The sequence below is a fragment of the Sapajus apella genome, unplaced genomic scaffold (assembly GCF_009761245.1).
Source record: "Sapajus apella isolate SASKATOON/1434 unplaced genomic scaffold, GSC_monkey_1.0 scaffold29, whole genome shotgun sequence".
NCBI lineage: Eukaryota > Metazoa > Chordata > Mammalia > Primates > Cebidae > Sapajus > Sapajus apella.
Window position 1 is genome coordinate 4,938,625 of NW_022436969.1, and position 72,089 is coordinate 5,010,713.

At 42.2% G+C, this 72,089-nt stretch overlaps 1 protein-coding gene and 2 long non-coding RNA genes across 3 annotated transcripts in view; 2 read left to right on the forward strand and 1 right to left on the reverse strand.

Annotated features, from left to right (window-relative positions):
* The first annotated feature begins 16,353 nt into the window (after positions 1 to 16,353).
* Positions 16,354 to 30,383, forward strand: LOC116561384. Its single transcript, XR_004273405.1, has 2 exons — positions 16,354 to 16,744; positions 29,924 to 30,383. It is a non-coding gene; the product is annotated as an uncharacterized LOC116561384 (long non-coding RNA).
* An 888-nt stretch (positions 30,384 to 31,271) lies between these two features.
* LOC116561388 lies at positions 31,272 to 66,853 on the reverse strand. Its single transcript, XR_004273408.1, has 4 exons — positions 66,423 to 66,853; positions 39,412 to 39,528; positions 35,980 to 36,071; positions 31,272 to 33,309 (listed from the first exon to the last, which is right to left on the reverse strand). It is a non-coding gene; the product is annotated as an uncharacterized LOC116561388 (long non-coding RNA).
* The window catches only part of KCTD1 (potassium channel tetramerization domain containing 1), a 208,210-nt gene continuing 200,820 nt past the window's right edge, over positions 64,700 to 72,089 (forward strand). The window contains exon 1 of the mRNA XM_032293141.1: positions 64,700 to 64,844. Within this exon, the coding sequence (XP_032149032.1) occupies positions 64,836 to 64,844 (9 nt within the window). The 5' untranslated portion in view covers positions 64,700 to 64,835. The remainder of the gene's footprint in view (positions 64,845 to 72,089) is intronic.

The window sequence follows — 72,089 nt, forward strand, 5'->3', positions numbered from 1 at the left end:
TGCTTGGAGAAGGTCAAGGAGTATAGCACTGAGTGAATTCCCACTCAGCACTGGGCCCCTGCTAAGAGCTCTATGACTGTTGTCTTGTTCACAACTCACAGCGATCCCGGGCACATTTTATAGATAAAAAAACAAAGGACTTAGAAATTTTCAGGCACTGTTACCAGGCCTTTCCAATTTCATTGTGAAAATTCTTTCCTGCTCACTATTGACTATAACCTCAGAGAACAAGGAACGTGCTATAAGAGAGATACATAAAAAATAACATGATAGCACCATCCTTTCCAGCCAAAGATGACAGCAATTTCATTTTTTTTTTTTTTTTTGTGCCCCTGCAGTTAAAAAGAGATGAATGACGTGAAAAAGAGTTTGGCAGTTCTTTAAAAAGTTAAAAGTTAAGCCAGGCACATGGCTCACATCTGTAATCCCAGCACTTCGGGGGCCAAGGTGGGTGAATCACCTAATGTAAGGAGTTCAAGACCAGCCTGGCCAACATAATGAAACTCTGTCTCCACTAAACATACAAAAATTAGCCAAGTGTGGTGGTGTACACCTGTGATCCCAGGTACTCAGGAGGCTGAGGCAAGAGAACCGCTTGAACCTAGGAGGCAGACGTTGCAGTGAGCTGAGATTGTGCCATTGTACTCCAGCCTGGGCAACAGAGTGAGATTCTGTCTCAAAAAACAAAAAAGTTAAACGTAATTACCACATGGACCAGCAATCCGAATCCTAGGACTGTACCCAGAGAAATAAAAACCTTTATTGACACAAAAATGTGTACACAAATGTCCACAGCCAGCATTATTCGTAATAGCCCCAAAGCAGAACCAACCCAGATATCCATCAAATGATGAATGGACAAATGAAATGTGATATATTCATACAAAGGAATATTATTCAGCCATAAAAAGGAATAAAGTACTGATATGTCCTACAACATGGATGAACATGAGGGACGCCAGACACAAAAGACCATAGATTGTATGATTCCATTTATCTGAAAGTCCAGAATAGGCAAATCCACAGACAGAAAGTAATAGTGGGTGCCGGGGCAGGAAGGAGGAATGACTACTAGTGGGTACAAGATTTCTTTTTGGGGTGATGAAAAGGTTCTGGAATTAGATAGTGCTGATGATCGGAAAGTCTCATGAATAAACAAAAACTGCTGGATTGTACACTTTAACGTGGTGACTTTCGCAATATGGAAATTATATCTCAATTTAAAAAGTGAGATGAATGGGCTGTGGCGAATCAAGATGCTGGTGGGGATCCTGCATCCTGCCTCCCTGAGAGTCACAGCCAGAAAGAGCCTCAGAATAGAATATACTCAGCCATAAAAAAAAAAAATAAGAATGTATACACATGGACATAGAGTGTGGAATAATAGATATTAGAGATGCGGAAGGGTGGGAGTGGGGTGAACTGTGAGAAATTACTTAATGAGTACAATGTACACTATTGGGGTGATGATTAAGCTCAAAGCTCAGACTTCGCCACTACCCAATATATCCATGTAACAAAGCTGTGCTTGTACCCTTTAATTTTTTTATTATTTATTTATTTTTAATTTATTTTGAGACAGGGTCTTGCTCTGTCACCCAGGCTGGAGTGCAGGGGTGCGACCTGCACTCAGCTCACTGCAACCTCCGCCTCCTGGGTTCAAGCAATTCTCCTGCCTCAGCCTCCCGAGTATCTGGGACTACCAGCATGCACCACCACGCCCAGCTAAGTTTTGTATTTTTAGTAGAGACAGGGTTTCACCATGTTGGCCAGGCTGGTAACTCCTGGCCTCAAGTGATTCACCTGTCTCAGCCTCCCAAAGTGCTGAGATTACAGGCGTGAGTCACCATGCCTGGCCGACCCTTTAAATTTATACAAACAAAATAAAAGAAGAAGAAACACAATCCTTAAAAAGAAAAAACAAAAGAATTGGATGTGGTGGCTCATACCTGTAATTCCAGTGCTTTGCAAGGCAGAGGCAGGAGGATCACTTGAGGCCAGCAGTTTGAGACCAGCCTGGGCAACATGGTGAGACCCCATCTCTGTAAAAAAAATGTTTAAAAATTAGACAGGTATGATGGCACATGCCTGTAGTCCCAGATATTCAGGAGACTTAGGCAGGAGGATCACTTGAGCCCAGTAGTTTGAGGCTACAGTGAGCTGAGCTATGATTGCGCAATCTCGCCACAGTATTCCAGCCTAGATGACACAGAGAGATCCTGTCCCTGTCTCAAAATTTAAAAAAAAAAAAAAAGCTTCCTCAAAAAGCACCTTTGCCAGTTCCTGCTGCTTCTGCTGCTCACTCTGGGGGGACCCAGCATTCCTAATGCGGATGTGCAGGGAGGGCAGCCCTCGGCAGAGCCCAGAAGCAGGATGTAACAGTCTCTCCAGCTCCCAGCTATCTGTCCTTATCCTCAGCTGGCCCTGGGCAAAGTGTCAGGGGCCCTTGGCAGTAACTTGTTTTTTGACTTCAGAGAGGTCTTAGTGCTGTTTCAAATAAGCTAACTCTTCAGACTCTTTGCCTCAAATTAATGAATGAGGGAAGGGGGTTCACCCAGAGTGATTTTTTCTCCTCTCATAAAATAGCAGCTGCCTACTTAATCTTGGGCTTCAGCCCAGGAGTTGGAGGCTGCAGTGAGGTATAATTGCACCACTACACTCTAGCCTGGGTAACAGAGTGAGACCCTGTCTCAAAAAATGAAAAACATAATAATACAAATTAAAGTAAATTAAAAATCAAGCAGTCACTGAATGCAGATGTAAAGCCCATGACCACTCAGTCTACCCGTTCTAAAGTGAGCCACTGCAAACTGAAAGCCTCCTTCCAAGGGGACGTCCACAATAGAGGCATCCCAGAAGGCTAGGAAGCCTCTCACTCCCCTGGAAGGCCCGGCTGGGTGCTTCAATTCATTAAGTCATACATCTTCTGAGCTGGCAGGATCTTCCAGATTATTTCACTCCAGCCCTTCATTTTATAAATGAGAAAGCTGAGCCCTAGCCACTTAACTTCCGTATCCCCAAGTCACAAGCTAATAGAGGCACAACCCCATTCTCTCCTGCCTCCTGCCTAGGGCTCTTTTTAACCCAGCACACTGCTTCTGTAGAGTCAGCTCTTAGGTATAGAGATCCTACGCTCTAGACGGCCAAAATACATTTCTCCTAACACCTGCGCCAAGCCCAGTCCTCTCTGAACACACTGCAACCTAGATGTGAAATTGACTAATTAAGGTATTTTTCTGTAGGTTCACACAGAATGGGACCCTAGTGATATGAAAGTCAAGAAAAAGTAAGGAGTACCATAGGGGAAAGTAAATGCAGGACCTCTAATGCTTATCTTGGCCGTCTCATCTCATGAAGCCATTCCTCGCCACTGTAGCATCTGTTTCATGGGTGAAGGCTAATGTTATATGTTGTGACTATCAGAACTCTTGATTGGGAGTAAGAGAAACACCAGCTCAAACTAGCTTATGAAAAAAGGGACATAATTAGCACACAGAAGTAGACTTTAGGAGGGATTGATCAGGGCTTCAAAAAAATGTCACCAAAGATTCAGTGTCCCTTTCTCTATCTCTTATCTCTGCTGTCCTCCAGATTGGCTCCACACTCATGGGGACTCACCCCATTCCAAAACTTACTCTTACTTTTTTTTTTTTTTTGAGACAGAGTCTTGCTCTGTTACTCTTACTTTTAATCGGTGGAGAAGAGTAAGTGTTCACTTCCCTGAGACCTCCAACAGAATAGAAGTGAGGCCAGGCACAGTGGCTCACACCTGTAATCCCAGCACTTTGAGAGGCTGAGGCGGGTGAATCACCTGAGGTCAGGAGTTCAAGACCAGTCTGGCCAGTCTGGCTAACATGGCAAAATCCCGTCTCTACTAAAAATACAAAAATTACCCAGGTGTGGTAGTACATGCCTGTAATTCCAGCTACTCGGGAGGCTGAGGCAGATTTGCTTGAACCTTGGAGGCAAAGGTTGCAGTGAGCCGAGATCATGCCACTGCACTCCAGCCTGGATGGCAGAGCAAGACTCTGTCCAAGAAAGAAAGAAAAGAAAGAGAAGAAAGAAAAAGAGAAGAAGGAAGGAAGGGAAGGGAAGAGGAGGTGGGGGAGGAGGAGGAAGAGGAGGGGGAGGAGGAGGAGGAGGAGGACGTCTCAATACCTCAGATTGTCCCAACAGAGATTTTTTTCTTCCTCCCATAGAACTATAGCCTCATTTTCATTCTCTCTGTGATACTGAAGACTAATTAATAAAGGGCCATTAAACATAGAAGAAAATTCTACAATCATTAGGTTTATACTTATTAATAAAGAGATCTCAACATCAGATTTTACTTTCTAAAGAGTGGCTTTCTCAGTCAGCTTGGACACAAAAGATCTCAGTAAAGGGGTGAGGAAAAATAAAGCTTATGAGAATACTATACTAGGTCCACATAGTATTTTCTTTAGAGTAAGAGATGGTTCTCTGGAGGTTTGCATTGCTAATTATCATACACAGTTTGAGACCTTGAAATTGATCTAGTATATAAGCAGACAAAAACTTCCTGCTATCTGGGGTGATTCATCAAAACCAGATAGTGTGCCATGTCACCCCAACCCCCCAGAAAGGAAATTGCTGGAAAGCATGTTATCTTTATAGAGTCATTTGGCTCAGCAAATACTTCCCCGTCAGTCAGCAGCAGCCACAGGCAAAAGTGTGAAATCAAACACGTTGGATCTTCACTATGAGCAACATTCCTCACCCAAGCCTCTTTTTGCTTGTTTTGGTTTGGGTTGGTTTGGCTTTTTGTAGAAACAGGCCTCACTGTGGCCCAGGCTGGTCTCGAATTCCCACCTCAGCCTCCCAAAGGGATTATTGGTGTGAACCACCATGTCTAGCTCCCAGCATCCTTTTGGAGCAAAATTTTTCTCATTTTCAGTGCCCTTGACCTCTCCCACACCCCCAGTGGCACCCTCATGTGCCCCCAGATGCCCAGAGTCTTCCTTTTTGGATCCCTAGTCTTCCTTCTCCTGCAAATACTTCATCATCATTATCAACACACATTAGTTAAGTGCCTATGAAGTGAGGGCATTTGTGGGGTGATTTGGACATTGATACTTTGTTGGTTCCCTGTATCATTTTCTTTGTAAGACTGCCTCTTCCCTATTCTCTGCAGTTCTCGGAGGGCTGTCAATCAAAAGAAAACACCGTCCTCAGCAAACGGTAGACCTGCAAGTCAGGCTGGCCCATCAGCAGAGAGGACCATGTGGCCCAAGTACAACCAACGAGAACCCTTTCTAGGGATTGCCATGAAGATTGAGAGAGTGACAAAGAGTATTTTCCTTCTGCTATACAACCATGTGCTCTAAGAACCACACGCGCCAGACACTGATGCTGTTCATCTTTGGGCCTGAGAATAATATCAACCCAGAAGAAAGGAGAAGGAAAATGGGAGAGACATGGTTCTAATGGCATTTGGAGTATTGGATTAAGCTGCATCTAAAAATTTATCCCTAGCCTTTTTATTTACAAAGACCTTAAATGTTCTCTTTAGTTAGGTTACCCAAGTCATTGTCTTACATGCAACCAAACAATCTTAACTGATCTAACAGACTATCAAGAAGTATAAGGTATCAACGCCCTACTATATAATCAGCTGAAGAGGGCCATGGCCGTATGACCCAGGGAAGAAATTTTAAAAATAATCCATCAACAACACAGGCTTCCCATCAGAGCTTATTGAGTCCCAGAATTTTGCAACCAGCTGACTGATCTTCCTGTCTCCTGGTCCCCATTCTTCACTTTTTTTGTTTGTTTTTTGATACCAAGTTTGGTTCTCGTTGCCTATGCTGGAGTGCAGTGGCATGATCTCAGCTCACTGCAACCTCCGCCTCCCGAGTTCAAGCAATTCTCCTGCCTCATTCTCCTGAGCAGCTGGGATTACAGGCATGTGCCACTATATCTGGCTAATTTTTTGTATTTTTAGTAAAGACAGGTTTTCTCCATGTTGGTCAGGCTGGACTCGAACTCCCGACCTCAGGTGATCCACCCGCCTCGGCCTCCCAAAGTGCTGTGATTACAGGCGTGAGCCAACGCATCTGGCCTACTTTTTCTTTCTTTTAACCAAGTCTTGGGTTGATTGAGTAGCTACACCTGCTAACCAGAAGTTGGATTATTTTTCCAGTGATATGATTCTGTCACAGCATTGATCTGCAAGCCTGATACCTGATACCTAGTGTCCTGCTAGAACCAGAATATCCCTTTTTATGACCAAGGAGCCAGAGGTATAGTGATGTCCAGAATGGTACTGGTACCTGCATCCATTCACTGCACAGACCTGCCTACCAGAACAGAACAGCCACCCTGCTAGCAAAATGGCCCTGAATAACAATGTGTGTAGCCTCTGGGTCAAGGAGTTAAGGACTACCTGAACATTAAAACCAAAACCAAAGCCGAGAGGCCACTAATCCAAAGGGAAGAGGCAAAGGGAAGAATACGGGTAAAAGCATCGTGACAGAACCCAGAATGCTTCAGGGACAGGCAGCAGTCGCTGCTTTCCACTCTCACCCAAGTTAGCCTCTCCTCTCACATCACTAACTTGGTTCCTGAGCGCTCCAGGAGCTGACTATAAAGTCAGTGAATAAGATACATACAAATGAAAGAATATCTACAACAAAGACAATGGTTTTTTTCTTCTCTATTCTCTTTTTTGGCTTTTTAAATTTTTTAAAAAGAAGCCCAGGGGTCTCACTGTGTTGCCCTGGCTGGTCCCAAACTCCTGGGCTCAAGTGCTCCTCCAGTATCAGCCTCCCACACTGGGATTACAGGCATGAGCCCCTACACCCCGCCCTTTTTTTTTTTTTTTTTTTTTTTTTTGAGACAGGGTCTCGCTCTGTCAACCAGGCTGGAGTGCAGTGGCACAATCAGCTCACTGCAACCTCAAACCCTTGTCTTCAAGAGATCCTCCCAGCTTTGCTTCCTAAAGTGTTGGGATTACAGGTGTGAGCCATCACACCAGCCCAAAGACAAGATTTGATTAATGAATGATACAGGTAATGAACATGAGGAATTCAGATGAAGGAGAGCTTACTTTTTCCTAGGTAGCTCAGAAAATATTGCAGAGAAAAGATAGGAATTGAAGTGGACAGTTGAGGCAGAGCTGAATTTCAATGGCAGCAAGGGTGTATTTAAAGCAATAGAAGATAAATTCACAAAGGCCCATAGTCAACACAGTGAAGGGCCTGTTGAAAATACCTTACCCAGCCCTTTTTCCAATCAGACTAGGCTTTCTATCTCCTATTCCTTGGGGTCTTGTTTTCTTTCCTCTGATCTGATAAACTAATCCTTCCTGAAGTGCAAATGGATTGATGAGTAGCCCTTTCAGAGTAACATATTTGCATTTTAATAGGGACCTTCTGGACAGAGAGCCTTACACCAAAGAAATGGCTGAGAATACTGGTCATTTCTGCTACTATGATAAATTGGTAGGGGAAAATTTAGGACAGGAAAGTTTTCCCTCAAATAGCTCTTTTTTCACATGTAGAGCTGGTACTCATCTCAGAGATCAGAGTTTAATAAAACTCAATTTGCCTAGTAAGCCATATTTCTCATGGAAATGCTAGCATTCACATGCCAGCCATCCAAATCATAGCTACCTAAGAAGAGCTTACTTACCAATCATTGGTATGTTTCTAAATGTTCTGTAGGTCAATTGATAACTTCAAATGGACCAGAGCTGTCTCATAAGTGCCCTGGACCTGTCATGCCTGCTAAACTGGATGGGAAAATTCTTTACATACAATAAATATTACATGTTACTTTGGGTTTCTTGATTCTAATGCTCTCAAGTTTGGGAAATCTTGTGAAGCAGTGATTAAGTAATAAAGATAAATCACAAAGGAAATTGTCTCATTTTTTTACAGTAGCAACAAGTCTTTTTTTTTTACTTCAAGTTTGTTTTAATTTTATGAGTATTAGTAGTAGCATTGCTCTGGAAAGAATGCTCTATTCGGAAACATAAAATGGGAAGTAACTGTGGATTTACAACTTTCATACTCTAGCTTATATTTATTTCTTTTAAACACAAGTACTTGTTCATCAAACGAAATAAATATTGTGATGTCACAGATGCTGAACTAAATACATTAAGATACACAAAATAAATACACAGGTACTATCAGAGTCATGCCAGAAAAAAAACTCATTAATAAATCTTTGAGATGAGCGGAAAAGGTTGGCTGGAACCCTACTTCAGCTTCTTTCATGACATGAATACGTTCATTAATCTTTCTAGACCTTAATATTCCCATTAGCAAAATGTAGGCCTTGCCAACCCCAAGGTATCATCATAGCTTGTCGAATAGCTTCTATCGAAGACTCAACTAAATGCATGGTTTGAAGTATTAATATTTTGTATTATTTCACTCATTACAATTAAGCTTTAAAACATAAGGGAATACATTACACAAGGTTATTTTGGAAATAATTCTATAAAAACTTCAAAACCAAAGGGTATAATTAAGTATATAATTAACTTCTACCATATCCATATGATAGAAAAATTGTCCTTCTCCCGTGGCCTTTACTGGAACAATGATTAAAGTCAAGCCCAAATTGGCCGTTTTTGGCCACAATGGAGTACCTGATATTATATCAAATATCCCTGGTTCTCACTACAGTCATCAAAGAATTTTTTTTTTTAATTCCCAGAAGAACCACAGGAGGAGCCGTCTTACTTTCTCCAGAGTTTAACATATGTACCATTTCAGACCAAACACATTTCTTTTAAAAGCCCACATATCAAAATTGTGCACTGCATCTTAATGCTGTCTGTGCCCCAGTATGTAATTTGTTTGGGGTTTTTCTGTTGCTTTTTTGTTGTTGTTGCCTTACTTTGAATAAGTAAATTAACCAATGAATGCCTGAGGACACGCAGCACATGTTCAGGGCTTGTGACACAGGAGGGCATAAAAGCAAGGATGGTAATATCTGCTAATAGAACTTCCCATCCCAGGAGGGGGTTTTCATTTCTTTTGTTTGCACAATTTAAATAGGCAAAGCTACCCCTTTAAATGACACGAACCTTTTGTCCCTATGAGATTTCGGTTATCAGGCCACAGTCTGTTAGTTTGAAACCATTTCCTTCCCAATTAGCTTGCAGTTGGGTGGTGTGTCATGCTGTTTTGCGGTTTCTCCACCTTCATTTGACCTTCAGCGTCATCTGCAATGCTCTCTCTTTAACACCAAAAATCACAATCGATGCAGAGAGGCACCTGGTGTGTTTGCTCGAGAATTTTGTGCTTGAAACCTTAGAGCTTGGGAGGATCTAGGCACTGTGGTTTGTCTGTAGTTGAAGGTTTCCTCTGTGACCGGGATACTTTCTTTTTCTGAAACTGCAGGGAATAACCCCAGAAAATCTCCCATACATTTAATGCTCCTGTGCATTATCAGCAGTGCAAGAGAACACACCTTTATCAGTAGATTCTATCTCTTCAACCCTTATCTTGTTTGAACTGAGATTTGGGCTATTTCCCCTAAAGCCAATCCTCTCTAGCTATTCCCATCCCCTTCCTTCCTGCTTCAGAATGATTGCCTACAGACAGGGTATCGCAACCCACCTAAACCTCGTTTCTCACACTCTTCTTTCTCTTTACTGCCACCACCCAATTATAAAATACAACTGAATAGCAAAGAATGACAATGTAAGTGGAGGGAAAATCAATGAGTCCAGTACAAACACCCAGTCTGTCTGAAAGAATCCCAGAGCTACTGTAAAATAAATACCAGCTTACCTCTGCAGTTTGAGGCTGAATCCTACCAGAGTGAAACTGCAGCATCTGAAACCAGTCAGCGGCATAATTAAGGAAACCCTTAAATCAAAATAGAAAAGTGAGACCTGTTTCCATGAATATATCAGGTTATTACTAAGCCATTGGAGAAGGTGTAGGAAATATTAAAGAATCACATAATTTTTAAAGCAATAACTTCACCTTCAAGCTTGAAGAAATTTCTTAGTTTCTAACAAAGTAGAAAGTTATTTTCAAAATTTCAGAAAGACAAAAAGCCCTAAATTTCATTTGTTTCAGCCTCCCTGTGCTACAAGTGAGGAAACAGGCCCCAGAAATTCAAGACACTCAATCAACATGAATGAAGAGACCCAGAGGCGTAGCTGCGCACGTAAGAGCAGAGGCCAGTCCTTCCATCTCCTACCTCATTTTTTCCATCCCATTCTCTGGGAATCAGCAGAGGCTTGAGGAGTAACAACGGCAGAAAAGAAAGGTCTAAGTCCTCAAAACTGCTTGTTCAGCATTTTATTTGGAGTCTGCCTCTTTTGACATTTAAATCATCAACCTTTTGCCGGGTGAAAACTCTGAAAAAGAAGAGAAATTGCAATCTGCCCTAAGAAGTTTGTCTGACAAAGTAAAACGGAGAAATGTCAAAGGGTTAAAGCTAAGCATCCAGACTCACAAAGAAGCCCTAAGTGAGCTGATTGTAGTAGGAGCAATCAGCTGAAGATCAGTACTGCCCGGGAGCACTTCCATCTGTCAATCAGAAAACATTAGAGCGGGTACTTAGAGAGCTAAGAGCAGACCCAACAGCCAAAATGATGAGCTTTCAAGTAAAATCTAAGTAATATTGACTATAATTTTCTATGGAGACGTATCTGTCACTCGATCATAACTATTGTCATTGTCATCAACTTCAATTTTCTACCTAGACACCCACCAGAATGGCTAAATTTGAAAGGACAGACAGCTCTAAGCACTGACAGGAACATGGAGGAACACCATGCATTGTTGGTGGGACTGGAAAGGCAGAACCACTTTGACAAGTTCTGATAGTTACTTATAAAACTAAACATGCATCTACCCTTTGTCCCAGCAATTCTACTGCTTGGCACTTACCCAAGAACAATGAAAACATATCTTTACAAAAAGATTTATGCAACAATATTCAGAACAGCTTTCTCCATGAAATCCAAAAACTAGAAAAAGCCCATCAACAAAAAATGAATAAACAAACTATAGAATATTCATACAATGAAATATCAATCAGCAAGCAAAAGGAACAAACAACATTACCCACAGCAATATGGATAAATGTCAAAACGTTATGCTAAGTGGAAGAAGCCTCACATGAAAAGAGTCATTGGTGGAAAAGTCAGAACAGCGGTTGTCTCTGGAGGGGTGGGTCTGGGGAGAGGCAGAAATTGACTGGGAAAGGGTGTGAGGGAACCTTCTGGGGTGATAGTTGTATTTTATATCTTGAGAGAAATTTGGGTTACACAGTATTTATCAAAACTCTGTAAATATAAACTCAAGACCTGTGCATTTCATTGCATGTACGTCTTACATCAAAAGAAAAAAAACTGTAAATGTATACTGAACTTTAGTTATATATGTGCATTATGAAGTATTTAAGGTTAAGTGTATTGATGTCTGCAATTCACTTTGAAATGCATCAGAAATACAGACTCATAGATGGATAGAGAGATGAATAAAGAGATGGATGACAGATAAATGATAGCTAGAGAAAAATAGCTATAATACATTAACAGCAGAAGCTCCATTGTATGTAAGTGTTCACTACATAATTCATTCAACTTTGTTGTTTGTATGACAAATTTTATAATAAAACATGGAGGGCCAACACTTCAGGAGGCCAAGACGAGAGGATTGCTTGAGCCCAGGAGTTTAAGACCAGCCTAGGCAACGTGGCAAAACCCTGTCTCTACAATTAAAAAAAAAAATTAGCTGGGCTTAATGGTGCCCACCTGTAGTCCCAGCTACTAAAGAGGATCACCTGAGCCTGGGGAGATCCAGGTTGCAATGAGCCATGATCACACCACTTCATTCCAGCCTGGCGACAGAGTTAGACCCTGCCTCAAAAATAAAATAAAAAATGTGGAGAATAAATCTGTTAAGATTTATGACTATGTTTAATTTGTATTAGCAAATCTCTGCCTGTCTCTCTCGCTCTCTCTCTCTCACACACACACACACACCACCCTACTCTCTAGGAATTTCCAATCCCATGTGTAAAGTTCATCAATTTGAATGTGAACATATCTGTGGGAACTTCATCTAGGGGTCCCTTCGGCATGCACAGGAAAAAACATGGTAGTCCCATGACAAGTTTTTGCTGCCTGACCAGCGTGGGCTTAGATCCTGGATCTACTACTTTAGAAAAATCTATCTATTCTGAGTCTCACTCTCCCTATCTGTAAAGTGGCTCACCATCATCCACCTCTGTGAGTTGGTATAAGTTGGTGTGATCTGTTTAATCACCAGCCAATCCCTAACCCCTACCAAGTAATCAATACATGGACCCTAATCGGATGGGCACTCAGTGAACAATGATCAATTGGGTTTGCTAACAGGTTAGCTTCAACACACTACATACTTCATTTAGGGAAAACTGTACTTGAGAAATGCCCTATTTGGAAACACACTGTTTTGACATCCTAATTTCCTTCAAAGTTTTTCAAATAAAACCATCTCAGATGAGACAGGGAATGTTCGTGTCTTTTGTACATAGGGCAGCATGATGTGAACCGAAGCAGGCAAACAATACCATGAACTGGAAATGGTCAGGGCGTGAGTGCTCCCTGTTCATTGCTGTAATTTTTCTAATTTTAAACACACAGGCACGCACACGCACACACACACCATTGCCTTTACATTATTGGAAGGTTGTCTCGAAGGGCAGGCTAAATAAACACTGTTACCCATTTGCTCTCTTCTTGTCTCGTGAGGACCTCCCACTCCTCACCCCTCCACGGAGCGTAAGTACTTCATCAGCATTTCCTTGACTGGCACAGAGCCCTGACATGCTGAACAATAGGCGCTCTGTTTCTCACAGATGTGCTCATGCCAAAAAAAAAAAAAAAAAGCCCTTGTACCTCGCCAAGATGAAAACCTTCCCCTTGTTTTATTCAAACAACTATGTTTCAACATCATGCATTCTTAGAGGAAACTGTATTAAGGTAGTCAGAATTGCACATCGCCATCCTATACATCATACTTCTTAAGGAAGTAAATTGAAAAAACATTGTCCCTGGAGATTCTGCTCCCATCTTCTTTGTGCAAAGTCCCCAAAGCAAGATGTTTGGTGTATCCCCAAACAAGACGGGGGTAACAGCATGGGGTTGCCAGGAGGCAGTCACAAACGAAGCCACCAGCGTGCTCTGATTAACCTTCTTTGCCTATTGAGAACATTCCCTTGGTAGTTTCATAAATAGTGCACATTGTTTGGAAGCACTGCTTCTGATTGAAAGATTTTAATTATGGGTTCGAAGGACACTCCATAACGTGGAAGACTAAGGACTGAGAACTAAGGTAATTCTGCAATGGCCATCCAAATAAGATAACTCGTGAGCTGAATATAAATCTGCATGTTGCGTGATGGTATAGCTGGACCTCCCCACGGACACCCCATAGATTATTTCCCCAGTACAAGGGCGGGCCTCATTCATCTTCCCTGGTGGGGAACTGAACCACAGCAGGCATCATGTCCATTAGACTTGGCACCACGAGTACCCAGCACACATCCAGGCATGTAGCAGGTCCTCAATAAATGTTGGTTGAAACTAAATTATAAGGCTGCAGGGCAGAGGTATCATGGTACAGTGTTCACAAGCACAGGTTCTGGAGCCTGTTGGGTTCAAATCCTGGCTCTCCTGCTTAGACAAGCTATTTAACCTCTGTGTTCCTATTTTTTCATTTGTAAAAGGGAAATAAAAATAGAATAACAATCTCATGGGATTGGGAAGATTGAATAAGTTAACAAATGCAAAACACATAGAACAGTGTTTAACATATGGTAAGTGCTATATAAACGTTAGCTACTATTTTTATTTTATCAGAGCAGTTTAGCAGGAGCGGGCTTCACATGATACCTTCCTAGGTTTTCCTAGGTGAAAATAAGAAAACTGTCAGGCTGGGTGCTGTGGCTCAGACCTATAATCCTAGCACTTTCAAAGACCATGGTGTAAGTGTAAGAATTGCTTGACTTCGGTCCTCGAGAGTTCAAGACCACCCTGGCAACATAGCAAGATCCCATCTCTACAGAAAATTTGTAAAGTTATCTGAGTGTGATGGTGGCTTGCCTGTAGTCCCAAGTACCCAGGAGGCTGAGATGGGAGGATTGCTTGAGTCCAGGAATTTTTTTTTTTTTTTTGAGACAGAATCCCATTCTGTCACCCCAGACTAGAGTGCAGTGGCACAATCTCGGCTCACTGCAACCTCTGACTCCCGGGTTCAAGCGATTCTCTTGCCTCAGCCTCCTGAGTAGCTGGGATTACAGGTGGCCGCCACCACGCCTGGCTAATTTTTCTGTATTTTTCATACAAGACAGGTTTCGCCATACTGGCAAGGCTGATCTTGAACTCCTGACCCCTCAGGTGATTCACCTGCCTCAGCCTCCCAAAGTCCTGGGATTACAGGCATGAGCCACCACAGTGAGCTATGATTGTGCCACTGTCTTTAAAACCAAAAAAAAAGGGAAGAAGAAACTGTCAGAATAATCACTGAACACTACTCCTAAAAAGATCAGGCACATGCGGGGAAGAACAGAAAGGCAATCTCAGGGAACCCTGCTGTACTGGTGTCATTATTCATGGCACTTCCATTCATTCTCAAAATTCTCTCATCTTGGACCACAAATTATGTGATCACTCTACACATGATCCACCTTTAGACCCTGGTTCAGAGTGAGTGAAGAATTCAATAATTCTTGCTGTTCCACCAAAAAGTGTCCTTTACAGATCCAGCTGCTCTGATTCTGGAGAACCCATTCTGTATCTTGGCAGAAGCCACTAAAAAATGCAATAAGCAAGACTCTGATCACCCAAGAGTCACAATTATTTGAAATGAGGAGGGACACCCTCTAGCTTCGGTAATGCTGGACCATGGCCTGGCACGGTGGCTCACTCCTGTAATCCTAGCTCTCCAGGAGGCTGAGGTGAGTGGATCACCTGAGGTCAGGAGTTTGAAACCAGCCTGGCCAATATGGCAAACCCCATCTCTACTAAAAATTACAAAAATTAGCTGAGCATGGTGGCAGGCGCCTGTAATTCCAGCTGCTTAGGTGGCTGAGGCAGGAGAATCACTTGAAATAGGGAGGTGGAGGTTGCAGTGAGCCAAAATCGCACCACTGCACTCCAACCTGGGTGACAGAGCCAGACTCCATCTCAATAAAATAAATAAATAAGAATGCTGGACCTAGAATAGTGGTGCTTACAAGAGGACTGGCCACGAGGAAAGGCAGCCACACAAGAAACAGAAGTATAGGAAGAACAGAGAAGAACACCCACATCAAAGAAGCTTAGGGTCAGCCACAGCTGCAACAAAGACAATGGCAGCAGCCAGGCTACCATGGATGCTGAGGAAGATTGCAAAGTGCCCTAACTCTGTCCCCCAGAAAGGGGTGGGTCTTGGGAAGCTGGAGTCTTAACGACCCACGTACAATATTGGATTAGTACCTGCATCTGGCATGTAGTAGGTTCCTAACATATTAACCTTCTGAAACACAACTCTGATCACTCTATCTTTGGCCCTGTTAGCAAACCTTACTCATCTGTGTACAAAACACCCTGCTGGCTCCCAGAGATAGGCTGCGAGAGTGGAAGCCAGGAAGCAAGACAACTGTCTGGAACACCGCCCCTTTCAAGTTCCTCACTTGTGTAAGGAGCTCATGGCTCCAGGGCTGACCTTGATGCCCAACTCTAAAATGAGGAGGGACACCTTCCAGCTTCCAGAATGCTGGACTATGGCTGGGCATGGTGGTTCACTCCTGTAATCCCAGCTCCCTGGGAGGCTGAGGCAAGTGGATCACCTGAGGTCAGGAGCTTGAGATCAGCCTGGCCAACATAGTGAGCCCTCTTGCCTGGTGTTTATCATGTGAGCTCTGATATCAGCCTTGGATTTCTCTGGTCAGCAAACAGGCTGGTCCTTTGCCTCCCAGCTCTACCAGTGCCCAGTTGAAGCTCCCTGCTCAAGACAGGTCCTTTCAGAAGCCATAACTAGGTCAGTGCCACAGACAGGCACTTAGCGACCCTTCGACAAATGAAGGCATGTGCTTGGCAATAAGACTTGTACCTGATTCCTGAGCTTCCTTCCAAGCAGAAGGGGCTGCACCAGCTTTAACATGCTTTGCCTTTCTGCACATTCCTTCTCCTTGCCAGCAAAGAAAGGCTAAAGAATCTAACTGAGAAATTCAGGGAAAATAAGTTGGTGATATTGACTCAGTGCCTCCCTTTCTGCTAACTGGTGAAAGGGTCTACCAGGGGTGGTGGCCAGCTTTTTCCAGAGACACCTGTGCTGGGTGGTTAAGTCAGCCAGATTCTGAATTTGCAGATCTGCAAGCTCACCTGGCCCCAGAACAAATAAAGCCGAGCTCTTTTCAGACCAGCTTTACCTGTGTGGCTGCACTTCCTCCTTCACAGGCAAGGCAGGCGGGCAGTCCTCTCACTCCACCCTACGAAGCAGAGTGGCCAGGAATATGTATACATCTAAAGAGCTCTTTTTCTTCATAACTTCATGGCAACATGACCTACAATTATTCATTTTTCCAGCCTGAGTTTATCATTAGTCACCTTAATTATGTTCATTCTGAAGCCAACAGGAGAGCCAAGACCAAAACGTTATTGTCTCTGCTTTTATTTTCTTGATGAAACCTCTGGACTAAGCACACATCTTCCTTGTTTATCTCGCTCAGAGGAGTGTGGAGTGCTTCATCTGGACATCCACAGGAAGAAGGAAGACATGAGGTAGGTGGTGCCCTTGTGTTCGCGTCAATGCGGAAGAAAATGCTGTGATCAAACAGTGCTGTGAAATAAAGGAAGGAAGCTGGCTGTCAGGCATGCAGCCGTGCCGCTCCCAACACACTCGCACCTGGGAGTAGACACAGGCTGTTGGTTCAGAGACGAACAGTCGATCTTTTTACAGTTAATATGTCCCTGAAATGAATCCACCTTCTCTAAGGATTGCCGTTCTTGTCCACGGTTTTGGAATTCATATGCTCTTCCTTAGGCAGAGGTTCTCAAACTCCAGTCTCAGAGCCACTTTACACTCAGCGATTATCGGGAACCCCAAAGAGTTTTTATTTATGTAGATTATTGGTAACAATATTAGAAATTAAAGTGGGTCTGTAATCCCAGCACTTTGGGAGGACAAGGAGGGTGGATCACTTGAGGTCACAGAGTTGAAGACCAGCCTGGCCAACATGGTAAAACTCCATCTCTACTAAAAATTAGCCAAGCATGGTGGCTGGTGCCTGTAATCACAGTTACTCAGAAGGCTGAGGCAGGAGAATTACTTGAACATGGAAGGAAGAGGCTGCAGTGAGCTGAGATTGTGCCACTGCACTGCAGCCTGGGCAACAGAGCAAGAGTCGGTCAAGAAAAAGAAAGATAGAGACAGAGAGATGGTTCCCAAGTTTTCTCAGGAAAAAAAAAAAGAAAGAAAAGAAAAAAAAAGATAGAGAAATTAAAAGAAAACTTTAAATATTCATGTAGATATTTATTTTAAAAGAACAATAAACCCATTACATGCTAAGGTACAAAACACATAGATAACATAAATAGCATTTTATTCTATTTAAAAAAACTATATTTTCCAAAGCAAAAAATTTATGAGAGAGTGACATTATTTTGCATTTTCGCAAGTCTCTTTAACACCTATGTTAAGAAAAGGCAGCTAGGTTCTCATATCCACTTCTGCATTCACTTTGTTGCAATATGTTGTTTTACCGGTGTAGCTAAAGAAAATTCAGCCTCATATGACTACATATTTGGAAAAGGGATGACCTCACACATTCTCTGAGAGGGTCCCTGAGTGAACTGGGGCACTAGCAAACTCTGGAAGTCATAAAGGAGGGTGACTGGGGCTGGGTTCTCTCTCTCACCGTCTCACTGTGCTCTTAGATCTCCATCCTACTCTGCTCTGCCCTCTTCCTTCTCAATGTAAGTAGTGAGGAAAAGTCACATCTGAAAGTGTCTTCTGCTGCGGAGCCCTCCCCTACCCATGCACTGCTGGACTGCCAAGCAGAGCAAGGGTGAAACCAAACTAGTACTTTGCCTGGAATCTTATGTGCTATGAATATCCGCTGGGAACTCAGGGCAATAGCCAGCAGCTTATTGCATATTCAACCACCTAGATGTCGGTTATGGCTTTTCCCATCAAAAATGTCCTAATCCCTTCTCCTCATCTGCTTTTTCTTTCTTAGCATCATCCAACAGTCTTCCCAGCTATGTCTGTGGGACACAGGTGGTTTACAATATTTACCAACCCGTGATTGAGGCTCATCTGCAGAGGGAAGAAACATGCCCCAAAAAGAGACACAGAAACCATCCTGAGAGATTTTAAGCAGAAGCAAAGCTCAAAGATCCAAGAGGACAGATGAAGAGTGTGTGTGTGTGTGTGTGTGTGTGTGTGTGTGTGTGTGTGTGTTTCATATGTTCCATTATCACTTCAAAGAAATTATTTTACGAAACTAAATATTTTGGACCCAGAGTGGAAATTGAAATTCCACTTAAGGATGGTAACATCCACGTTAGGGACCATTCCTAAGATCTTGTAGATAAGCAATCTACATTATGTATAAGCAGTCTTGCTAAAAGTTAGCCAATGGGCCACCAAATCATTTTACTTTTTAACCAGCATCTCTAAGATTGTTGGAGGGCATCAGATTTCTATAACCTGAGACTCCTTGACTTTCCACTTTTACCGAATATTTAGCTGAATAAATGATGCTGGTTCAAATATCTCAAGTAAGACAGTGAGCCCATGCCTCCAATTCCAGAACAATGGCATCTCCTGTTCCCTTTGTATAGTAAGATTGCTGAGCTATCGGAAACGCACGTGCATCAACTCATAGCAGTGGTTTTCATGTTTGTATGAGTGGCCTCAGCCACTACCCATCATCAGATTCTGAAGTGTGTGTATTCACACAGCCCTCCATCCACTCAGCCAGAGAAGAGGAAGAAGCAGCTTTTCTCCTCCTGCACCCATTTATCCTAACCCTGCTAGTGTGTCTTTCCTTCATCCCTTCTTCCTCCCTTAGAGCACCGAAACTTTAGTCTTATAAAGAATTATACCCTGCCCAGTCTCTGCCCTCAATAGACCTATGAAACTTTCAGTACATTATAAAGAGGCTAGGCACAGCAGCGTAGGCTAATTCTCAGTCACCTTTCATGCTGCTAAGTGCAAACAAGCATTTTTTATCAGCTCTCCCCTCCCCAGCTTTAGAAAAAATTATCAACCTCAAAGAGCCTCCGGCTCTCTCTCGCTCTCTTTCTCTCTCTCCCTCTCACTCTCACTCTTACTTTCTAGCTGCAGGGTCAAACCTCTCTTCATTCTGGTTTGTGGGTAAGAGATGTGCATTACACATTCTTGGGTGTAGACATGAGTGTATAAGCATTTCACTTCCTTTTTTGTTTAATATCCTACCCTCATGCCTCTGTACCCTAGAGTCCCTGTTCCCCTGGGATGTCCTTGGTAGCCAACTCCAAACTCTACAGGAAAGAAGAACAGTGCTCCTGCAGCCCTGCACCACCCCCCCACCTGATATCTCATTAGAAGGGCATTCAAAGAACATTAGCTGACAAGGCTCTTTGAAGAATTTTTTCCATTCCCGTTAGAGTATCTTCCCAAAGGGAGATTCAGATCACTGCTTTGGTTTGTTTAGTGCTTTAACTTTAGTTTGCAGCTACCCCTTTGCAGGGAATCAATCAACAAATATTTAATCAGCACCTACTATGTATCTATCACTCCCAGCCTCTCCAAGTGAGAAACAAGAGAAACTAAAGCATAATCTTTGCCCTCAAGGAGAATGTGACCTACTTAGGAAGACAAAGCTAACACAGAACAATTAAATGCTACACAGTGTGGATCTAAATAAGGGAGAGAGTTGTAGAAAACTATATCCTACAAGAGACAGAATTTGTCTTAGGACTTGAAAGATGGATAGGATTTAAACAGGGAAAGGAGAGAGGTCACTAAAAGCAAGAGGAGTTTGCTTAAGGAGGGGCGCTAAGGAGAAGGCACCAATTAGGAAGAAGCTAACACCCTGGGAAGTCTTGGGAAAGAAGCTGATTAGAGACCAGAGTGTGGAAAGTCAGAGACTTCAGTAGCTGGGTGTGGTGGCTCACGCCTATAATCCCAGCACTTTGGGAGGCTGAGGCGGGCAGATCACCTGAGGTCAGAAGTTTGAGACCAGCCTGACCAATATGGTGAAACCCCGTCTTAAAAAAAGTTTAAAAAAGAGACTTCAGTAAATTTGAACACAATCTTGATGCTTTCTGTAATTCATAATTTTAGGGTTTTCCTCAGTGTTTTGGGAAAGCATTTTGTTGTTGTTGTTGTTTTGAGACAGAATCTTGCTATGATCACTGCAGCCTTGACCTCTCTGGCTCAAGCCATCCTCCCCACTCACCATCCTAAGCAGCTGGGACTACAGGCATGTGCCACCATTCCCAGATAATTTAATTTTTTATTTGTTTGTTTGTTTAGAGGCAGGTCTCACTATGTCGCCCAGGGTGATCTCAAACCCCTGGGGTCAGACAATCCTCCCACCTTGGCCTCCCAAAGTGCTGGGATTACAGGCATGGGCCACCATGCCCAGCCTTCCTCAGAGTCTTTCCTTGAAAAGCAGGGCACATTATCATGAGGTAGTGATGGCCAAGATGTCTGAGGTCGTGACAGCCGAGATATCTGGAAATGTGTGAGGTATTTGCTGCCTGAAATTCAGTCTCTAGCTATGAACATTGCCTTTTTCCAAACAATTTTTAAAGCATTATTAAAACAGTTAGGCTGCAAAGACATTAATTGCAACATTTCTTTATGGCATTTGTTTTCACCCAGACTCCTCTGAGCCCTAGAATTCCAAAGGGGGAGCCTCGGGGCAGCCTTGGGAGATGAGACAGAGACAAGCCAAGTGAGGGCCTGGGTGCCTTGAGGCAATGCTGCTTTTATATACTCGTTATTGGTTTTCCATTTAGGATTTTCAGACACATCAATAAATCCCTGGTGCAAAGTTTTTTATGACTAGTCATTCCACCATTTATGGTCATCAGAAGCACTTATCCACTTATTCAGGGTGAATCCTCCTTTATATATCATTTATTTATTTATTCTTTTTGAGGCAGGATCTTGCCCTGTCACCCAGGATGTAGTGCAGTGGCTTAAACTCCTGAGCTCAAGCAATCCTCTCACAGCAGCCTCCTGAGTAGTGGGGACTTACAGGTGCTCACCATCATGCCCAGCTAATGAATCCTCCTTTCAAATACACACATGCGCGCGCGTGCACATGCACACACACACACACACACACACACACCACTGCACCACTGCAATCACAATATGATACATAGATTCATTCACTCATTACCTATTTCTCATAAACTTGTTGAGGGCCTATGTACCTAGCACCTACTAGTCAGCATCATGTAATTGATGGAGTTTGAATAGCAGCATAAGAAAATAGATGTGAGAGGCTAAGTACAGTGGCTCATGCCTGTAATCCCAGCACTTTGGGAGGCCCAGGCGGGTGGATCACCTGAGGTCGGGAGTTCAAGACCAGCCTGACCAACATGGAGAAACCCCATCTCTACTAAAAATACAAAATTAGCCCTGCATACTGGCACATGCCTGTAATCCCAGCTACTCAGGAGGCTGAGGCAGCAGAATCACTTGAACCCAGGAGGTGGAGGTTGTGATGAGCCGAGATTGCCCCATTGCACTCCAGCCGGGCAAACTAAGAGTGAAACTCCATCTTAAACAAATAAGTAACAAAATAGATGTGAGGAGGGTGGTTAATGACAATGATGACAACGGTGATGATGTTGATGCCAATGCTGAGTGCTTACTGTATGCCACGCACTGTGCACCAAATATATTCATTAATTTAACTTTTGACACATTCTTATGACTTATTATTAAACCAGGACTGACTGAGGTTTAACATATATGCCCACAGTCATGCAGCTAGAAGAGGTGGAAATTATCTTCAAAGGTCATGCTCTCAGCCACAAGGATGAACTGACATGGCTTTATAATGAAGACATGCCACCAGAAACATTTATTTGTTCTTTAAATATTATTTTACACAAGCAGATCGTTTCTGAATATTTTCTTTACAAAATCTCTCACACTTACGGGTTAAATAACCATCCCCTAAACTCCTAACTAGAGAAGGACCCTCCCACCATACTTTTCCGTGCTTTGCCAGCTGATCCTTCCCTCCTGCTCAGAATCCAGTGTCAGCCAAACGGGAGGCAACAAATTAAAATGAGAAAATGGACACAAGACCTGAAGACCACTTTTTGAGAAAATAGGAGCTCCCACACTCTAAGGCGGTATATTTTTCAAAACATGCAGCTGAGGTAGGAGACCAGCAGGACTCATTTCCAGGTCCCAAAGGGCCAAAAGGATGAAGTGAAGAAACTCGCCAGACCCAGCAGATGGAGAGGAAACAGATCCCTAGCTGCCCTCATTGCCTGTCAGCATAAGACTCTTCCCACCAGTGCTAGGACGGTTTACAAATGCCATGGCAACGCCCTGAAAGTTACCACCCCCTCCGTGGCAATGAGCTGGAAGTTACTGCCCCTTTCCTAGAAAGTTCTAAATAACCCATGCCTTCAAATTGCATTGACCCTCCCCTAATTTGCATGTAAGTGAAAGCGGGTAGAAATACAGTTGCCAACAGCCCATCCATTGCAGGTTGTAGGCCTGCTGCCTAGGAGTTAGCCCTGCTCAGCAAGGAGCACTACTGTTCAGTAAAAGATTGCTGTTTCACACCGCCAACTTGCCACTGAATTCTTTCCCGGACAAAGCCAATAATTCTCCAGGCTAAGCCCTTAAATTTTGGGGCTTGCCTCTCCTGCATCACAACCATTAAGGGGACGCACACCCTATTATATTGTTAGTCTAGAACTCGGAAACATAATAAAATTATCTGTTAACAGGATTTGGGTACTACCTGGTGTCACACTGCAATTTTAAAAAGGGGTAGGGGTCAATGGCTCCTGGAAAAGGGGGTCTCCCCCAACATTATCCAGTTGCACATTAAGTTACTATTACTCTGATGGTCAGCAGGAACAAACACAGGCCCTAAGCAACTTCTTATTTGTTGGGTTTAGCAATGCATTATCAACAGAGGCAGGAGGAAAAGTGAAACGAGAGGATGCCACCAAGGTTTTTCCTGGCTAGAGTTATTTCAGAACACTCTCATTTCCACCAGAAAGCTTTAAAACATTTGCGCTTCTCCTATGAATCAGGCTGTATGGCATCAAAACAGACAAAAAAGTATATTATTAGCATAAAACAATATTAGCATAAATAGGGAATCAGGATATTCAGAGGGGTGGGAGAAAACAGCTTGTATAATATGTGGCCTACTCATTTCAGTCGGCTTCACTGTAGCTGATAAACTGAAATTTCCATAATAATATAGAGTACAGAAAGCAAACAACAATTTTATTTGATAGGGAAATTGCATCCTGATACTGGATACAAAATTCTACAGCATGTTCAATGATATTGTCAAAGCACTGAAAATATAGACATATGTTTTCATTTTACAATGCAGTTGTAATGTAAATAATAAATCCACCACAATTTGGCTGGTCCAGAGACTGCTGGCATCATTAACTCAGAAACCCAGAGATACAAACGCTCTGCTTATCTTGCCAGGCCCTCAGCCAGAAGTCTCCTATAACTCTGTGGATGTTTATACATGCTCTGTGCTTCGTCTACATTTCTGTCTTGCTTAAGGGTCTTCTGGGGTTCCCTATTGCTATTTGTATCACATTTTAACCAGCCATTGCTCTTTGATGCCCTTCTTTTTTCCCTGCCTGTATCCTCTTTTTATTTCTTCCTACTTCTCCACAAATTTGTTCAACAACAAATCAAGACCGTCTTCCCTCAGCTTCCCAATACTGTTCATGATAGTTGATTGAAAAATGGCCACGCCACTCCCTTTCCTGCATCTATGCCCTTTGAAATGTGACTTTGCAGCTCCTCTTGTCAAAAAGGCTGGTCTTATCGTTTTTTGGAAACTACAGTAGCTACAGTGGAAGGAACAGAAGATGAGATCAAAACCAATCCTTAGAATACCTTTCTTGTATGTGTCCTCTTTCTTTCTCTTTCTTTCTTTCTTTTTCTTTCTTTCTTTTTCTTCCTTTCCTTTTCATTTTCTTTTCTTTTCTTTTTTTTCTTTTCTTTCTAGACAGGGTCTTGCTGTATTGCCCAGGCTGCAGGGCAGTGACGTGTTCTTGGCTCACTACAACCTCTGCCTCCCGGGCCCAAGCAATCCTCCTGCCTCAGCCTCCTGACTAGCTGGGACTACAGGCCTGTGACACCATGACCAGCTAATTTTTGTAGAGACAAGATTTCACTATGTTGCCCAGGCTGATTTCGAACTCCTGGGCTCAAGGAATCTGCTTGCCTCAGCTTTCCAAAGTGCTGGGATTACAGATTTGAGCCACCACACCCAGCTCCACTTTCTCTTAAAATTCTGCTACTACTATGGGAGTAAATCCATGTTAGCCTTCTAGAGGGATCATGTGGAAGAAAGTCCAGGTATTTTAACTAATAGGTGTCAACTCCCAGAAGACGCACATAGTCACCCCAGGGTTGCAAAAGACACATGAAAAAGATGAGATCGAAACTGCCCAGCTGAACTCAGCCCAAATTGTCAACCTCCAGCATCATACGCTATTGTCTTAAGCCACTAATATTTAGGGTAGTTTGTTACACGGCAAGAGAAAACTGATACATCTATGTTGTCTTCTTTTCCTCTTACTTCCCTGCATTCATCACACCTGACAAAACACTTATTTCTTTTAGGAATTTCAACAAATCTTGGAAAATGACATTCACCAACCAAACAAATCAGACCTACCAATAACTCTCATTTGTAAATGTGTGGGTAGATGGGTAGTCACCAAGCTAAAGGATATGAATGTTATTCCCAGTTTCCACCAATACCACTCCCATGATCATTTTTAGTTTTTCTTTTCTGCCTCAATATCTATTAACATGGGAATGAACATTTGAATTTACCTACTACTGAGAAATTACTAATAATTATTTCAAAATTTTCCATAGATTGCCTAACCCACTAATTTTTCTAATTTTAAAGCTGAAAAATACTTGCTTTCCTTCAAAGTCACCTAGCAATGTGAAGTACCTCTGTGAAACAAATAGAATTGAATCCAGTGATTCCTATGTAGTTTATTAATTTCAGCCCTAATTATTTTCAGCCCTATAGCATCTGAACCATAGCTATTGTGAAGCAGAAGCTTTCAGTGTCTATGCCCCTATGAACAACATTCATCCAACTACAATATTCATAGAACCTTGCTTCTCATTTCTCTCCTAAAACACCTCAAAATCTTATCTTTGAATGTATAATTTAATTGATTTTAGACTGAAAATTAAATTTGTGTATAAAACTCAACACTTTTATCAGGAGCATAACTGGAAGGAGATATCAAACATCCTGAGTTCAAAATATGTAACAAACCAGGTGTGGTAGCTCATGCCTATAATCCCAGCACACTGGGAGACCAAGGCAGGAGGACTGCTTGAGACCAGGAGTTTGAGACCATCCTGGCCAATATAGTGAGAACCTGTCTCTATAAAAATTAAAATAAAATAAAAATGTTATGAAGCTACAGCAATCAAAACACTATGGTACTGTCATAAAAACAGACGTATAGACTAACAGAACAGAATAGTTTTTGAACAGAGAGTGCAAAAATAAATTGATGCATAATGGACAAATAATTTTTGACAAGGGTACCAAGAATACACAATGGGGAAAGGATAGTCTCTTCAATAAATGTTACTGGAAAAACTGGATATCTCCATGCAAATTGGACAATTGGACCTTTATCTTAGACCATACCAGAAGCTCAACTCAAAATGGATTAAAGATTTAAACACAAGATCTGAAACTGTAAAACTTCTAGAAGGCAACATAAGAAAATAACTTCTTGACATTGGCCTCGGCAGTGATTTTTTTTAAAATATAAAACCAAAAGGCAGGCAACAAAAGCAAAAGTAGGCAGATGAGATTACATCCAAATAAAAAGATTCTACACAGCAAAGAGAACAATACACAAAATGCAAAGGCAGCAGAAGGAATGGGAGAAAGTATTTGCAAATGATATACCTGATCAAGGTTAATTTCCAATATATAAAAATAATTTCTACAACTCAATAGCAAAAAAAATGGGCAAAGGACCTTAACATTTTTCAAAGAAGACATACACATGGCCAACAGGTATATGAAAAGGAGCCCAATATCACTAATCACCAGGGAAATGGAAATCAAAACCACAATGAGATATCACCTCACATCTGTTAGTATGACTATTATAAAACAAACAGATAAAAGATAACAGGTTGTTATTGAGGATGTGGAGATAAGGGAACCATTGTACATTGTTGGTGAGAATGCAAATTGGTAAGTCCCTTTGGAAAACAGCATAGAGAGTCCTCAAAAAATTAAAAATGATGGCCAGGCATGGTGGCTCATAGCTGTAACCCCAGCACTTTGGGAGGCCAAGGTGGGTGGATCACCTGAGATCATGAGTTCAAGACGAGCTGGGCCAACATGGTGAAACCCCGTCTCTACTAAAAATACAAAAATTAGCCAGGTGCAGTAGTACACACCTGTAGTCCCAGCTACTCAGGAGGCTGAGGTAGGAGAATCATTTGAACCTGGGAGGCGGAGGTTGTAGTGAGCTGAGATCATGCCACTGCACTCCAGCCTGGGTGACAAAGCAAAATTTTGTCTCAAAAATAAATAAATAAATAAAAATGAAACAACCATATGGCCCAGCAACCCCACTTCTAGGTAGGTAGATATTTGAAAAAAGGAAAATCAGGATCTCAAAGGGATACCTTCACTCCTATGTTCATTGCAGCATTATTCCCAATAGCCAAGATATGGAAATAACCTATATGTCCATCATCAGATGAACCAATAAAGAAAATATGGTAGGCCAGACGTGGTGTCTCAGGCCTGTAATCCCAGCACTTTGGGAGGCCAAGGCGGGCAGATCACCTGAGGTCAGGACTTCGAGACCAGCCTGGCCAACATGGTGAAATCCCATGTCTATAAAAAAAAAAAGAAAGAAAGAAAATATGGTACATACCTACACTAGAATACTATTCAGACTTAAAGAACAAAAGAGGAAACCTTGCCAATTGCAACAACATGGATGAACGTGGAGGACATTATGGTAAATGAAATAAACCAGACACAGAAGAACAAATACTACATGATACCACTTAACATGAGGAGTGTAAAATGATCAAATTCATAAAAGCAGAGAATAGAATAGTGGTTGCCAGGCACCAGGGGGAGAGAAAAATAGGGTTATCAGTCAAAGAGTACAGAATTTTATAAAAGAAATATTAAGGAAAGAAAAAATAAATTCACACCTTTATCACTGACAAATCTCATTGGTCTAGCACAGCACCCAGCACATAGGAAGAATTGGGTCACTTTGGTTTGCACTGAATCTAACTTGGATGTTGCTGCAATTGCTTATATAATATATATTGAAAGAATATATCAACATCATATGGACTTTACATACATTAGCGGTACTCATTTTCAGTTTCATGGATAGTCTAAGAAAGATTGAGAAAATAATTTCTTGTAAAACATATTCTTGGAACTGCCATCAGGGAGTCTTAATTAGGATTATGCTTGATGCTAACAAAAACTCAAAATAACAGTGACTTAAATAAGACAGAGGTTTATTTCTTTCTCAAGGAAGAATTCAAATATTGGCAAACCAGGGCTATAAGATGGCTTGCTCTCTGAAGTCCCTAAGGATCCAGAATCTTTTTAGCTCATGTCTCTGCCATTTCAGAATTAGAAATCTGGCCTTATGATACAAGATGATAGATACAAGAGTCTGATGATGTCTTTTTAAAAAATTACTTATATGCCCAGCTATAATCAGGATTTTAAGATAGAAAGAACAACTATCATAGTCTATAACGAGAATCCCTGCAGAATGTCCTCTATGTTGGGGAGATTTTACATTATCTCTGAGCATAAAACTGCCCACAACTCGCCAGTCTTCCATTTTGTCCTTGGTTTGCAAAATAGCCACCTAACAGAGAAGCTCTGTCTATAGTTCACTATGGCATAGAGTGGGGAGAAAGAGATTGTTTTCCAGTTAGGACTCTTGTATTAGTCTGTTCTTATGGTGCTATGAAGAAACACCCAAGACTGGGTAATTTATAAAGGAAAGACGTGTAATTGACTCACAGTTCTGCAGGGCTAGGGAGGCCTCAGGAAATTTACAATCATGGCAGAAGGCACCTCTTCACACAGTGGCAGGAGAGAGAATGAGTGCAAGCAGGGGAAATGCCAGATGCTTATAAAACCGTAAGATCTCAAGAGAACTCACTCACATCCACAAGAACGGTATAGGGGAAACTGCCCCCATGATTTAATTAGCTGCCACCAGTTCCCTCCCATGGCATGTGGGGATTATGGGAACTACAATTCAAGATGAGACTTGGGTGGGGAAACAGCCAGACCAAATCAATTCTCTTCTGTTGAAAATGAAAAAACAAAACAAAACAAAAAAACACTCAACCAAAAGTAGCTTAAAGCAGAAGAAAGTTTATTGGCTCACATAGGTAAAAAGTCCAAGATGGGACTCTCTTCAGGAACAGTTTCATTTAGGCTCCAATGATGTCATCAAGACCCATTTTCTGTTCACCTGTCAGTGGGCTCTGTGTTCCTCCACTCACTAGCCTTATTTGATTTACCTGTGGTGGCAAGGTGGCAACGGTAGCACCAGCTCACCTGCTTCCAGGTTCAAGTCCCTTGGGAAAAAACAACAGTCTCTTTGTGCCTCATTCCGACTGGGTCACATGGTAGATGAATGACCCAAGTCCTCTAACAAAAGAGAATGTTAAGAATGGATGTGATGCTTTTTAAACTCTGTGGCCTAAGAGTGGGAGAGGGTGGGTCCCCAGATGGAACTTAAGGTATCATTTTACCTTAAAAATAGTAAATGGATACTAAAAAGCAAATAGTAACTCTCTCCAATGGAGACTTACTCCACACAATGTGCGATTCGATGGGTATTCTCCATGACTCAGATGTAACCACTTCCAAAGTATTCCCAGGACCATGGGGCTAAGAATAAAACCAACTTCATAGGCTTGATATAATAATTAAGCAACAAAACATACTTGCAAATGGATTGTGTAACATCTCCAAGCAGGACGACAACTTGGTAAGACACCATTCTGGGAAGGTTACTATTATCTTCTGCCAGATTAGTTCACTAGAAAAATGTCATCTTCAGTATTGTTCCCGGCATTCAATGGTGCCTAACTGGGGAACTGGAAAAACTTTTATTAATACCACAGAATCATGACCAGGTGCAGTGGCTCATGCCTATAATCCCAGCACTTTAGGAGGCCGAGGTGGATCACTTGAGGCCGGGAGTTTGAAACCAGCCTGGCCAACATGGTGAAACCCCATCTCTACTAAAAATACAAAAAATTAGCCAGGCATGGTGGCAGGCACCTGTAATCCCAGCTAGTCAGGAGGCTGAGGCAGGAGAATTGCTTGAACTTGGGAGGCGGCGGTTGCAGTGAGCAGAAATCACGCCACTGCACTCCAGCCTGGGTGACAGAGCAAGACTTCTTCAAGAATAAAATAAAATAAAACAGCAAATAAATAACCAAAAAGAACCCCCAAAAAACCTACAGAATCATTAGCCTATCTGTTGTCAGTATCCCAAAGTTCCCATTTCATGTATAAAGTCTTCATCACATTAATTTCTAGGTAAATTTATGTATCCCAACACATAGTCTCTGTAAAAAATACCAGCTACAGAAGTTATCTGAAAGCAGCTGCCCTCGATGATGTCTGCCTATACTTTCTTTGTCTCCTTTCTCAGGGAACTCTGGAAGAGGAGACAGGCCCCAGATTTGGGTAGGAAGGGAACAGTTCTGAGGCTGAGGCCAATCTAACTATGCACACCAGGAACCTTCCAATATTTCTTCAGCAACAGCGTCCCAGCACTTCACTGGTTAACCTTTTATGGGCACCATCTGTGGATTCCACAGCTACTTGTCGATGGTGAATATTGATCATCATCATTATCTACTGAGCAGCTACATATCCCCAATACTCCTTGCACATTGTTCATTATTTTCTCAACACTTAGCATATTTGCAATGTATTTCATATCACAGACAAGGAAACTAAACACAGAGACATTCTATTTCTTGCCAAAAATCACAAGAGGATGAACAATGAAACTGATTTGAAACCAGGATTGTCTGACTCCAACATCTCTGTTTTTTTTTTTTTTCACTCTGATATGCTGCAATTAAAAAGCTGTTTCTAAGACAGTACTTTCAGGGTGTGGGTGTTGCTTTATTGCAACTGCCACTTAGCGCTGATGATCCTCTCGTCCTCCCCAAGAGAAAGAGAAGAAGGACACAGTTTCAGTGCTTCCTGTTTAATTAATTAATTAAGGGTGGGTACAGGGCCTCACACCTGTAACCCCAGCACTTTAGGAGACTGAGCAAGGAGGATCACCTGAGCCCCGGAGTCTGGGATCAGCCTAAGCAGCAGAGTGAGACCCTGCCTTAAAAAAAAAATATTTTTAGTTTTAATTTTTTATTTTTTTGAGACAGGGCCTCGCTCTGTTGCCCAGGCTGGAGTACAGTGGCATGATGTTGGCACACTGCAATCTGTGCCTCCGGGTTCAAGTGATTCTTGTGCCTCAGCCTCCCAAGTAGCTGGAATGATAGGTGCCTGCCACCACACCTAGCTAATTTTTTGTATTTTTAGTAGAGATGGGGTTTCATCACGTTGGCCAGGCTGGTCTCGAACTCCTGATCTCAAGTGATCCGCCCGCCTCAGCCTCCCAAAGTGCAGGAATTACAGGCATGAGCCACCGCACCCGGCCAAAAAATAATTTTTTAATTAGTCAGACGTTGTGGCATGTGCCTACAGTCCCAGCTACCATGAGGGATGAAGGGGGAGGATAGCTTGAGGGCAGGAGTTTGTAACCAGCCTGGGCACCAAAGTGAGACCCTGCCTCAAAAAAAAAAAAAAAAATTAAAAAGCTATGTCTTACAGATATTGATGGAGCGGAAATCAATTTAATTTTATATATAAGTTATTTCAAAAAGAATTATAGTTATGTGTGGCAATTTTTCATAAACGCCTGATATAAATCAAGATCTACCACTGAGTCTAGCACTGAGTGCTAGACTAGCAAGATCTAGCACTGAGTGTGCTCTAGAGATCCCCTTCTTGACCAACACAAAGCAGGGCAGGGATTAGGAAGCCGTTTGGGCTGGGCTGCAGGACACAATGACTAGGAGATGACGCAAAGCACGTGGGAGGGAGTAGAGAGAATGACACAGTTTGCTTCCATATTAGACTCTGCAAAAGTAGTTCTCAAATGTTAGTGCACATGCAGCCCAGTCACATTACTGAGCAGACGCCTGGCTCCACTCCTGAGTGATTCTTGCAGGTGGTCCATTGACCAGATTAGAAGAATCATTGTCCAGGGTCTCAAAGCCCAGTTGAGGATGCAGAGACAAAGAATCCTAAGTGGTTGAATGGGAAACTGATTCTCCCCTTGAGCACGCCTTAGATTTAAATAATTGATTGGAAAAGATCATTCTGTACAAAAATCTTCTGACCTGCAGGCTAGAGTTTCTACAGTGAGTCTTGAAAAGAAAAAAGAAACATATATTTTTGGAAAAGATTGAATTTAATTACAGTTTTGCAAATTATTACCGTGGGAAAGGTCAATAAAAAGAAGCATCTTGTGGATGACCTTATAGAAAGAACCTTTTGTAAAGCAAACAATTACCTTCGGATTTGTCTACTCTGAACCCTTGATGTTTATTTAAATTGGATGTTCTCATAGGAGGACACACCTGATACTCGGCTTGTCTAAACACTTAGAAAGTCAAATTGCCTAGTTATCAAAGCCCATGCTTATTTCCCGAACACGTATGGATGGTCTTTCAGGAGTCATTTCACAGTGACGTGCAGAGAGAAAAACAAACAAAAAACAAATCGTTGTTCCGAAGCGCATTTTCCAGCCTGTGTCTAACTTCCTAGCAGAAAAGGCAATAAAAGTGTTTGGGTCCAACATTGCAATATAATTTGAAATTCCTTGCTTACTGAAATCCTAGCCAAAAGGCTGTCTTTCCTTTTGTATTAAATTATCCCATTTGGTTGGCCGCCTTAATCAACTTAACCAAGTATTTACCAGATCACCATTTCCCTTTGTGCAGAAGCCCCATCAGAGCTCAGGTGAACAATTTCTTGGGCCGGAGCACCTTTCTTTTTCCTCAACACCAAGACTGTCTGCTGCCACACCCCTAACAGTGCTCTCCATCCATAACCTCAGGTTCATAATGCAGCTTTGTTATTTGGTTTGTCGGAAAACAATTAGTAGTTTCAGATTTTTATTTGCTATTTAGGGGAGAGATGATTTGGGGGAGAGTTGGGGAGGCGACTGAACAAAGCCAGTTGAACAGTTAATGCTTTAACCTTGCGTATAATTTATACAATAAACAAAGTCACATGCTTCCCTAATAATTTAGATGTAAGCAAATGTTGATTTATTCAGGAAGGCTACTGCCAGAAGCAAAGCCTGCAGCACTAAAATTTGAATTAAACTAGGACAGAAGCAGGCTAGTCTATAATAACATTTGTATAATTTTATTTTTGCCCTTGGCTCAGTTCATTTCCTCATACAGTAGATGCATGAAATTGGTTCTTCAGCCACCTTTAGCTGATGTTCATTGATATCCGAGCAGGCAGAGAAGCAAGAGAATGCACCTTTCTAAGCTTTGTGTTTTCAATCATAAGGCCTTGACTTCCTAGGTCATTTCTGACAATGATTATCTTTCTCTGAATTGTGTTTTCGGCAAATATCTCAGAGAAGCTTCATTTAACCTAGAGATACGGTTTCCCCCCTCTTACTGAGAGGGGACTCTGAGAACTGAGGCAGTTAAATAGATGCAAATGTTGTGCTGTTTTTATTCCCTCATTCAAGCCCTGGGGCATGAAATCTGAGTTCTCTTACTCTGCTTTCAGCAGTGAAAAAAGGGCCTGAAAAATTCTTTAAATGATGGTGAAAAATAAACATTAACTTGAAACAGTGAGGGATCAACCCCCCCCTTTTACTATTAACCTTTGACTTCAGTAAAAATTAGGACCTACATTTTACAACTTACCACTTTTGTTAGGCACTAAGGCTCCTTTTGAGGGAGCAGACTCGAGCTAGTAAATAATTTGGAAGAGCCTCTGAAAAGTAGATGAAGTTTTACATCCAAACAAAGGGAGACTTGGATTTTTCTTAGTAGTTCCCTGAAATAATGACACTGCCAACACACACAGCACACAGATGGAAGTGTTCTCAACCCCCATAATCACCTGGAAACGTCTTACAATTTTTATTCTGCCTAATCCATACTTCCATTTTAGGCAAAGTAACAGCACTTTAGAGGGTCAAAACTTCTGAAATGAAGAATTTATTTCCTTCATTCAGGAAATCAATTATGCTAAAAATTTTCCCTGACTTTTTATTTAGGGAGAGTTAAGAAAAAATAAAATCCTAAAAATTTAGAAATTAAAGAACTGGTGTTTACACTTTATGTGCAATAATGCATTTATGTCTCCCTTCTTCCAGCTGAGAAGGTAAACAGCAGCCCTACTGTTTTGGAGGCAAACATTGTTCTGTCCTATTCTTGGTAACAAAATCTGCTCCCAGGCCTTCTCCATCCCTGTCTGATTGTGCCCTGGGGCTGTTACAGGCGGCCAGAGGAGCCTTTCAGAAAATCCAGGCCATGTTTTGACTTCATTACAGATTCCAAATAGAACAAGTTTTAGCCTGGCTCAGGCTTTGGTTATGAAAGTTTCCCACAGCCCTCAAAAATATATAGAATAATAAATGGCTGGGCAGAGAAATAGAAGGCAATAGTCATTCCATCAAAGGTTTCTAGTCACATCATAAACTACAATTGCAGAGCCTGAGGAGCTTATGTCACTAGGACCCAGAGATAAAGTATTTTGCCTTTGGCCCCCGAGGTCACGCACTGGGGCAAGAGCTTTGAGGTTGACTTCTTTGTTTGCAGACTGGCAGGGGAAGGGTACTTGATCCCTGCCTAGGAACAGAAAGAATGCCTCTCTCCCTTACCCTCTGGCCCTCTGGCCTTCCCTGGGGACAGGCTGTGTGGCTCAGCGGGCATTGTGAAATCTTCTCACCCCAAGGGGTGGCTGTGAAGCTTCAAATGTTTTCGGGCATTTCCAGCATAAAGGCAAAAATTGATGAGTTTCAGTGGGATAAGCTCTGAGGCTCAAAGGAAAAACCCCTAAGGCTGTGGGTGTGAGGAGGAAACTTTTTATTGTCTTGCTGCAGACTTCTTTCATTTTTCTTTTCTTTTTCTTTTATTAAGTCAAGATGTTATATGAATGCATCAGATAAATATTACATGCAAACTTCTTATGGGAGCCATTTCCTCCCCAGTTTACAGATGAGTCTCCAGTGCGTCCATATTACTGTTCCCCATCCTCTTCCTCCTCTCTCCCTTGTTCTGGGTCCTCACTTCTCTTACCTCCACCCTTTCTTTTTTGGAGGAATCATAAAACCACACTTTAATGACAAACTCCAGAAAGCCAGAACTTATGAGGACCCTAGATATTCGCCCTACCAACTTCCATGGAAAGCCCTTCTTTTTCCATACATTTTTATTTTAGAAAACATATGAACTACTAGAAGTCACTCAAACAAGGAAGGATTTACATTCATTTTTTCCTCAAATAGTCTTTTAACATACATGTCTCTTGCTAGAAGCAGATTTTGTTGATGCTTTATTTTTTTTAAGCCAATAACTAACTATAGCCTGACAATTCCTATCCTATCACATTGATACTAGATTGTAGACTGTGACTTTATGACACCAAAGCAACTGATTACAATTTTTTTATATGGGCCTCACAATGCAGCCATTGCCATGATCCATACATTATATGCGAGCCTCTGGGAATCGCGGAAGTGACGGGAGAAACACGCTGTGGTTAGTGATTAAAGACTGGACACAAAATTGTCTCCAAATCCATTTTTTAAAAGTCTTTGAACATGACCAAAACTGTATTAATGAGCTCTGGCTGGAAAGAACACTATCGTGAGTCTCTATCTCCATTTCTCACATTTTAGTTAAAACTATAAATCCTTCCTCCAGATGGGCTTCCCCTGGTAACCATATTAAACAGAAGCATTAAATAGAATCTATAAGAAAATGTTCATTCTTTTTTTTTTTTTTGAGACAGAGTCTCGTTCTATTGCCCAGGCTGGAGTGCAGTGGCGCAATCTCAGCTCACTGCAACCTCTGCCTCCCAGATTCAAGTGATTCTTCCGCCTCAGCCTCCTGAGTAGCTGGGAATACAGGAACATGCGACCACACCTGGCTGATTTTTGTACTTTTAGTAGAGACAGAGTTTCATCATATTGGCCAGGCTGATCTGGAACTCCTGACCTCATGATTCACCCGCCTCAGCCTCCCAAAGTGCTGAGATTATCGGCATGAGCTACCACGCCCAGTCTCATTCCTTTTTTAAGTGCATATACCACCCAGAAAATATATACCTTAAAAATAAAAAAGGGGGCTTATTAAATATTTTATATTTCACTCAACTGGAATTATAATAGAAAGAGAAAACTGTTTTATTAGAAAATTTCCCATTTGCAGGGAAGCGTATGTGCCTATGAACCTGAGTCTCTATTAAGGCAATGGAGGAAAAACAGCCAGCAACAAGGTGAAAAGAAGTTCATTCGCTGTCTCAGAAAATAAAGACCTCAGACTTTTTAAATGAAAATATACCATTAGCATCAGATACTAATCACAAGGTAATTATTTTTAAAGAGGTTCCTAAGTAAGACACACACCCATGACACCCTGAGGCTCATCTATGCACCTAGAGACTTATTCTGCCCTTCGTTGTATGTCAGTTAGTTGTCCTTGGAGTGAATAAAAGCTGCTTTCCGCTTTCCATGTTACTCTACCCTCCTGTAAAAAGAGGGAAAAAAATGTCACTTCAGAAGATACGGATAAAAATGCATCCGATTAAAAAACATTCCTCAAGGGCAATTTGGATAAAAGTTAAGCTGGGCAACATCAAACCAGGCCCCTTCCTATAAAATACATCAAATTCAAAGAAGTTTCTTGGTTTTGTTTTCTTTTAAGTTACTAATCTTTTTAATGAATCTCAGATTCCATCAGCCAAACTGCTTTTTTGGTAAGAACAGTTTTTAACCTATGTAAAGGCAAGGATTGGTTTAAGAGAAAGCACCGAAAATATTAATCACATGGCAAAATACCTTTCTATTCTTTGTTTAAGAAAAAGACTTTGCTCAAGGAATTTCAAGTGAACAGAATTGCCCACACTGGAGAGGACAGTCCTCATCAATCCAGGTGACTTACTGTGGGCTTGTGATTCCTGAACGTGGCCCCCAGTACATGCCTATATCCTTGCTGGCAGGAATTACAACACCAGGTCACCTCTTCAAGAAATCCTCATTAATAAGCCCCCAACAGTGTAAAATATCAGATGTTGTGGGGATCTTTTTCAGGCATAAAGGTAGTTCCTGCCCTCATTAGGCTTCATTTTAGGCTCCATGTATGTCCATATCTTATACCAAGCCTATGAGCTATCCAACATTCTATAACTCCCTCTGGAGCTATATGCTAGTCAGCACTCTTTCATTGATTGATTGATTGATTGATACATTCATTCATTCATTCATTCATTTATTCATGTAACCTCCCTTATTGAAGAGCCCACAATGTGCCAGCACTGCTTGCAAGGGCTGGGAAATCAGACATGAAGGAGACAGGTAACATCCTGCGCTCAAGGACTTTATTTTCTCCTTGGCAGAGGCATTCAATAAACCAGCAAACAAATGAAGAAAACCATTTCAGACAGTGATCACTGAAATAAAAATAAAGGAACGTGGTCAGATAGGGTGGGCTAACGGGTGGAAAGGCTTCCTTGGATAGGTGGAGATGTTGAGCTAAAATCTGATTGTCAAGGAAGAGCCAGTTGTTGAGAAGCTAGGAAAATGAATTCTGCTTTTTCTTAAGTAAAGATTGATTTACTCACATTATTGTATAGATTGCACAACCTCATAACCAGTATCACAGACAACTCACAGGATTCCAAGCAGAGATTCAAAACCCAGGCATAGCAAGAATGCTTAGCTTTTATTTGCCAGCAGGACAACCTCAGGCATTATTGCTCAGCTGAGGGCATATTTAATTACCAAATGCTCTGCAAATGTCTTCCAAATTGTATAGATAAAGCCATCTAAAGTGTTGACTTTCAAGAGGATATATTTCTTCCTTCATCATAGAAATGCCCGCATTCCCTGATGAATTTGCATTTCCAATGATTCGCCATTCATTTTTAATTGACAATTATTTTCCTAAATTCTTCTAAACCACTGGGTATCTGCAAAGTGCATTTGCCTTATTTCATTAGATAACTAACTTCATTGCTACCTGAGCAATCCTTTGCTTCAGAAAAACATGCAGCACTCCTGCCTGCTGTTTCACTGTACAGACAGCATACTCACCATGCCAGGCAGATTTAGAAATGATTGCTTTTGCTTGTGGCTTACAAGAAAAGACTTCGTATCATATATTAATTTTTAAAATGTTTTCTTAAACCCCATTTTTGCCTTTATGGCAAACCCAGTGGCCAGGTAAAAATGAAAGGCTATAATATGGTTTTGTTTAAAGGCACGAAAGTTAGCCATAGCCTTCTGCCATGTCACATCTGGACACCTCCATTATGGTCACTTAGGTGTCTGATGGTTTGTCAGAAAGCTAGCCATAACTTAGGTGGAAAACTGGACTCCATTAAAAAAACATTAAAAGCTGAGAGGGAGGCAAGCTGATATGGCATGGCTCCCAGCACTAAGAAAGCAAGAGTGCATGGTAAAGCTTAGAAATAGAAAGTGATGTCCTCATAAAAACATGGCTCTAGGCTGGTGTGCCACTAGAAATTCTTCTGTCAGTTTAGAATATTTAGCTCTAAGGGATTTTGACTTTCAAATGTATCTTTGGATGCAAAATAGACTGCACAGGAGGAGATAGCATAGAAGAAGGGAAAGAAGCACTTGCTCGCAATTATGATCAGCTGACGTTAAACTGAAAATTTCTTTTCTTCCAGATAGAATACTTGATTAGAAAGGGGGCAAGTAGATTAGATGAGCTACCTTGCTGACATCAGGTGATCCTCTGGCCTCCATAACTAGAAAATGTTGCTGATAACTGATAGAGCTAAACAATATTAAAAGCTTCAGCACTACTGGTTATCAGGGGAACCTTTCAGCCTAATTGGAAAGCTCAAAGCTTCAGGCATCTGAAATTTTTTGGTCTGGGGCTCTTCTACAGCATTCCAATGCAGTATATCCAATCAATAATGTGATGCTATGCACAATACCATCACGAGGCTTACTAACTCCCCTGAGTTTTGTATTTGACTTGTTAAACTCTACAAAGAGTTGGAGAAAGCACAGAAAAGAAATATCTTGGTCCCTAGCTGCCAAAATATAAAACAAATAAACAAACTCCCATGCTCAAAGAAAACTGAAAAGAGCAAATGGAAAATATATACAGATGTACTTTCATGCACAAAACATGAGCATCTTAGATGACTTCTCTTAGTGTGATGCTTCCTGAGTGTTAGGCAAAGGGGGCATCCACCCCAGCAGACTGAATTATGTGCTACAGTTCAGTTATGATGACACAGATTCCACTCTAAAACCTATGGACATGAGGCTTTTTTCCACAGCCGACTGTGGTACTTTTCAGCCCACCCTGGCTACAAGCAGTGGCTATACCTGCAGCAATCAGAGACGGGTGTCCCAAGGAAGTTCAATACAGTCGCTTCGTCAGAGCGACAGCCGCCTGCGTCTGGGATACTTCACAATTTTCTTAACCAATCTCTTTGCACAGAACCAAACAGCAGAATCTTCACACTCTGGTGACTCTGACAGAACACACTTGATTCAGATGTTTGTGCAACTGTCTGCTCCAGAGAACTTCTGCTGAAATCATCAGGGAAGTTTTTGACAGCAACAACCAAAGAAAGTTCTTCATTTGGTTTTGAATTTTCCTTTTCCCCCAAAGGTTCACCAAGCTGCCTCCATCCGAGGTTTGAAAGGGAAAATAGGTAGTATTAACATGTGAGTGAAAGGTCAGGAGCAGAAGTCAGAGTTCAGATCAAACCCAGCACCTGCTCCTGCGCTATGATGGGAATGGAAACGGCACAGGCCTCTTTTCTGTGCGTGAGTTAAGAGATACACAGACCTAAATTTCAACCTAAAGATATATATTTACTCACATTTGAATATTTCTGAAGTCATACTACAGCCCACAATCGCTGTCAGCCAGCAGCAGTCAGCCTTAGTTGTCACTGCCTGTACAAAGGCATGAAACCACAATGGCTGGGGAGAGAATCCTGGAGATAAGAGTGGAGACCTTTCTTAGGAAATGCTACATCACCAGCACTCTCGTTGGCAAAGAGGATGATCCTGTGCAGCCAAACACAAACTTGATGACTCCAAGTTGGAAAATAATTTAGAAGAGTCAGACTCCGATTGTGAAGTTTTGTAAATAACTGATTTATTTCAACTTGCCTTATTACATATTCGCAAGAGATGTATATGAGAGAAATCCATGCCAAAATAAGTTTAAAAACGTTTTCAGGGTCTCACTCTGTCATCCACGCTGGAGTGCAGTTGCTCAATCTTCTCACTGCAGCCTCCGCCTCCTAGGCTCAAACAATCCTCCCACCTCAGCCTCCGGAGTACTGGGACTACAGGCTTGCACAGCCATACCTAGCTAATTTTTGGTATTTTTTGTAGAGATGGGGTTTCGCCATGTTGTCCTGGCTGGTCTCAAGTGATCCGCCCACCTCTGCCTCCCAAAGTACTAGGATTACAGGCATGAACCACTGAGCGTAGCCAAGAAACTTTTCCAATAGGTAGGCAATAAAAATTCTAAGGAATAAACAATTACTGTGCTATAATTGTGGTGGTATATCTTTCTTACTTCATGGTACATAAATCAGTACAACCAATGACATCAAATATTCAATGAAATATACAATATTTGTGACCCGGAAGAGTCTACCTAGCTGCTCTGAGCTTCAGATTTCTCTCCTAGAAAAGGAGAATAATAACCCCAACCTCCCAGAGAGATGGGGACTGACAGAGCCAGCCCAAATGGAGTTCACAGAACCCTGTGTCCAATGTTGTCTGTTTCCAATCAATAGTAGCAGCTACTCTCCTCTTGCCATTTCTCTATTTCAGGCTGGCTGCAATACAAATATCACAAAGAGACCGTTTACTTATCTCAGTGTACTTTTCTTTGTTTGTTAAAGTCATCAGCCATACACCAGGTGGACAAAACAAGCACCAAGAAGGCCTTGATGACTAGTGCATTTTTTTTGGTGATCGTCTATGAAGCAGATAAAATGAAATGAAATGATTGTTTGAATCCAGCGTTCTAATGATAGTGTAATTGTGACGTCAAATCAAATTTTTTAAAATGCCACTGCAGTGGAATAGAACTGAACACATCAATCTCAAAGTGGGTAGAGAAAATTGTTTCTGTTTTTTAAGGAAAATTTTGACAATCAAAGGATGAGCCAACCAAAATACCAAATTGTGTTTAAGTCAAAAGGTTAGAGGACTGTTATTTTTCTCTGATTCCAACAATGGGCAAAAGGGAATATGCAAATGAACAAACACAACCTAAACTAAAATTAGCTTTTACTTTTACTTAATTTTTTCCTTTTAGAAAATCCAGTTTTAAGTGGTTGTTTCCTTTTAAAACAGTAGAGAAACAGAGACAGTGGATTTCCAGTTTCCATTTTCACTCTTTCAGAGTATTTTCCTGCACAAATCTTCACCATAATACTGTAGATATCTCCTTTCTGCTTTGTAGGTCATATACAGAAAAGAACAAGTTAGACCTTCTTATACCTTAACAAATGTGCAACCGTGCTGTTTTAAAAGACTAGATGTGTAGACAGACAGAAGAACATCTAAGTAGAAAATATCAAGACAAGCCAGCAATCAATCATTAATGTTTTCTTAGAGTCATGGCCTCTATTAAAATTATGGGATTATAATTTATGACCAAATTGCAATTCCATAACTTTAGGTCAGTGTACACCTCAAACAAACAAAAACACAATCTGTTTTTAATGCATAGGGTGGAAAAGATAAGAAAAAATATAACACCAAAAGAAAATAATTCTGCCTGACGGAACCCCTGGAAGAGCAAACTGAATAAGTAGGCAAGTGGACATCAGTCTTCACCTGAAGCGCCCTTCTTCCTTCAGCCCACTAAGCTAGGCATTTGGAGTTGCTGTTGCAGGTGTAGAATATTCATGAGATCCATTATTTCGTGCTGTCTGCTGTTGTGTACTTTGGCAAATAAATAGTTTGCATGTCCCAAAATAAGCTCACAGGTGGAGATGGCAGCACATTCAGAGCCACAAACAGGCCCGTAAACTTACATGACATGGCTTTGAGCTCCCGTGACAGCACAGCTGCTGCTGGAGTTAAGAGGGAGTGTTCCTTGAACCTCTGCCCCTCTCTGTAACCCAGCCCCACATTTTTAGATGAATATAGCTGAACAGAATGTATTCAGGGAAGGTAGAGCAAAATGGTACAGACTTTGGGCTCCCACCACCCCACCAAACCCGTTCTCTTTAAGGACACCAGTGACTTAGTAGCCAAATCTTTTGGACAGTTTTTAGCATCTTCCTTTTCCTCTCTTGACCACATTCTCCTTAAAATCCTCTCCTTCCCTGGGGGCTTCAGAACACCATCCTATCTTGGGGATACTTCTACACAGAAGCTATGGTCTCTGCCTCTTATGTTTCTGCTTCTTCTCCTTCTTCCTCTTCCTTCTCCCCCTCCTCTACTTCTTTTTCTTCATCTTCCTTTGGTTGTTGTTGTTTGTAAAGATAGGGTCTCACTTTGTTGCCCAGGCTGGAGTGCAGTGGTATAATCACGGCTCGTTGCAGCCTACAACTCTTGGGCTCAAGCGATCTTCCTGCTTCAGCCTCATGAGTAGCTGGGACTATAGGTATGCACCACTATGCCCAGCTAATTTTTTTTTTTTCTATTTTTTGTAGAGATGCAATCTCATTATGTTGCCCAGGCTGGTCTTGAACTCTTGGCCTCAATTGATCCTCCCACCTCAGTCTTCCAATGTGCCAGGATTACAGGTATAAGCCAATGTACCTGGCCTTGGCTTCCTCTTGACACCCCTTGAAGGCTGGTGTTCCCCAGGACCTTCCCACTCAAGTTATTGTTCAAGAGCCAGCAGCATGGGTACCACCTGGGGGCTTGTCAGAAATCCTAGCGCTCAGAATAACGCTTTGAGAACAAATCTACCTCCCAACATCTGCCATCTGACTCTACCTTTATCCCCCCACTGTGACTGTCTTGGTTTACGACCTGATCGTCCCTTATCTGGAGTATTAATCACTTAACTGGTCTTCCTTACTTCATTCTCTCCTCTTCCATAAATTTTGTAATACAAATTTTATCATGTCTGGGCAAGTTGAATAATGGCCCCTCAAAAATATACACATTCTATCCCTGGAACTTGTGAAAGTTGCCTTACATGGAAAAAGGTGACTCTGCAGGTATGATTAAGTCAGGAATCTTGAGATGAGATTATCCTGAATTACCCAGGTGGACTCAGAGGACTCTGAACGGTTCTGATAAAAGAAAGGCAGGAGGATCAGAGTGAAGAGTTGGAGATGTGACAATAAAAGCAAGAAACTGGGCTGGAGTGATTTGAGGAAGCGGCCACAAGCCAAGCAATGCAGAAACCTCTAGAAACTATAAAATGAAGCAAGGAAACAGATTCTTCTCTAGAGCCTCCAGAAGGAACACAGCCCTGCTGACATTCTGAGTTTTAGATTTCTGACCTCCAGAGTGGTAAAATAAAAAATGTTCACCAGGATCACTTGAGGCCAGGAATTTGAGACCAGCCTGAGCAACATAGTGAGACCCCATCTCTAAAAAAAAAAAAAAAAAAAAATTAACTGGGTACACCTGTAGTCCCAGCTACTCAAGAGGACTGAGGCAGGAAGATTGCTGGAACCCAGGAGTTTGAGGCTGTAGTGAGCTATGATCATGCCACTAAACTCTACTCTGAGTCATCCCAACAGATGAGGAAACTGAGTTACAGGGGTTACATGGCTTGCCCAAAGTCAAACATTAAATAACAGAGCAGAGATTCAAACCCAAGCAGCCTGACTCCAAGTCCTGTATGTGTAATCACTGTGCTACATATTTCACTGATTCTAGGATGCACATTTTTTTCAATCAATTATTGTCACAGTTTAATTGGCTGCTTTCTTTTTTCCTGTGGAACATTGTATGAGTCTGTTCTCATGCTGCTAACAAAAGGCATACCTGGGACTGAGTAATTTATAAAGGAAAAGAGATTTAATGGATTGACAGTTTCACATGGCTGGGGAGGCCTCACAATCATGGTGGAAGGTGAAGGAGGAGCAAAGGCACATCTTACATGGCAGCAGGCAAGAGAACTTGTTCAGAGGAACTCCCCTTTATAAAACCATCAGGCCTCATGAGACTTATTCACTATCGCAAGACTATCAGAGAAAACCCACCCTCATGATTCAACTACCTTCCTCAGTCTCTCCCACAACATGTGGGGATTATGAGAGCTACAATTCAAAATGAAATTTGGGTGGGGACACAGTCAAACCATATCAGACGTAAAATAACACTGTGTCTTTGAGTTGATGGCATCTTAAATTCCATGGTGTAGAGTGTGTTGCTTAATGACATAGTCAAGGTAGAAAAGCTCTGGCCCCTATGACATTTTCACTCTCGTTTCCCTTCCAATCTCAATACGGAAAAGTGATTTCAATGAGAGGGAGTACAAGACTTTTCAGGAAACTGAAACTTTCTTTTGTGGTTAGGAGAAGGCTGGGGATAGGAGTCTTACCTTCTGTTCACGTGGACCGGGAAGGACCCTTGAGGGTCAGGGCTAAGTCAGATGCAGCCTGAACAGGAGCCACTTATCTCCCTCCTCACCCAGAAAGTGTGGGTGTGTGGGATTCCCAGAGTGTGTTCGCAGATGGGGGTGAAAGGCTGGCCAAAGTTCATAGGAACAAAAGCCCAGAAACTAATTAATAGAGTAAGATTCTGTGTATAACCCTTAGGGGAAAAATATTCCTTAATTAGAGACCAATTTGTACAACAGGACCAGAGCTCATGGAAGAGTCCCCCTACTAGTATCTCTGATCAAGCTTGCACTTAAGCCAATACAGAATTAAGTTTAGCAAGAGACATATAAACAGAACCATTGTTGTTTTATGATAGGAAAATTATATTCAATTTTTTTTATTCTCCCCGCACCCTTCCACCAATTATATTCATTCTAAATCCCTGTTTGTTCCTTTCCCAGAAGTCCTAACAGACTTGGAACGAGCAACAGCCCGAGACTATGATTCAGGTCTTATATTTATACACCTCACAGTCTCTCGTGGGGCTTTCTCCAGGTATTTGTGGACCAACTGTATGAATTAATGAATGGATGTGATGAACAATATTCTCAGAGCCACAGAAGTCTAGGATAGGAGATGGTTTGGAGGAGGCTGCTTGGGGTCAGGAGTTCTAGGAATAAGAGCAGGGACATCTGGTTGACTTTTAGGGAATTAGGAGCAAGATCATGCTCACAGCTATATTACATATTGTACTGGACCCAAGTGTTAACTGCAAAATTTCCAGAATGTTCTAACGTTCTTAGGCCCTAAGAACTTCAAAGAAGTTCTAAATATTTTAAATATATTTTGGCCTATTTTTTTTTTTTTTTTTTTTTTTTTTTGAGATGGAGTCTTTCTCTGTCACCCAGGCTTGAGTGCAGTGGCACGATTTCGGCTCACTGCAACCTTGGCCTCCCAGGTTCAAGCAATTTTCCTGCCTTAGCCTACTGAGTAGCTGGGAATTACAGGCACACACCACCATGCCTGGCTAATTTTTGTATTTTTAGTAGAGACTAAGTTTCACCATGTTGGCCAGACTGGTCTTAAATTCCTGACCTCAAATGATCTGCCCTTCTTGGCCTCCCAAACTGCTGGGATTATAGACATGAGCCGCCATGCCTGGCCTGTAATATATTTTGAATAGACAGAAAGAGGGAAAGAAACTTGCTGGCTGATATGGGGCTGAGCTATTCTGCTGGACTGAAAAGTAGTGAAACAAGAATGACATCTGTAAAGACTCAGAGTCACAAGCAGAGGTTGGTTTTGAAGCTTACCTTGATGACTAAAGAGGAAGTGAGGCCTGGATGCAGTGGGTGGGGAGAGATGACTGGGAAGATAGGGGGAAGAGGCCGGGCGGTGGCGCAGGCCTGTAATCCCAGCACTTTGGGATGATGAGGCAGGCGGGGCGCTTGAGCCCGGGAGTTTGAGACCAGCAACACAGTGAAATCCCATCTCTACAAAAACATGACCAAAATTAGCCAGGTGTTGGTGGTGCACACCCTGTCGTCTCAGACACCTGGGAGGCTGAGTTAGGAGGCCGGCTTGAGCCCAGAAGGTTGAGGCTACAGTGAGCTACGATGGGGCCACTGCACCCAGCTCTGGGTAACAGGGCAAGACCCTGTCTCAAAATAAATAAATAAATAAATTTTTAAAATCAGCAAAGAAAGATAAGGGGAAAGACAGCCTAAGAATGATGAAGACACCTTCACTTCTAGTTGAAGGGAAAGCAAGAGCAACTGCCAGGCTCTTAAGGAAAGGAATGAAAGAGTACAAACAAAGGGAGGGAGGAAGTAGGGAGGGAGGACGCCGGCAGAGGAAGACTCTCCAAGAAGCCCAAAAGTAGTAACCTACTGTGACTTTTGCTACCCAAGAACAAGCACCCTGAGCCCCTCCACGTCTCTCCCCAAACCTCAACAACCCAAGTTGTATGTGTCTCATTGGGGAAATAACTTACAAAAATGAAAAAGCCATTCGGTTTCAAATCCCAAGCATCCAAAAGACTCCGATTTTAAAAAGAAATATGCGTACATCTAGTCACTGAGCAACAACTAGAGTTGCTAACACAATAACTGTAATTAGAACAACAAAGAGCGATCAGGTTTTGCCTATGAGATGTACTAGGTGCAATTGGGGGAGGCGATATGTTGATGCTTTATAAGCAACCCGGACTTAAATGCAACTTAGGTGAGTGTCTGCTAGTGAGGAGAGGAGAATTCATTTTGTCTTACGTAACAGGGAGGGGTCTGAGTATATGAGAGCTGCGTTGGGCAGCTAGATCACCCCACAAGCTGGGTTTGATATTATAATTGGGGGTGACTCCCAAGAGAAAGTCCGCAGCAGTGAGCTTGAGGGAAACAAGCATACTCCAGGAATAAGAAGAAAATGGTTAATAGCAAGCTGAAGGGTAAAAAAAAGCTCAGCCCTCAGAATCAGCTGGAGGCAGTTCAGACGCCATGGTGGGGGTGCACAAGGTCTGAATGCCTCTGAGCACAAACCAAAGTCTGAAAGGAAGAGGTAAATTAAAGACTGTTCAACAGAAAGTGTGTAGATTTATGAAAGCAGCCTTTAAAAACTGCACACTTTATCAGAAACTAATGGAACAGAAGAGTCCTCTCCCTTTTCTCCCCTCCTTCCTTTACCATCACTAATCAAAAGAACTGAAAAATAAAAGATCATGAAAATTTGAAGGGGAAAAAAAAAGAGACAGACAGGGAGGGGTTGGTGAGGAGAAGAGAATGCTACATTTGAAGATAGAATCCTACAGGTGAGACTGGGGGCAAGAGTTTCCAATTACAGGGAAGGGTGAAAATGGCAGAGAAAATATGAAATATCGTATTTGTGTTTGTTCTGTACCGAAAATGAGGATCTTCCTACCCCAAGGACAATTTTTACGGAACGCAAAATGTGCTGTGAGAGAAGATGGAATCTCTCTATATGTTCACAGAGCAGTCCAAACGGGACTGTTCCAACCACCCTTGACAGCTGGTCACACGCCCTGACCCCCACACTGCAGCTACGAGGAGCCCAGCCATGACCCTCATGAGTCCTCCACCCCAACCCGGACTAACGCAATCACCGTGAACCCAACAAAAGCATGAACACAAACATCTAGAGAGGTAGCTCCATTTTTTTCTTAAAGTAGAGACCAGGTCTTGCTATGTTGCCCAGGCTAGCCTCAAACTCCTAGACTCAAACGATCCTCCTGCCTTGGCCTCCCAAAGTGCTTTCATTACAGGTGTGAGCCACTGCACCCAAATGCATCTCCATTTTTTTTTAATTTAATTGTTTTTTTTTTTTTTAAGAGGGAGTTTCACCATGTTGGTCAGGCTGGTCTTGAACTCTCGACCTCAGGTGATCTGCCTGCCTTGGCCTCCAAAGTGCTTGGATTACAGGCGTGAGCCACCACGCCCAGCCTTGCATCTCCATTTTTAATCAGAAGCTACTACAGTTCTCCTGCCTCCAATTTTTCTTCTCCTTGCTGGGTCCATCCATGTTCTGCTCTCTGGTAAGTCTGGAAAGCTTGACTTTCTGTGTCCTTTCTACCACCCCAAGGAGGCCCTGGGCTGTCTCTGAGGTTATCTTTCAACCTTCAGTGACCCACCTCAGGACCACGCCCCCGTGTCACACTCTTCAGTGCGAACATTCTCTCGCATTCCCACAAATTCGTGGTCACAAACTTGGGTTACATGGTCCATTTTCCCTCTGCTCTGCTCTTCTGCCCCCTCCCGCCGTCTAAATACCACATCTTTTAAGATTCACCTCTTTTATTTATTGCTTTATTGAACCACATTTCATATACTATACAGTTCACTCACTTTAAGTGTATAGTTCAGTGGCATTTAGTACATTCGCAATACCGTGCAACTATTGTCACTCTCTAATCTCAGAACTATTTTTTTTTTTTTTTTTTTTGAGAGACAGAGTCTCGCTCTATCACCCAGGCTGGAGTGCAGTGGCATAATCTCGGCTTCCTGCAACCTCTACCTCCCAGGTTCAAGTGATTCTCCTGCCTCAACTTCCCAAGTAGCTGGGATTACAGATGTGGACCACCAAACCCGGCTAATTTTTGTATTTTTACTAGAGATGGGGTTTCACTATACGTTGGACAGGCTGGTCTTGAACTGACCTCAGGTGATCCGCCCACCTCAGCCTCCCAAAGTGCTGGGATTACATGTGTGAGCCACTGCACCCAGCTTTTCAGAACATTTTTATCACCCCAAAAAGAAACCTTAGATCCATTAGCAGTCCCTGCCCTTCTCTCTCCTGTCTCTCCTTACCCACCCCATCCCCTGGCAACCACTAATATACTTTCAGTCTCTTTGGAAGCTTTGCCTATTCAGGACATTTCATATAAACAAAATAATATGTGGTCTCTGTGACTGGCTTCTTTCTTTCCCTTTGTTGTCAAGGTTCACCATGTTTTAGCATGTATCAGTACTTCACTCTTTTCTCTGACTGCATAATATTCCACTGAATGGATATGCCACACTGTGTTTATCCATTCATCAGCTGATGGATATTTGGGTTGTTTCTGCTTTTTGGCTATTATGAATAATGCTGATATATTATTCACATACAGGTTTTAGGTGTACCTATGTTTTCTTTCTCTTGGAGTGGAATTACTGGGTCATAGAACCATTTCATGTGTAATGTTTCCAGGAATTGCGAAAATGTTTTCCAAAGTAGCTGAACCACCCACATTCCCAGAGGCTAGTATGAGAGTTCCAATTTTCCCATACCTTGACAACATCTGTTATTGTCTAAGATTCACTTTTAAGAAGAAACACACACATATATCCAATTTGGTGATCTTTCACTATGTGCTAGTGTCTATGCTCAGTGCTCTGTCTCTATGTTATCTTGTGTAATCTTTACAGACCCCAAGAAGCAAATATCATTTTCCTCTTTTCACATTAGATAATCAAGGATTCAAAAACACTGGTGTCGGGGCAGGGACCCATCCCCATTTGCCTGCCTCCAAAGCCCACCTTCAAATACTACCCTAAGTAGCCTCAATGATGCCTTTCCAAGCCAACCCCAGCCCCAGTGATCATTTATTCTTCAGAAATGTGAGCTAGTAATGGTTTGCATACCACCTGGTCTTGTTCTCTGATGATTTCCTATATAAAACATTATTTTCCTAACTGGAGAGTAAACATTTCATTGGCTAAACTATTCTATTTCTGATGTGTACTTGGGAAGTTAAATGCTAATAAACACTTAATGGGCTGACGAAGTTTTTGTAGAATGTGACATGTTTTGCCTTCTTTATCCTAAGAGGTAGGGGATAAGTTAAAGATACAGAATTTCCCTTTCAGCTTCTTGCCTGAATGAAGCAAGAAGGTACAGACGTGACAGTGCTTCCACTCAAATTCACACAATCCCAAAAACAAAACAAAACAAACAAACAAAACCAGAAATCTGTGTTTCAGAGATTATTACCTGTTTTTTAAGCAAGGCTTTATAATAGAAAAAATAATATATAATCTGGCTTTTTCCTTGAAACCCAAGATATACATAATTTACCACACACACGCGTATATACATACATGTGTACATTTTTTGCATGTGTATTATGTGCCAAGGGCTTTTATATATATTATATCTGATCCCTCTGACACCACCACAAAGTAGGTGTTAATTGCTACCCATTTTATATACAAGCAAACTGATGCCCAAAAGGTTCATGCAAGCAAGGATGTGCAGCTAGTAAATGGTAAGACCAACTTTGGCCTGGTGTTCTTTTTTTTGAGTCGGAGTCTCACTGTATCACCAGGCTGGAGTACAATGGCTTGACCTCGGCTCACTGCAACCTCCACCTCCTGGGTTCAAGTGATTCTCCCACCTCAGCCTCCCGAGTAGCTGGGACTACAGAGGTGTGCCACCACACCCACTTATTTTTGTATTTTTAGTAGAGATGGGGTTTCACTATGCTGGCCAGGCTGGTCTCGAAGTCCTGACCTCATGATCCACCCTCCTCAGTCTCCCAGAGCGCTGGGGTTACAGGCATGAGCCACCACACCTGGCCTTGCCTGACGTTCTTTTCACGGTACCACACTACCTGTTTCAGATGTCCAAGAAGGAGCCGTGTAGCTTGGTTACGGGCTTCGGGCTTCCATTAGTTTGTCCTCTTATCTTCTTTCAGCACCTATCCTGTGGCTGTGAACCACTGACTCATAATTTTCCTGAATTCTCAATAAAACAAAGCTACCATCTATTGGCTCTAGGTTAGAACTAAAAGGTGATTGTGGAGAATTGTTTCCCACAGAGGACTGAATTTATCCCGAGGGAAATCTCAAGACCCTCTCCTTACCTCTTACAAATAGTACAATACAAAATACTTAGACAAAGAATATGCACGCAGCTCTGCTCTCTAAAGGTTGCTCCTCTAAGTAATGTGGACCAGTGTTTCTTTCTTTCTTTTTTTTAAAAATAGAGATGGGGTCTTGCTGTTTGTCCAGGCTGGTCTCAAACTTCTGGCCTCAAGTGATCCGCCTGCCGCAGCCTCCCAAAATGCTGGGATTTACAGGTATGAGCCACCATGCCCAACCTAGACCAATATTTAGGTGATGCTTTTGAACACCGTCACATACTAAACTTACTCAGTGAGCCTCTCTAGGGCTGAGGTCCTAGAAATCTACATGGGATGGTTACCTACGTTCCTGAAAATACAGTAGAAGCACAGTACTAGAATTTTATGGGACCATCACTCTATACGTGGTCCCTCATTGATGGGAATGCCCTCTGTGGTGCATGACTGCAGTTCCTCCTTATAGAAGCTAATGGTAATTAAGTAATCCCATAAAGGAATACTTGCAAATTGATTAACACTCAAAAGAAAAAGTCCAGTGAACTATGAGTGCTTAAAACAGAGAACACTGATCTGGTCCCAAAGGGAAGAAAACCTTCCCTAAGCTTTTCTCACGAGCTGAAGGATGAACAGGCATTACTAAGCGAGAGGAAGGAAACAGTGAGCAACTTACAGGTGATGCATCCTGTGCAAAGGCCCTGAGGCAGTGAGCTGAGCTGGAAGAGCTAAAGGTGGCCGGAGCAGCAGAGGCTACTCAGAGTGGAGAGAAAGGAGCTTCATGAGAGAGCAGAGGGAGACGGGCCAGATCAAGCAAGCCCTTGGGAGGTTTTGGTCTTTATTCCAAGAGCAGAGAGAAACCATTGAATATATGGTTTTTATTTTTTATCTTTTAATGTTATTTTCAAATTTAATTTTTAATTTTTTTACATTTATCTTATTTTTTGTTAGAAGCCTACTGAGGGCCAAGGCCCTTCTATCAGCAAAATAAGTCTATGCCTTGGGAAGTAGAGTCTCTGCCCGCCTGCTTTGCAGTTCACATCTTTCCTGCTTGTGAAAGGGAGAAGCGACCCGTCTGCATAACACAAATGTGAGCATAATGGGTGACTGACTTGATTTCTACATTACAAGTCAGTGGCTTGGGTTCATACTCTTTCCAGATGTCTCTTCTTATTGTCCAGACAACCACTACCACGGTGCTGAACCGTGGACAGGGAGTTTAGAATTCTGCATCAGTCAGGTCTTTTGTTGACTATCAAGGACATTTGGAATTAAGCAAGCCAAGGGTAATCAATTCTGATGCTTTAGGCTATTAGACCACCCTCGGGGCTTGGGAGATATTTCCTGTTGTATATAAAATGGTACAGTGGCTTCGCGTGTGACAAGCTCTCCTCCCTCTCGCCCTAATGTATTACATAGTGGCCTCTGCCAGAGGCAAATACCTCACTACCCATTGCAGGGTCCAGTTCAGTTTGGGAAAACTTAAGAGTCATTAAGAAATAATGGAATTTGTTTTCATTTGCAGAAGCAAACTCCGTTTTCTTCGTCAAAAGGAAATGTGTGTATCTACATCTATAATCAATATGAAACTACATGTGGAGACAGAGAACAGGAAGAGAAAACTGGGAGAAGCTTCTAACTTTGATGTGTTCAATTTAGACCTCCTCAAGATTTTTTCTGTGATTTGACACATGTAATGTACAACTGGGCGGAGAATGCAAGGCGTTTATCTTCTAAAAGGTTCAAGTTTCACTGATGTGAAGTTTGGGAAAGTAATTACTTAGAGAAAGAGTGGACAGTTTCCTTTGGATAGTAGCTGTCTTATCCACGTAATTTGCCTGCAAGAGGTAATATCAGCACCCCCATTAGGTTCTCCTAGTCTAATTAGGACACAGACACAGTCAAGATTCTTCAAAATTAAGAGCCAGCTAATTAGGAAGTGAAGACATTCCTCTAGAACTTGCTTTCATTGGGAAACACCTTTCCCTTTGTTTATCACCAACAGAGGATGTGGAAAGGCACACAGAAGGGCAAGAAAGATGTATGCAAGTTTTAAAAAAATGGGAATAGAATACAAATGGGGTGTCCAAAGAATGGAGACCTTGTGTTCTGTTCTCTCCGGTCCTTTCTATGTCCATTTGGCTTCCAGGCATCCTGTGTTGGACCCTGTGAACAAAGCTAAGTTACAGGGATTATGACCCAGCCTGGTGGTGCAGGCATATTAATCAGCAGGGGAGTGTGGGAAAGGTATGTTCTGACACTTCTCTACCCATCTGCCTCCCTGTCTCCCTCCTTCCTTGTATAAAAAAAAAAAGAAACAGGTATGGGCATGGGCAATAGAAAGCTCAACCTCATCATGAATAGTTACGCTTCCTTTGGGGCAAAGCCACCCCTTTCCTGCTAACTCACAGGTCAAAGGTCTTACTGAGGTTTCTAAAGAACTGCACCACAAACCACTATGACACACATTCACCTGTGTAACAAACCTGCATGTCCTGCACATGTATCCTGGAACTTAAAATTTAATTTAATTTAATTGTAAAAAAGAGCTGCACCTTGTTTGATGTACCTGAGTTAATACATTAATGAATTAGCGTGTTAACTCCTCCCAAGAACCAAGCTCTGTCTACAGAGAGATCATCATAGAATCTCAATAGCCCTTACCACGGGTATGACATCAGAACAACGACAAGAGTCAACGTCTTCATAGAAAAGGGAAAAAGAAGGAGGAGGAGGACAGGAAGGAGGAAGAAGTCACTAGTTTCTTCCTTCAAACAAGAAGCTTGATATTCCATGGATAAAGAAATTGGCTGATCTGATGTCTCCTGTTTTATTTACTGATTTTTGCAACATAGAACAAAATATGTGAAAAGTTTATTCAGTTTCAGTTTACATATGCTTCCTACAAGAGCCTGTTTTTTGTCCAGGAAGCCAGAGATGGATATACAAAAGAGAGACTAGAGAGCAAAATAACTAGTTAGGAATAACGCAAATGCAAGGTTTCATCTGGTACAAAAAGCACTGGTCCTAGAGTCAGACAACGGCTCTTTCTCCTCTACTACATGACCTTGGGGAAATCATTCTTTCTTTTTCCTCATCTTTAATACAATTAGATTAACAACACTGGGTAAGAGAACAAAACGAAGCAGTGGAGGTGACAGTGTTTGGTAAGTTGTATAAATATAACTTCTCATTGTCTCTGTCTGAATAAGGAGTGTTAGAAAAAAGGAACATTATCACAGGAAAATAGCAGGACTGGGTAAAATAATGTCAGTGCTAGCAAAGGCTAAATATATCAGAGATTAAAATATAGACTCAAAACTGTGTCAAGACACTTTGAAATTTAACATGTTGTCTAAATGCGGACATTATCTTTTTTTTTTTTTTTTTTTTTTTTGAGACGGAGCTTCGCTCTTGTTGCCCAGCCTGGAGTGCAAAGGCAAGATCTCAGCTCACTGCAACCTCTGCCGCCCGGGTTCAAGAGATTCTCCTGCTTCAGCCTCCCAAGTAGCTGGGATTACAGGCATGTGCCACCATGCCCAGCTAATTTGTATTTTTAGTAGAGACAGGGTTTCTCCATGTTCGTTAGGCTGGTCTTGAACTCCTGACCTCAGACGATACACTGGCCTCGGCCTCTCAAAGTGCTGGGATTACAGGCATGAGCCACTGCGCCCAGCCTTAACATTATCATCTTAATTTACTTTCTGGTTCTTCCAGGAATGACAACGAGAACTTGTGACATCTATGAATTCAAAGAAGAAAAGGGAGAAGTGGTTTTACACATTCTCCACTGCCTAACCCCAACCCTACTACCTATAAACCTGCAGAGAAGCAGACTGCTTGGGCTTGTGTTTGCCCCTTAATTTATTCATTATCAATTTTACATTTTTAACTTTCTATCATAGGTTTAGTTCTTTCTAGATCAAGCACAAGGAAAAACCTTCTCAGTGCTTTTGTGCTGGTGCATTTCTATGAGAACCAAGACACATTTTGGGGAGGATGAGTTGAATATACCAGTATCTAGAAAAGGTGTGCCTCTAAATATGATTATGACAGGCCACTCTGCCATCGGCACCAATCTTCCTTACAAATAATTCACAAAAAATAATAAAAGGTGAACTGCTGATGGACGTCAGTTTTTAGGTTGAATAGATTTTAAAATCAGAGAGTGGCACCCTTATAGGAAATGAAGGAAGCAGGGAAAAGATGTGTTTTTATTCTTTAAAATTAAAAAGGTTCTCCTGGTTCTCCTGGCCGGGTGCGGTGGCTCACACCTGTAATCCCAGCACTTTGGGAGGCCGAGGCAGGTGGATCACAAGGTCAAGAGATCGAGACCATCCTGGCCAACATGGTGAAACCCTGTCTCTACTAAAAATACAAAAATTAGCTGGGTGTGGTGGCGTGCACCTGTAGTCCCAGCTACTCGAGAGGCTGAGGCAGGAGAATTTCTTGAACCTGGGAGGCGGAGGTTGCAGTAAGCTGAGATCGCGCCACTGCACTCCAGCCTGGCACTGGGCAACAGATCAAGATTCCATCTCAAAAAAAAAAAAAAAAAAAGGTTCTTTTGTTATTATTTCCAGAACAACCAAAAAAAAAAAAAAAAAAAAAAAAGGAAGGAAAGAAGGGAAGGAAGGAAAGAAGGAAGGAAGGAAGAAAGAAAGAAAGAGAGAAAGAGAGAAAAGAGATCTATTTTCAGGAAATAAAAGAGCACCAATAAAACTATAGCAAGTACAATGAGACCAGTGGTAGGTGGTATTAAGGCTGAATGGACAGATCGGACATCTCTGGATGGTCACAGAAATTACGTAAGAAAATCAAGGCTGTGGCTATCTCTAACCCAATCCAAACCTCAAAGAAAAGTAAAAGCGGGTTTGCTTTTCATGATTCTAAATAACCAATTTAGTCCATTATTTTATGAATCCGCAAGCTGTTGTATTTTCAGGTACAAGTTCCCATCTACACAATGACAAACACAGAGGGTATGTCCAAAATATTGTCAAACACCAGGCGGTTTTGCCTACGTAATTCCAAGTATCCAGACAAACCATTCGACAATTTCCAGCGATTTGATTTGGCTCAGACTATCCAAGTTTTTATAACATAATGAAGGAATCTGCAATGAATGGGGCATTTTAGCTGTGCCGGGCAAAGAATGGTGAGCAGTCCCAGCTCTTACTCACGCCAGATCTTCAATGTGATGACATGGTCAACACGAGGTGTTGGAGTTTCTGCCCCGCTTCTTAGTGGGCCGTCATGACCAGGTGCAACTCATACGTAACAACAATTAAGAAGAGAATCAGAGAGCTAGATGTTTTGCTTTGTCTTTTTTACCATATTGTACTTTTCCCCCTCACCTATTTAATGTGTGTATAATGCATTCATTTTTAATTGTGGCATGTATAGATATAAATTTCCATTGTAATGATTTATTTTATTTATTTTTTTTTGGAGACAGAGTCTCACTCTGTCACCAGGCACCAGGCTGGAGTGCAGTGGCACGATCCTGGCTCACTGCAACCTCCATCTCCTGGGTTCAAGCAATTCTCCTGCCTCAGCCTCCTCAGTAGCTGGGACTACAGGCGAGTGCCACCACACTCAGCTAATTTTTGTATTTTTTAGTAGAGACAGGGTTTCACTATGTTGACCAGGATGGTCTCGATCTCTTGACCTTGTGATCTGCCCACCTGGGCCTCCCAAAGTGCTGGGATTCACTGTAATGATTTTTAAGTGCACAGTTCACTGGCATCAAGTACAACCTTCACATTGTTGTACAACCATCACCACCATCCATGTCCAGATCTTTTTCATCTTCCCAAATTGAAATTCCCTGTACCCCTTAAACAATAGCTCCCCATTCCTTCCTCTTCCCAGCCCCAGGTAACTACTATTCTATCTTCCATCTTTATGAATTTGACTATTCTAAGTACTCTACATGAATGGAATCATACAATATTTGTCTTTCTCTCTCCACTCTATTTTGATATTGCCATAAAATCCAAAAGTTAGAAAAGTTAAACCCTGGGTAGGGTCACTAAAATTAAATACCAAATATATATTAATACGGGCCATTTTCTGGCTTCTGAGTTAGATGCTTTCTCTTTGATACCTGTCTTTACTACATAAAGATAAGTTTTAAACTAAGTATTTGTTGTAGAAGATCAAAGGTTTAGCTTCTTCTCTCCCCAAAAGACATTTTTTTTCTCTTTTTTTTTTTTTTTTTTTGATATGAAATTTCACTCTTTGCCCAGGCTAGAGTGCAATGGCACTATCTCTGATCACTGCAGCCTGGCCTAAATGTGTTCAAACAATTCTCCTGCCTCATCTGCCCAAGTAGCTGGGATTACAGGCGCGAGCCACCATGCCTAGCTATATTTTGTATTTTTAGTAGAGACGGGGTTTCGCCATGTTGGCCAGGCTGGTCTCGAACTCCTGAGCTCAGGTAATTTGCCTGCCTCAGCCTCCCAAAGTGCTGGGATTAGAGGCCTGAGCAACCATGCCCAGCCCCAAAAGACATGTTTAAGTAGGCTTTGCTATAGGAAGAAAACCTGCAGTAATGCTTGCCCTTGCCTCGGGAAAATAAGGAATAATAGGAGTATAATAATGTTTTATCAATCAAAATCTTCAGATGCAAAAAAATAAACAAATAAATAAAAATAAAAGGCTGAGGAGTTACTACTGTTATCTGCAAGCCCTTTCACAGAGGCTTTGTTTTGTTTAGGGACATCTACGATTAGAAAAGAAATAGACACACTAACTTTGTTTTCTCAGCAGGAGCTGCTGTATGTTTGGTACGATAGATTTCTTTTTCTTTTTAAAAAAATTAAGATATTCATTATCTACCAAGCAACCTTAGAGGGACAGATTGAGGATTTAATTTCAGATTTTCATGTCTGACTCTCAGAACCAGATGGTCTTTACGCAATGGAAGTTTTGTCCCATCATTCATAATTGTTTCTTATCACTACTATTATTAATGCCATTAGTAAAAATAATGTTGAAGTCATTTAAATGTCCGTATTGAATACTCCTGCCAATTTGCTCCCATCTCCCAGTGTGCATTTTAACTGATCAGGCTAATACTCATTAAGACCCTCAAACTGCTTTCTCTCCTGATAACTTTAAAGAAAGTGTTCAGATTTTTGCTACCAGTAGCAATTTGTTTATAGCGGCTCTTGCTACGGTTTGGAGATTTAATACTTTGTTTCTTTTTCTTTATCTTTTTTTTTTTTTTTTTTTTTTTTGAGACAGAGTATTGCTCTGTCCTGGCTGGAATGCAGTGGAAGGATCTTGGCTGACTGCAATCTCTGCCTCCCAGGTTCAAGTGATTTTCCTGCCTCAGCCCCCAAGTAGCTGGGATTATAGACGTGCGCCACCATGCACAGCTAATTTTTGTATTCTTAGTATAGACAAGGTTTCACCATGTTGGCCAGGCTGGTCTTTCATCCACCTCGGCTCCCAAATTGCTGGGATTACAAGCATGAGCCATCATGCCGGCCTTGTTTCTTGTTTAATTATTACTTATTGACAAGATTTTGTGTTGTTGTTCTTGGCCTTTGGGGTGTGTGTGGTGGCAGGGAGGTTGGGTTTTTTGTTTGTTTGTTTTGGGGGGGTGGCTATAACATATTCGCAATTCTTTTTCCTTTAAATACATTTTATGTGTTTAACCATAGCATGATTCCATTGGATAAGTTTTATTGGATTTTTTCAGGGGTGGAGCAGGGAAAGGTTTTTTAAAAATTGAAATATGACATCCATATCATTAGAGTTTTAAAGTTAGTAATATGCTTAAGGCATATTTTTTATGGTTAGCAAAGCTGAGAGGTTCTGACACCCAAAGGATGCAAGAAGAGATAACTTACATAAATGTATATGGTGCCCCGGAGGTGCCGCAATTGTATTACGGGGTTTCTCATGAACGGCCTTGGTTCAGACAGTAGAACAGTGAAGCAAAGCTAAGTGGTTCTGTACTGGATGGGCTGTGCATGTGACACATACACTGTAAATAGAAGGACCTTTCAGTGCCAGAGTTTACTAGGAGGCACTGGAATATGAACTAGTACAAAATAGCTAAGGAAATGTTTATCTTATTAAAAGTGTTTCTTTAAAACAGCCACTGCATTTCTTTAAAAAGCCACTCGCTTTAAAATGGACAGCCTAACAGATTACATAGAATAATCTGAAAATGATAAGGTCTGAAGCTTAGCAAAGAATATATTTAATATATAAACTGGAGAATGTAGAAAATACGATGGTATGATATGATTGATTGATTGGACTATTTCTGAGAGATTTGAATCAGCCCTGAAGTTTATTTCTTCCTATTTGGAAAACTGCATCTTCCCTTCTTTAAATTTTGTTTGTGAAGTGCTTGCTTATACTGAATTTGTACCTCCTGAAAGCCAAAAAGCAAATAATTATGAAGAAAGAGGTTTATGAGCAATTCACAAGCAATTATACATAATGCTTAATTAATTGTTTTATATGTGTGAGACAGTCTTGTCAAAATCAAGGATCCTCAAAGGAACAGAAAGCAAGTGTGTTCGCTAGTAAGCAGCGTAACAAACTTTAGATTTTTCATAGCTAGGATTTACCTTGGAGAAAATCTCATTTCACCCCATTATTTCATATGTGAAAAAGTGAGATGTCCATGTAATTTCTAGATGAAATAATAAAACGAGATTCAGTTATTATCTTTTAAAAAGATCAGCCACAGAGATGTTGATAAATTAAGCATTCCCATTGCAAAGACATTCTTCTTCTATGCTGTTAACTTAAATAGTAACATCACTAGAGACTATGTGATTTATTCAACTACCATAAACCAAAATGATAATAATTGCTATCATTTATTGAGAACTAACTGTGTGCCAGGCACAGTTCTAGACGCTTTCCATGTATTATCCCACTTAATCTCAAAATAACCCTTCGAAATAGATATTTTCATTCATATTTTATGGCTAAAGAAACTAAGGATCAGGTAACACCACAAGTTAAGGTGGCAGAATTACTATTGTAACTCAATCAGAGTCATAAAAATCTTCTTGTAATTATTTATCTAAAATATAGAAGGTAAGTATTCAGCAAAGAATTTCAAATGCCAGTAATGAATACAGAACTTTCTTCACACATTTACCTCCTTATGGACAAATGTATTTCTCAATCGACTAAGACGATAAAAAACAGCAGTCAGGGTACCCAATCATAGTTGAATTTTATTTCTTCATCCATCTGTATTGTTTTATAATGTGAGATTATAACTAATGTTCACATTAGACAACCAGAGAAGAAACTTTGATAAAAGACCACATTGGGCCAGGTGTGGTGGCTCATGCCTGTAATCCCAGCACTTTGGGATAGGTGGATCGCCTGAGGACAGGAGTTCAAGACCAGTCTGGCCAACATGGTGAAACCCTGTCTCTACTAAAAATACAAAAATTCACTGGGCATGGTGTCATGCACCTGTAATTCCAGCTACTCCGGAGGCTGAGGCAGGAGAATTGCTTGAATCTGGGAGGTGGAGATTGCAATGAGCTGTGAGCCGAGATTGCACCACTGCACTCCTGCCTGGGGGACAGGGTGAGACTCTGTCTCAAAAAAAAAAGAAAAAGATCACATTGATTTAAGGGTCTCAATACAAGGACTTGGTTCATATCTCTGTTTCAGAAATATGCCCATTGGCATATTTGCAACTGTTAGAAGATTTACCTTCTCATAAGATTAGATATTACAAACTCAATATTGACAGTGATACAGGAAACTAATAGGTTTTCCAGAGGCTAATTATAAACAGGTGGTGGCTGGGGCCAAATTCCAGGAATCACAAACCCATTTTGTTTGAGCTCATTAATGCTTCTATTCAACTCCAGGAAAATGTGCACATTCCACCGACTTACAGGGGGTTTCAGGTTGGCTGATAAAAAACAGGTGGTTTTCCCACAAAACAAAACTGACCCAGGGATTAAATAAAACAACATAATTTGCCTTCCCGTGTGGTAAGGTCTCTCGTGGTAGTCACAGGTGGATCCTGCCAGAGCAGTGATGGAAATGCTGTCGCTCAGTGAGCAGGTGGGGGAAATTGCGGCAGCCTCACCACAGCTAGTGATATCTATGCACACCCAGGTTGAGCCCAAGTACTGGGGCTGCTTCTCTCTTTTTCCTGATGGAAAGTGCAATAGGACTTTAAAATGTGATCTGAGTGTCTGACTGCTTCAGTGCAGGGCTCTGCTATTTCACATTTCATCTCAGCAGCTAAAGTCCACATCTTGTAAAACTGCCACCACGAATGTACCGCAGGCCCATCCTGGACAAAACCGTGCTGTTCTGTGGGAACTTGCCCTCTGAGGGTTCAGTGATTGTGATGCAACCAAATGTGCTGTCCAGTGCCAACATTAGAAGGGAGGCTGCTGCTCCCCTGAAAGAACGTCTCGTTTTCTCTTCCACAACGGTCATAGTGCTAACCTTTTCCAGCTGAGCGGCTAGTTTCAACTCAAAATATCCTGTCTCAATTCTTCTGCCTTTACAAACTGGTAGAACTTATTTTGACAGTGAGACCCTGGAAGATGAAAACAGAAAGAGAACAGTTTTCTTCCTGATTGTTTTCTTGCTGACAATTTTATTGCCCTTCCGTGTGGCTAGTGGTTGTTAGGCTGCTGGTCTCACTCCAATTATTTATACAAAAAGGAGGTTAGGTGGATTTTTAATATACTCTTTTCCCCAATTTCTTAAAGATTGGCAAAGAAAAAAAGAGCTATAGACACCACAAAATGCAGATTATTAATTAGATAAAAATACAAGCTGAGTGTTGTGGCTCACACCGGTAATCCCAGTCCTTTGGGAGGCTGAGGTGGGCGGATCACTTGAGGTCAGGTGTTCAAGACCGGTCTGGCCAATATGGTGAAACCCTGTCTCTACTAAAAATACAAAAATCAGCCAGTCTACTAAAAAATTACAGTCGTGGTGGTGCGCGCCTGTAATTCCAGCTACTCAGGAGGCTGAGGCAGGAGAATCGCTTGAAGCAGGGAGGCAGAGGTTGCAGTGAGCCAAGATTGCGCCACTGCCCTCCTGCCTGGGCGTTGCAGCCAGACTCCATCTCAAAAAAAAAAAAAAAAAAAAAAGGTACAAAAGTATTTTCAGGTCATTTTATTATTTCAGAGGCTGACCGAAGTCTGTTAAGTTTTTGTCTCATATTGGCAAGATGTGAACCTGACTTTTCACATGCTATTTTACTGACAGTCTATTTTAAAATTTAAAATAAATTGTTATTACTCTTGATTTCAAGGTCATGAAGTTTACTCATTTCTTTGTATTGCATGGAACAAAATTAATTTTTTAAATATTTTATACAGCGTCAACTTTCAGATCCCTTCAAAATGCAAGAAAATAAAGATTCCCCACAACAATAAAATGAAAATTTACCTTCAGCCTATTTGCCACTGGACTTACTACAAGTCCAAGATCAACCAAACAGGTTGAATCACTTTAAAATCTCAATGGCCTCATATTTCAAAAGATCATCTTTTTGTAAGTGACGTCATTCTGGAACATTAAAATGTCTTACAAATGTACATTTCAGAACTTAATTCATTCAAATGAATAGTATTCCCTTCAGAGCAATTATCTTAAAACGGAAAGTCCTCTTTCCAGTAATAATTTCATTGCTTAAAATATTTTGAGAACTGTCTATATTCCTCTCAGGAACTAATAAAAAGAAAACTGGCCTGTTTTTAGTCCTATTTTCTTTTTTTGACTCTAAGTCGCGTAAACCATCTTTCTCATCTACTTATTATCTAGACCTGGCAATAATTTTTTGTGGTGTTGTTTCCGATGATCAGAGATCAAAAAATCTGTTGCCATCAAAGATATTTGGAAGATTGTGCTACAGAATTTGAGGACAATCTCAAAAAGGGAATTTCAAAAGTATGGTTCAAGCCATGTCAACAAAATTTAGAATGCTGCGCTCAGCTTCGCAAGGTCAGGGCTCCTGGAGGAACATCACTCACTTTCCTTCTTGTCCTGCCTTTTGTGGCTGATCCCCTGTCAATGGTTGGCTCCTGACATTGGGCAAGCTGCTTGTTTCCTCATCTATAAAATGATGCCAAAGGACTAGATGCCCGCAGAGGATCTTTCCAGTTCTAAAATTCTAGAACAATGATGCATGTTTCTCTACGTGACAGTTGGTTGTTTTTTTTTGTTTGTTTTTTTGTTTGTTTTTAATTAAAAGTCACATTAGAGCCGGGCGCGGTGGCTCAAGCCTGTAATCCCAGCACTTTGGGAGGCCGAGGCGGGTGGATCACGAGGTCAAGAGATCAAGACCATCCTGGTCAACATGGTGAAACCCCGTCTCTACTAAAAATACAAAAAAATAGCTGGGCATGGTGGCGCGTGCCTGTAATCCCAGCTACTCAGGAGGCTGAGGCAGGAGGATTGCCTGAACCCAGGAGGCGGAGGTTGCGGTGAGCCGAGATCGTGCCATTGCACTCCAGCCCGGGTAACAAGAGCGAAACTCCGTCCCCCCAAAAAAAAGAAAAAAATAAAAAATAAAAGTCACATTAGGCCACACCATTAATGTATTCAGTCATCATATCAGTGATTGGGGATATTTCTTTCATAGTCTCTTTTCTTCTCACATTCTCCTGTATTAACATTTAGTGCCATTTAGGGGCAAGAACAAAGTTTTTATTCCATTGGATTTAGAGACTGTGGACATTTAAAAATTTTCATTGCAGATCAGAGACTGTATCAACCTTCTGTGGGGGAGAGAAAAAGAATGTGCAAAGATACTCATGTAACATAAACTTGCTACATTAAAAAAAAAAATCTGCCAACACCCCTGGTTCTCATTCTGATGTCAATCTTTTGTGTATTATGGCACTAATCTGATTGATTCTACTTATTTTTTAAAAGCTTGGCCCTTCCCTTTTCTGTTGGTATTGCAGCAGTTGCTTACCTTAAAGGAAAAATGATGGTCAAAAAATACTTCCTGTGAAATGCTGCCAGTTGCAGGTATTTGCAGAACATGTCTGGTTCTATTTAAGGTGTTTTCTTTCTTTTTTTAGTATCCTTGGCCATATAACCTGATCTTTTTCATAAGAAATGTCAGCAAAGTCTTTGAATTAATGAACTGTGAAGTGCTCAAAACATACCATTTCAAAAAGTATCCTACAAGGATATAACACTAATGGGAGGTGAGCCTTGAGTTTATATCCGAATATCCCACCCTAACTAAAAAGAACTAAGATAACAACTGGCCCAGGCACAATCTCCTTGAACAAAGACCCAGAGAGGAAGAAGTGATGAGGAGTGGGGGAGGTCAGAACCAGAGTAGTAATCTGGAGAAATGTGTTTATGTTAGCTTTTCTAGCTCTGTTGAGCACTTCCATCAAATAATGGAATTATACTAACCCCCCTATAAAAGATACCAGGTGGAGGCAAGCAAAGAGAAGGGAGGAGGTGAGGTGTGTTCAGAAGGTTGATCAAATAAATCTGAATGGTAGGTCCTTGGCTACGCCTAATGTGGGTTTTGTTTTCTTTTAATTTTGCCATTAAAAAAATGCGGTGTCACTCCTTCAATCTTTTTACAATTCTGCATGGTTGAACATTTGAAATGAGTTTGTGTATCACCCTCAGGCGCTGATTCAGACTTGATTGGGGCAAAGCAGACTGCATGTGCTTATTTTTACCCACGTCATTTGGGACGTTATGTCGCCAAAGGAACCAAAAATGTGCTGATCTATTGCCAAATCATCACCTATCCTTTGATCAGACAGGGCGAAGATCCTCATCAACAAGTTGTGCGACCTTAGTGTAACAGCAATGTCAGGTCAACTTGAGAAAGTGAAGAGAGAGCCCTAGACACAAATAAAAAGAAACAACCAACAATCCTTATAATTATCATCATCTGCTGCTTTTCCCTCTTTTGGCAAAGAAACACTCCATCCATTTGCAGAAATCGCCCGCGGAAACGTTACATCAAAACTAATCACAACGATTAAAATCAGCTTTTCTGTGCAAGAGGCGGGTGAAAAGCAAGTTGGAGGCTGGAATGAGACTGTTTTTCCACCAAAAAAAAAAAAAATCCGGAAAAAAATTTCCTATATGTATATTTCTCTATACGTATATGTAGAGCTTTATTTTTGAAGGAGATCAATTGTCTGCCCTGTGATCAGTTAATTTTAAGTTTTATTTTGGAGATTGATTTAGACTAGAGGTAGAGGCATGAGCTAATTGTATCCTGATCCTTGCCTTGAGGGGTTTCAAAGCCCTGGAGCAACTCTTCTCTGTATTTTGTTCTGTCTACCTTAGCCAAGCTATTGCATTTCTCTCTGGTGTGGCGAGCCGAGCAGATCGCTGGGAGAGAAATCGGAAAAGGGGGGAGAGGAAAAGGAAAAGGGGACTTGGAGAGAGACTTTGTGCTTCAATGTTTCAGGTAAGATCTGACGGTTTGGGTTTGTTATTATTTGCTAAGGAGGGTATGGCTGGGACTTTGGGCGCAACTCGCTTTTACGCATGTGCCAGGCATGGGGCGAGAGCGCGGCACACTCGCACACACGCCGCCCGCCGTGACGGGCGGCTCGGGATCCGTTCGGACCCGCGGCGGGGCAGGGGCCGCCGCCTCCTCCGGGGCTGCCGCTGCCGGTTCTCGGCTTTCTTCCTCCAGTGGGAGCCGGCGCGAGCGGGGCGGAGCGGGCAGGAGGAGCGGGTGCGGCCGGCCGGGGCCGCTACCGGGGGCCGGGAGCCCGCGCGCCGGGGCCGGGTTTCCGGATCTCTGGGTCGGGTTCCGGATCTTGGAGAGGAGCCGCCGCGGCTGTGGGAGCCCGTGCCAGCGCCGCCCGCCCGCCGCTCCGCGCGCCAGCCTCCCCCGCGACCGCTCCGCCGCGGCTCTCCCCCGCCCTCCCCGAATCCCTCCCTCCTCCCCCGAGCCCCGCGCGTCCCTTTCTTCCCCGGCGCAGAGCTCCGCGCCCGCAAAGCGGCCCCGCCGAGAGCGCCCAGCGCCGCGGGGGCGCCCCGAGCCAAGCGCACATCCCTGCGGGGCGCGCGGGGGGCGGTGGTGCCCGGGGCTGCGCGCCTGCCGGGGTAAGGGGCCCGCCGCCTCCTTCTCGCAGGCAGCTCGGCGGTGCCCCCGGACGCCCCGTGAAAGACGCCATTGTGGCTGCGGAGCGGATTGGGGCCCGGGGCGGTTTTTCCTTCCCCTTTTTGCCCGGGCCGGACCGCGCCGCTCCCCTTTGTGAGCCGCGGCCGGCGCCCGGCGCTGTTCGTCTCCAGCCGGGCTGATCCAGATTCGCCGCCTCCGCCCACCCGGGCGCCTTTAAAGCCCCCTCCCACTCCCTCCCATCTCCAGCCCCCCTCCCTCTTTTGGATGCAAACGTTTCATTTATTTTTAAAAAGCTCTCATTCCTCTTCCTCCCCACCTCCTCCCCGGATAGAGGGCACGGCACATGCTCGGGATTAGAAGTCTCCTTGGGAGGCGGGGACGGGGTGGGGGCGGCGCTGGGACGGCGGCAGGATGCGAGCGCCGCAGGTAATGGCTGTGGCTTTGCTGCGCTCGCCTCTTCTCCGCGAGGCCGGGAGCGCGGAGGCCGGAGGCCGCATCCTTCCCTCCTCTCCTGGCGGCTTAGGTTCCCTTAAAGGGACCGAGTTTCCCGGCCGCCTCTGGTCTTCGCCGTCTGAACCAGCGCTCGGGGCGCAGAGGTGGACGGGAGGGATGCAGTTTGGATCCTTTCTGACCTCTTTCCTCCTCCGCTCCCCCCAACTCCCGCCGCACCCCACCGCTTTCGCCGCCCCCACCACCCACGCACTCCCGCCGCCCCTCTTTATTGAAATGTGAAGTGTGCTTCCTCTCCTGCCCCCAAGAGGGACCTGGCTGGAAAGCAGAGTCCGCGCCTCCCGGAAAAAGAACCGGGCGGGGTGGCTGGGGGGCGTCACGGTGAATTCGCGTTTAAAGTGATGTCGAGCCCCAAAACATCCAGGAAGAGGAAAGCAGACCTGTGGTGCAGGAATCCCTTACCTGCACGCGCGCTCCGCGCAGCCGCGCCGCCACCGCAACTTGCGAACTGTCGCGGGTAGACAGTGTTTGCCTTTGTACTTTCGAACACTTGCACTGTCGTGGAAATGATTTTCTGTTATCAAAACGTTTTCACAGTGACTGTGCTTCGGGGGCCTGCTGGGCGGAAGCCAACTAAGTTAGCAAAGTTGCAGATGGGGCCGTTGGCTTTGTACGTGGAGAACGGCACGCGAGAACTGTCCGGGATCCCGGTGGCACCGGCTGCCTCGTTAAAAGGTGCACCGCAGTAGGCAGGAGTAATTTGGTACAAAAGCATTACCTTTTATATCATAGAACTGGCTGATTTCAAGCAAATCCTTGACTATGCTCTGTGTGTGCGTGTGTCTGTGTGTGTGTGTGTGTGTATCCAGGGTGGTACTGGGAGACATAACAGTTTAACATATTCTTTAAGAAACGTTTGCCTTCTGTTTTCAATCAACTAAGCTGGCAGCTAGAGATACAAGTTTATTTGAGAATACCCTCTGGGTACCAAGCATGCTTGGATTGTTTTAGCAAATTAAAAATGAGCAAAATGCTTTTACCTTCTCAGCAGTAGACTCCTTAAGAGACCTCCTGTTTTGTGTGTATGTGTGCGTTTTTTTAGAGAAACATTTTCTGTGTGTATCTCAAATGTGTTTTTAATGTGGAAAAGGAGAAAATAAAGGATTTTAAAAGGCGGAGGCTGATGCCGGAGAATGATTCATTAAATCTGATTCTACATCAAGGAATTCACCTACATTTATGGGAATCTGTGGCAACTAATAGCCTACTTGGTGAATTTAAAATAGCAGTGGATCCATGTGTCTCCTGGATTATGGGCAGTGTGCCGATTTATTCCTCGTGTTTGTATTTGTGTGGCATTTGGCTTACTATGAGGGGCTGATGTTCAGGAAACTACACACTGACTGCAACAATTTGACTCAGGAGTCCCGCTGCTGCCTGAATGGAAGGAATTGTGAGCGGTTGTTAGGATGACAGTAGGTTAAATGTTTACTAATTAGGTTGCAAAGGTGACCAGGAAACTTTAAAACTTTGCATCAATGAGAAAACTTCATTGGGTTAGGCTTATGTTCCTAAGAAGATCGTTAACTAATGAGGCAAAAATGTCACACATTAGCCGGGAAGAAATTTTGAAATGAATTGAGTGTGAAAGATATTTGGCAAAAATCTCCCACCACCGTATGCAAAATGACTGCAGTGATTTTGCTGTATTAATTATGCCTGGAGCACAATATAAAGTTCTCCAACACACACTAGAGGTCTCTCTTCTAGCTATAAGATTTTTGTGTTTGTAATTCTTTGCTGGGGCTTGCATAGTAGGGGTGCACAGTAATAGCTTGGTTCATACTTAAGTAATAATGATTTACTGACCATTCAGCTTACTCTGATGTGAGATATTTAGTTTTGGGGGTAGGCTTCAGTGATCATTGGACAAATTATACCACTTAAGTACTAGGAAAGTAACTTCAGTAAGACTTCAACTAGATGATGATGAAAGCATACTATTCGATTTGCGTTGAATAATGCATTATGGACCTTTTGGCATCAAATTATTTATCCAAAGCAATTTGTTTTTAAATGTAAGAGTAATTAGTAACAGATGTATTTTATCCGAGAACTTTCTTAAATTAAACCTCCATTTAGCTCTGTGTTTAGCAGTAACAATTGCTTGCACAAATGCTTTCTTGCCTTAATGTTTCTGAATCAGAATGATAGTTTTCTGCTTTTGATGTGATGCCTTTACTAAGAGCTTTTCCCATTTGCTTTGCTTTTGAGTCATTCAAATGATGTTGTGAACCATCAGTTCACCAACGCTTTTATTCCGTTGTTTATTAAACTGCATTTCTGAACCTTCTTTTGTATTGCAGTTTATAATTTCCCAAGCAAACAGAGTGTTTATTTGCTCCATCTTTAGAATGAACTATCTTGGGAATAAAAATGAAATTTTTGGATGCAAGCATATATGCTTATTTTAATAGCTTACTCATGCAGAAGTGAGACACAACTCGCTCTGGCTTTTCATTCATAAAAACGTGCTAGATGTAAATAATGTTTTGCTTGTTGATGAGTTTGGTTTGAGATAACTGCAGAAAACAAAACAGAGAGATTATCCTTTAAGAATAACAAGGCTGTGTTCATTAGGTCCATTCATTCATTGAACAAATATTTGTGCCTGCTGTGTAAAAACTTCTATGTTAAATGCTGGAGACACAATGGTGAGAAAAAGCATTCAGAGCCTCCAACCTCCTAGAGCTTACAGCCCAGACAGAGAGGCAGACATTCATTGAATAATTGGACAACCGACAGAGATGAGTGCTTTGAAGGAAAAGGAATATGGGTTCCCCTAGCACTGACTTAAAGAGGGGGCAAAATGGCCCGGACCAGGGTCGGAAGTGCCACAAACTGAGATCTAAAGGATGAAGAGGACTGGGCAAGGAAGAGAGAGAGAACAGAGACCAACTTCCAGGGAAAGAGAAGAAGCGACAGCATTTTACCAAGCCAGGAGAGGCTTAGCAAAGGGGGAGGAACTTAAGGCTTACCTGGCTGGAGTTGAGAGACGGAGACACTCTGAGAAGTGGTTAGACGGACCCAGGTGGATGCAGTGTAGCCCTTGGAGGACTATTACAGTTATCCAGTCAGGAGAAGATCTAGCTGGGGCTAGGGTAGGGGAAACACTGATGGAAGGGGTTTGAGATCTATTTAGAGGGGAAAGTTTACAGAATCTGATAAAACCTTGGCCATAGGTGAACAAGAAGAAAGAATTGTCAAGTGGACCCCAAGGTTTCAGGCATGTTAATTGAATAGACATGGGAATTCTGAAGCCCAGGTGGATTTTGTATCTTTCACTTTATTTCTAATAGCCAGATTAAGTAGCAGTGAGAAGCCTCATTCACATCCGATGTAACTACATTCACAAAGGAAAGCAAAGCATCTAGTCATTCTTTTATCCCTCCATTTGTTCAACAGTTGGGTCTGGAGTGCCTACAGTGTATCAGGCACGAATCTGCCTTCCCTTTTTGTCCTGTTATCCAAAATGCCTTTTCCTTTATGAAGTTGTACCACGTAGTTCCATTTATCTAAGTTTGACTAAGTTGGAATTCATCATTAAAGTAGGCCTGTATTGAGCCCTCTGAAACAAACCTGTGCTTTGATGGTGCAAATTAATTGTGTTAAAATATTATCGACATGTCAAATGATTATAAAATGAATGGTTGGACGCTTTTAAAAAGTCCATTTACATACAAATAACTGACACAGTGATGCAAATCACTCAACTGAGAATACTTAGAATATCACTCTCTCCGTAGGGGTGTACAAATGCAATTCCGTAAGCTACTTTTCTCGGTGATTCTCATGTGGATGGCCCTGAGGGCAAACTCCAGTTGGAAAAACAAGCATCATTTTGGCCTTTTCCTTTTTCTCTATAAAAATGGGAATGATGCCATCTGTCAAACCTACCTTATAGGATTGTTAAGAGGAAAAATAAGAGTATGTCAAACTGAAGTAGAAATAAGTAGTACCAAGCAACCCCAAAGGGCACTTTCTCTGGAGGAGCTGCCCCAAGTCTGGCCCCTGCCTGCCTCAGTCCCTCGGGCCACATTAATCCCACCTTATCCCAGCTGCCTCTGAAACCCCAGGCACAGGTAACATCAATGGCTAAGATTTAGGGAAAAAAGTAGCAGAGGTGATGTGGAATACCTACCTCCCTGAGCACTCCAAAGAAGACTGTGAGGCAAGTAGTATTCTGCGTCCATCTTATTATACACCTACCCCACTTGGTGTCCACTTGGCACTTCTCTCCCCTTGTTCACCTATGGCCAACCCAACCTTTTATTAGGCTCTGTAAACTTCACTACCTTCTTTTTTTTTTTTTTTTTTTTTTTTTTTTTTTTTTTTTTTGATACGCAGTCTTGATCTGTCGCCCAGGCTGGAGAGCAGTGGCATGATCTCGGGTCACTGCAACCTCCGCCTCCCAGGTTCAAGTGATTCTCATGTCTCAGCCTCCTAAGTAGCTGGGACTACAGGCAGCCGCCACCATTCCCGGCTGATTTTTCTATTCTTAGTAGAGGCAGGGTTTCACCATGTTGATCAGGCTGGTCTTGAACTCCTGACCTCAAGTGATCTGCCCGCCTCAGCCTCCCAAAGTGCTGGGATTAAGGTGGGAGCCACAATGCCCGGCCAACTAACTTTCCCTTCTAAGTAGATCTCAGACTCTTCCATCAGTGTTTCCCCTACCCTAACCCCAGCTGTATCTCCTCTTGCCTGGAGGATTAGAAGGGTTATGAGCTTTGCTTAAAGTCAAAGACTAGGCTAGTTGCAGAGCAGGTATTCTAACTCAGCTGGCTGACTAACACCCTGCCATTAGCCCCTGTTAGGCATTCTGCCGTCTCATCTACACCCATAGTCCTTTCTGTCCCGGACATACTATTTAAGAGGGCTTGCTTGTTCTGAAACCAGCTTCCGTTCCTCCTCTCCTCTCTTCCCCCTCACCTCTGTAGTCCCTACAACAGCAGCACCCGACTGTTAAGCCAAGAGAGAAAGAAAAAACCAAAAACAGTGTGAGATTGTTGTGATCAGAACATGTGAATTGGTCTCTACCTCTTGCTGAGCAAATCGTTTACTCACAAGTACTCTGTCAAAATAGGGATTTGTTTTCTGTCCAATGAGAACTGACAACAATTTAGCCCTTGCTGCCAACACCAATGCTGCTATTAGGAAGAAGGGTTATGAACTGAAGAGAATGTTAACTAGATAGAGTTCAAATGCTGGCTAGAGGAAGGGATATTCTTCCTGATAAATCTTTCCAAATCATCTACTGCTATTATCACTTAACTTGTTTTTGTAGCATTTTCACTTTGCTGGAAATTTGTAGCTAATGGAACAGAAAATGTGTGTAAACAAAAGACCCAGACTTTCTATGTGTCGGGGTGGCAGTGGGCGGTGGAGGGTAGAAAAAGCTACATTGGTCCATGGTACTGATCCTCCCATTCACTCTCAGTACCCCGTATGCAAATCCCACTTCATCTCTGGAGTCTGTGCTATATTTTCTTGATTAAATTACTTACTCTCTCTAAACTTCAGTCTTCTGAACTATAAATGAAATAATAATATGAGATCATTGTAAAGGAGATAATAGTAGTCCTAGGGTTGTTCAGAGAATAAAATGAGATGTAACAGGACGTATATGTCTAGCACAAAATAAGCACTCAGAAAATATCCATATATTATTAAGAGTAGGGACTGTGTTTATTCACCTTCGTTTTCTCAGTTCCTTAATACAGTGCCTGACACACAGATAAGTGCTCAATAAATAACTGTTGGATACATGAACACAGAATTTCTGAGAAGACAAGAATAAAGTCAGTTGTTGATTTCACTTCCCTGTAAGTCCTTTTTGCCATTGACAAGAGGACCCAAGTTCTGCCAGATGCCCTTGCCTGCTGGTTATGGACTTTTTCTAAACAATTAGCTCTATCATTTGGGAACAGATCAAATTTGATCTGGGAAAGTATTGATGCTAAGATGTTGCCTCAAAGATAGTCCTGTTTTGCCTTCTGATTACTCACATGGAGGTCTTCCTGTGAGTGGGATATCTGAAATCTGCAGACACTTATGCTATGAAATGATGCA